This window comes from Strigops habroptila, chromosome 1 (assembly GCF_004027225.2).
Source record: "Strigops habroptila isolate Jane chromosome 1, bStrHab1.2.pri, whole genome shotgun sequence".
In the NCBI taxonomy this organism is placed as follows: domain Eukaryota; kingdom Metazoa; phylum Chordata; class Aves; order Psittaciformes; family Psittacidae; genus Strigops; species Strigops habroptila.
In genome coordinates, this window is record NC_044277.2 from 19,740,544 (window position 1) to 19,807,870 (window position 67,327).

At 38.7% G+C, this 67,327-nt stretch overlaps 1 protein-coding gene across 2 annotated transcripts; it reads left to right on the plus strand.

The window, feature by feature from the left end:
• Window positions 1-6,598: 6,598 nt before the first annotated feature.
• LRP12 (LDL receptor related protein 12) lies at window positions 6,599-59,501 on the plus strand. Of its 2 annotated transcripts, XM_030485818.1 has the most exons (7): window positions 6,599-7,040; window positions 37,693-37,749; window positions 44,848-44,983; window positions 46,459-46,661; window positions 51,161-52,262; window positions 53,025-53,157; window positions 56,262-59,501. In XM_030485818.1, exons 1-7 carry the CDS (start codon window positions 6,962-6,964, stop codon window positions 57,123-57,125), a joined length of 2,574 nt encoding a protein of 857 aa, XP_030341678.1. In that variant the 5' UTR covers window positions 6,599-6,961; the 3' UTR covers window positions 57,126-59,501. The 2 variants fall into 2 exon arrangements, with proteins under 2 accessions (XP_030341678.1, XP_030341686.1); XM_030485826.1 differs by lacking the exon at window positions 37,693-37,749 and having other exon boundaries at window positions 6,650-7,040.
• Window positions 59,502-67,327: the final 7,826 nt, after the last annotated feature.

Below are 67,327 nucleotides of genomic sequence, written 5' to 3' on the forward strand. Positions count from 1 at the left end.
CAAATTGCAACTCACATCTATGAAATGGTTCTAGGCATGTACCATTGAAATGGTACTATGGTACTAGGTACCATTGAATGGTACTATGAAATGGTACTAGGCAGGTACAGGTACTAAGGCAAACAAAACCTGTTAAGAATTTTAAAACAGCAAAATCAAACTGCTTGTTCTGTAAGAAAAACTAAGTACTTTAGTCTTGGTCCTGAAGAATTGTAGGCATTGTTTTTAGCATGTATTAGGGAAAGAGACTGGCTTAAATTCCTGAATGCACTAAAGGACGGCAAAACTACTCCGGCTGAGATCCTGCCCTTCAATAAAAGTCCTCCACTTGGAGGTTATAGGTGCACAGTACAAACAGATGATCTGGAACTGTGGCTAAAGATTAGCTGCGCTCAATAAGATGAAAAAATCTGACTGGGCAAAATATTAACACACCATATTGGTTGCATTTTCTTCCAGCCTTGTCAACATGCAGAACATGATTACCACTATAAAACTAGAGTTCATTCTGCTTCTTTAAAAATTGGGCTTAATCTAGAAGTAGTTCACTACATCAGACTTTATGTTCTTTCTGCCTTAATGACTGGTGGGCACACGATGTGCATGTGCAGGCCAGATGAAGGAGGTTCTAACTTAACCTAGTCAGAAATCAAGAATATTACCAGTGTCAGTATGGAACTTTAAAAGATAACTGCTTCAAAAATGTCTGTAAGAAAAAATACATTGAATTTAAAAAATGAAAAATTCCACAAAAAAATGTAGGCTTTTTAATAGCTCCTTCCACACTAGCTAATTACCCTCTTAGGTTTTGAAAACTGCTCATGTTTTCTGTTTTCTTTGCAATCATGAAGTCTTTTTTTTTTTTTTTTTTTTTTTTTGTCTTGGCTTTTTATTTCCTTTGACATATTGAGGGTTTTTATCTTTCTTTTCCTCTTGGTGTTTGGGTTTGTCTGCTCTAAAATTTAAATAGTATTAACAGTTTAGTTCTTCATTCTATCCACGAATCAGCTGAACAGTTGTGCTCTTTCTCTGACTGGATAATTACTAAATATTATTTGAAAGTTTTACACAAATATCTTTGCCTATAAATTCATTGTTTTGCCTAGCCTTTAAACTCAGACTTTTCTTGTTGGTTTATTATGTTTTATACAGTAATATGTATACATGTGTAAAAATCACACAGAGATTTCAGAGATAGAAGTTTCTTCCAGATTATCAATGAGCAGATCCTGTTCCTTAGTCCTGAGAAGCTAAATCCAAAGGTAAGAGAATGGCTAAGAGATCACTAACGACTGGAGTGAAACACCAGATTTTCTTCTGAGATGTGGTATGACTATGGTCTCAGATTCTCTCCTATCTTCTGATGCTATTCAACCATGTTAGATAACCGCTGATGCTTATCTAGTGCACTGGAAATCCTGTAGTAAAATAATGCTAATATAGTGGTTCTTAAGCCACTTCTGGGGCTGTTATTAAGGACGCAAGCAGAAAAATGAAGGTATCACCACACTTCTTGATTTCTGCCTGCCATCCAGGTCCACATCACCACAGTTAAGAGTGAAGTTGCTTTAGTTAACAGTAAGGAAAGAACAAAAGCAGTTTTAACACCAGTGGTGTTAAAGTACATGCTGTATGTACTCATCATTATGTTACACAGTGCAATTGCAGGCTGAATTATATCACACTTTGTCACATGCCTTACTCCAAATTGAAGCTACTTCTGTTGATTGTCCTTGCAGCAGCAGCAATGTACTTTAACAAATGAACAAGCTTGGGCAACATTTCCAGAAATGTCTAAAACTACAAAATTTGTTAATAGCAATTCATGCAGCATATGACAGAACTGCTATTATTGTCAGGGAAACTACAGAGCCTGTGATTATAACTCATGATTTAATCTGAACAATCAGTTGAACCTAAAACATTTGTAATAATATTTAAAGCATAATATCTGATACATATAAGAGAGATAGTCCAGATTCAGAAGACTAACAGGAAAAAACAACTACTATTACATCAGGCACATGAATTACTTTTAACTGAGGTAACAAATTTTGTAGGCAGTTCTTGAAACTTGCTTGTACACATATCCCTTTTCTCCTGCAGGAAACCCAGTTACTCTGTTTAGATTCTAGGCAAAGAGCTTATAAACTTTTTTCTTTTTTACAGCTTACAAACTGAGGACCTCTACAAAGAGGTTCTCAGCATGGAAAAAAATAAAGCATGTAAAAAGAGCAGGGACTGACTCTAAGTGGTCTGCAGTGGTCTGAAGAAAAAAATGTGAATCCCAGAAGCAGACAGTGGAGCACGGTGCTTAAACTTAACATGCCCTACAAAATTAGTTTGGGTGCAAGATACATGGATGCAGCTATATTGTGAATGGCTCCAGACATCATTTGCAGTTAACCAAGCTATATTTGGACTGTTTTCCACTGCACAATGTACAGCACATCCTATGTCTGTGTAATCCCCAGCACAATGTGACCTTACTCAATTGGCCTCTAGACCACACAACGATACTACTAATAAATATCAGGGAAATAAATGATCACTAAACACATTTGATATATTTCCTTAGTGTGCAACAGCAATACCAAAATGTACACCAGCACAATGCAAGCAGATTCTGATGTACGCTATATATTTTTAACACAATGGCCTTGATCCAGACATTTCTGGCACCATCTTCTACTGTCTTTCTTCATTTTGCAGTTAAGTTAGATAGGGTACTCTAGATTTGAGGTAGCTTTGGTGTAATATTAAAATTAACTTTTAGAAAAAAAATCTAGTTTATTAGTAACCTTTAGAAAACTGCTGTGCAAACAACGATTTGTTAAAAAATAAATAAATCACCAAATAGATGGAACAAACTATTTTTGTCCCAGTCTTCATATGCTGTGCTGCAAAACAAATGCAAATCTCTGAGAGAAATCTGCTTCCTTGGCTGCCTACTTTTTTAGGCTTTAAGTTTATAGAGAATTGATTTTGAAAACTAGCATCACAAAATAAGAATCTTTAGAATTCCATCCATGTCCTTCTTATGATAAAGTACTTGATTTCTTCGGCAAAAAACAGGTGAAGTAAATTCAGCTGTGATAGAGGTCTCACCAAAAATTAAACACTGGTAGTGAATATAGCAACATTTCTTATGACCTCACATGAAGGGAGGTTACAGGACAGAAAATAATGAGATTGGCAAAGGAAAACTACTGTTACTCCATTTAGCTGAGATCTAGTCAACATCATAAATTGTCCCCATTCTTACTGTGTATTAAAACGGAGCTGAGAGGTCACGACCAGGACTTGGTGCTAGAGAGACACTCTAAGACTGTCTCCTACAATTTTACAGTCAGAGCAGGAACAGAGAAAAGAGAATGAACTGGAAAGAACTTTTACAATGGGTCATAAAACTGCTGTTAAATCTGTGGGTGGCATTTGCTAACAGTATAGTCTGAAGTGGCGAAAGAGAGAACTGATGAGGAAGGGGTATGAAGAGAAATAAAAGAAGAGCAAGGACGGCAAGAAGGAAGCACATGTAGCAGGCACTGAAGTGAAGCTGAAGTGCCTGTAAAAAAACAGTTCTTAAAAAGAAAACAATCTTGGAAGTAAAACTGGGGGGGGGAGAGGAGGGGGGGTGCGGGAGAATGATGGGCTGATAGTGTCAGGTAATTCTTGCTGAAGCTGCTTCAGTAGCTTCATGTGCCAACCTTGAGCTTCAGACAGAAGAATGGCTGCCTGTTAGAACAATTTGGTTTGGTTCAAGGTGAACCATGTGTGCACTTTCAGAATGTTTTATCTTCACCTGTCTTCAAATACAAGAGAAAGGCAGTGTCAACTTCTGTTCCAGCTTTAAAACATTCACTATTGATAAACTTTTGTTAGTCATCTGCAGATAAGACTAAAGAAAAAACAGCAGATAAGATTAAAGAAAAAAAATGCAGTCATTATTAGAATTTCACGTATATAAAGTTATGTCTATGATTTACTACATACTTCTCAGGCATAGGAAAAATTATATTCTTCTCCCCAAACATTAAAGAGATTAAGACAGACAGCTCTCAGCAGAAGCCAGCAGAAGCCAACAGAAGGAAAAAAAAAAAAAAAAAAAGGAGTAAGACTTTTTACTCAGATAACTTTGCTAGGAAAGAAGTATTTTGAAATACTTTAAAGTTCTTAGATTGTGTGAACTTGGGAAGATGTGTTTGATATCTTGAGTGTCTTATCTGGACTACTAACCCGTTCTCTTTCCTGGACTTACAAGATCCAGATCAGCTCAACATGCAGGCAAACGGCTCCTGCAGGGTTTTTTTCTCTAGATCATTACTTCAGTATCTCACCTTTTCCTTGCCAAGCTCATTTAGTGCTGAGGCAGGACTCTTTTGCATATCATCCTTGGCTTTGCATCTTTGAGAATGATGAAAGTTGAAATTAAGCCCACGATGCCAGGGCTTGATGCTTTGCTGTCTGCTGTCACTAACAATCAACCTGGGTACATGTTAAAGAATAGCCACTTGTTTGTGCAAGTGATTGAAAGCAGTTTTGCTAAAGGAGATATTTGGGGGTTTTGGAATAGCATTTAATCTAAAAAGATAATTACTGTTGTCTTCTTCGTTATGTAACTAAAATCTATGGGAAGAGAATTGTGTCACTTCTCTCAATAACATACAACGGGTGGTAGAAACTGGGTTGACCTAGACAGACAAAAATAACTTTGGGAGGAGTGGATGAAGGCTATGGATCATGTGCTGATTTGTTTAATGTTGACCTAGCTCTATGGCAAAGAGTTTAACAGGTTCCAGCAAGGACTTGCACCCAGCATGTACAGCTGTAATTACTGTGGGAGGGTTAGAAGTCCCTATGTCTTCATAGGCTCTCTGCGGTGCCTGTTTATCAAAGCAGTAACGCCTCTCCCAGTAGCTACAGACCAGGCTTCCCGAGCACCTTTCCAGAGCCTGTTGTTAATAATTAAAAACAGAAAGAGGGATGTGATACACTGGGTAGAAAATAGGGCATCTGAGGTTTCACTGAAGAAGCTGGTTCGGCTTGCAAGTAGAAAGAAACCAAAAACCTGTTGCCTACAATGTTGTGAATGCTTTCGTTATTTGTATAATCCTACAAATGAAGGTTGTGGTTTTTTCTTCCTTAAAGTGTTAATTTTGTATGCTTACTCGTGGCTTCTGAGAGGTGGTCACATCCCTCAGAGGCTTAAACTGTCAGTGGACAAATTTACTGAAGACTATTCCATTCAGGATTATTAAACTCAATGATACGATCTCGAGTACAGGGTGTTCCTGGGCCACAACTTCTCAGACAGTTGGGGAGCATTCATGCTTGTTTACCTTCCTTCTTTGGCAACTATTATTAGTGTTGCATCTTCATCCAGATGCTCACCCTTAAATAAACCTCTCCTCCCTCCCAAAAGAGACATTCCCCAATACACTTCTCCTCCTTCCCAAATAGATAGGGATTGGGAAATAAACTTGGGAGAAATCAGAGAATAATAAATGAAAGGTAATGGCCTCAAGTTGCACTAGGGGAGGTTTAGATTGGGTATTAGGAAAAACTTCAGACGTGTAGATGTGGTGCTTAGGGACATGGTTTAGTGGTGGACCTGGCAGTGTTAGGTTTACAGTTGGATTGGATGATCTTAAGGATCTTCTCCAACTTAAATGATTCTATGAGAAAAGAGAGGAATGAGGACAAATAGTATAGAGCACTCCCCCTAGCAGTCACCATTCGTGGAGCAAGAACTCTGGTCTGCTCCATCACATCTGTTCTCATGTGTACCTACAGAGCCTTACCAAGGTAAGTTAGCTTTTGTTTTTCTCATGAATGGTAATATTTTGTTTTTTCCAAGCAGATCAGTTGATCTACTAGAACAGAGGCAGTAAACGCTTCTCCCAGCCTGCAGCAGGCACTGCAAAATTCAAGAGAAATATGAAAGTAGCACTGTGAATCCCCCTTGCTTTTGACACTTGATTAAACAGCTGAGAGCAATAGTAACTGTGCAACAGGAAAACTGTGTCATTAAAGGGTGAAAGACAGGCAACCGTAACTGCACGCAAAGCGCCACAAGGAATCTCCCTGGGGTCCGTAATTTTGGATGCTACGCATCTACAGCAGTTTGCTCCCACGGTAGTTTTTCGTCCTCGCTGGTGAAATGCAGACTCAGAGGTCAGAAACACAGCGGCCGCCAGCTGCCGGGGGTCTTTGTGCTCTACAGATGGGGTTTGATGTCACGCACAGTTTTTTCCAGTGCAGAGCGCCAGGGCACCCAAACACCCGTCTGCTTACTGTGAGTGTAAGCCGGGAATCCAGGCTGCCCTGCCGCCGGAGTGACGGGAGGATACACTCTCCTTCCCCCGTCCGAACCCTTCTCCTCGGGTCAGCGACACGGCGGCGCGGCCCGTGGGGAGATTCCGGCCCCCACGGACACGGACACGAACGCGGCCTCCGCTGACGTGGAAACGGCAGCAGCTGCTCCCGTTACGGGGCGGGCAGAGCGCTGTAAAGGGCGTGCCGAAACCTGGCGGCGGCGGCGACGGAGGAAGGCGAGGAGAGAGGCAGCAGTGGGGCTGCCCGGGCCCTCCCCTGCCGTCTGGGGGCCGCTGCTCCGCCCCGCTCGCCCGCCCGGCCCGCGGCTGCCGGGAGCGGCTCCATGCGCTCGGGCCGCCAGTGCGCAGCCGCGGCAGAGCCCAGCCGGGGAGGAGGAAGCGGCGCGGCGCGAGGGGAAGGAGGCCGAGGCCGACGGAGGTGGCGGCGGCCGCCGCTCATGGCTCCGCGAGCGGGCGGACGGATGAGGCGCGGGTGTGCGGGCCGCTAGCGCTCCCCGACGCGGCAGCTCCGGTAGGCGAGGGGACGAGGCGCGGCCGACCTCTCTTGTGGCGGCAGCTCCGGCTCCGGGTCGGGGCCGCGGCGGTGGCAGGTCCTGCTCCTCGTCGCCTCCCTGCGGCCTGGTGTTATGGCCCCTTGGGGGAGCGCAGAAGGCTCCCCGGCTTGGAGGTCAGCGCAGCTCCTGCTCCTCGTCGTCTCCTGCTGCGGTAGGTACCGGGGGGGTGACGCCACTCGTCCGCCTCCGTCTCCCGGGCCAGGAGGCGGCCGCCTGCCGCGGGGGAGGGCGAACAAAGCGGCCTTTCTCCCGGCCGGTCTCCGGCGGCGCGGCGGTCCTGGCCGGCCGTGGGGTCCCTCTGCTCGCCCCGGTCCCCGGCGCTTCCCGGGACTGCAGCCTTCCCCGTGGCAGCCCTGCGAGTGTCCCCGTCCTCCCCCTTGCCCGGCCGCCGCTCCGAGCTCGGCTGCTCCACGTCTCGCTCCGGGTTTGGTTTTTGTTTAATATGTGTGGGGGTGGGCGGAAATCTTCTCAGGGAAGTCCTTAAAACTGGGGCTGGGATTTGGCCCAGCAGCCCTCGGCTGTCTCTCTCGCAGATGTACGTTGCCGGGAACTCCGGACTTGGCGTGGGGCCGCGCAAACAAACCAGCCCCAAATCCTCTGAGTCACGAATAATCGCAGGCTGTGGATAATGGGGATGCCTGGGAGATGTTCCACGTCCGGCCTGGTGTCTGGGGGCAGGGCGCGCCCCGCAGGGGGCACCGGGCTGGCGCTGTGCGATGAGTTTGTGACACATCAGCACAGGCCTTGGAGCCCTTCCAGGGACCTTTGCTTCTGTTCAGCCTGCTTTTGGTTCAGACCTGAATGGCATTTCATTTATGTTTATAAACCCACCTTTAAACTGAACTGCTAAGGAAAAATGTTTGCGCAAATGTGTTAGGGAATGTGCATACATTGGTTTTACACTACATAAGTATGTATACACGATAGACCAAAACACAGACAATGAGAGTCCTTGCATGTTTTCTCAGAGTCGTGTTTGGTTTATGAACCTGTGAGTGTAGGTTGTGTCCATGGGCCCTGGATGCCAGAAGCAGCCTTTGGCACAGAGCTGGGCGTATGCTTTGCTCTGAGAAGGACAGCAACAGTGCCCTGGTTTAGCAGTTTCTGAAATAGTTGCCTTTAAACACATTATTGAACATATGAAATTGGAATGTCTTCTACTGTTTTGGAAAACAAACTTGAGTCTGGAACATCAAGATATTTCAGCTTTGTCCATGCAAAGGGCTTTGTCCAGCACATGCCTGTGCTGCAAAGATCAGTGCAAACTCGTAACTAAATGTACCACGTAAATTGGTAAGAACGTTTCCCATTTCATATTTACATGAGTAGAAGTAAGGTAGGCTTCCTCAAACAGAGCTACAGTTGCGCCAGTATCTGTAACTGGATAGCTATGCTGGTGTAGTTTAATTTTTGAATTAAAAAACTTCAAAATTACTTGCATGAGCAGAGTGAGGTACTGACCAATCTTTTAAACGCACACAAAGTCAAGGAAGAGAGTTTAAATATCTATATAGACTGTTAAAAGTTTGGTATGTTAAAAGCTAAGTTGAAAACACAACTGGAAAGGAGTTGGCTAGTGCAAGAAGTGGTAGAGAAAATCTCAAGTCTGGATAGATTAAGCCGTCCTCATGTCTGCATACTTAATGTACTTGAGAAATTTTATTTCTGTGCAAAGGTTTTTAACAAACTCCATGTATTTGTTTTATTATACTCATCACAGAATTGAAGTAAAAAGTCAAAATGATAATTGTGATGTACCTCATCAGCCTCATCAGTAGCTGGATTCGGATCATGATACTGTAACTTAAACTGTATTGTCAGCATTTCTGCTATCAAAATTAAAACCGCAGCACAATCTTTAGTTAGAGAATAAAACAATTAAGTAAAATTCTTGCTGAATAACATTTTTCATAGACTTTTAATCAAGGCTTTCTAAAGTTCAACCAAGAATGAAGGCTCCATAAGTTTCTTTTGCCTTGCTGAGAAACACATCACCATCCGTTATCACCGCTGCTGGAAAGGAGAAGCTGCTTCTGATTCTGATCAGTGTGCCACCTCATCCTCATGAGAGATTAGTTTCTCCTAACACTTTTAGTTGCAAATGTGTGAAGTCCTGACCAGTTGCACTGCTCGAAGAAAGGGAACTTTCTCCTCCCCAGGCTAGAAACGAAAGCAAGCATTGGCTGTGTAGGGTAGCCCTATCTCTAGCTGTCATTTTGGTTTGTTTGTTTCTTTTGGGAGAAGGAAGTGGGAACTACATTCTATTAAAGCATTTTACCTCCCTGTACAACTGCTTTTAGCTCTTCCAAAATAAACTAATTTAATATGAGCATGAATTTGATCAAGGCAGCGCTGACAGCAGAGCTCTGGTCTGTGATGTTGATCCTGAGCGGAGCCTTGTAGATATCATTATGATATTGTGGGTTAAGGCTGTGAATACAGTAGTTAGTACTCAAGGTAAATGCATACTTGGAAAAACAGTGGTGCATCACTGGTTGCTTTCCATTATGCAGTTGCACAGCTAAAATGTCTAGAATTTTCCACTAATTGAAATACTAAATTCACCAAGGCTGATATGTGGGCATTGAGCTCTCAAGAGAATGTTTCTCTCTTTCCCTGTACTTAGTGAATTCTTCAAACCTTCCTTCTGATGATGACTATAATTATAAAAATTTGAGAAGGAGGAATACTGATGAGTGAAATATTGGAATAGCACCGCCTAAGAGAATTATAGCTCGGTAGCGTATTGGGCAATGGTATTGGCTTTTAATATGTCTGGCCTTACCGTTGTCTAGGGAGTTTCATATCCAAGAAATAATTGATTGTATATGTCTATATAATCCTGGCATAGCTTTCACTGAGACAAATATTCAGACATTTATGTATATCTCAAAGGTCCTGACAGTTCTGTGATTTCAGAACAACCGTATGTGGCGCAAAGCATTTTTTTGGGGGAGGGGGGAGGGGGGAAATGCCTTTTGAGAAATTGGTCCTGTTCTTCAAAGCAGTGTTTTTCGAACCAAAGTTTGATGATTGATCAACTGGAAATCAAATGAATCTTAGAATTGGAGTTACTCAGGTTGGAAAAGACCCTCAAGGTCGTCAAGTCCAACCATTAACCTAACATTTGCCAAGTCCACCACTAAACCAGGTCCCTAAATGCTACATCTACAGGTCTTTTAAATATTTCCATGGATGGTGATTTTATTTATTTTCTTGTTAAAACATGAGCTTAGATTAGAGAACTGAATTCCTAATGTTACATTTTGTTTGATTTTTATTTAACCCTTGGCAGGATGGTGGTTTATATGTTACTGGTACTGTGATGAAGCATTATCAGGACCAGTTGAAGAGGGATTGGTGTTCCAGAGCAGAGATCGAGTTATGAGAAGTGTCTGAGATGGCACAGTGCAAAGCTAGGACTTGCCTGCCCGTGGAATGGAATCCATAAGCATGGATACCCATAAGCATGGGTATTTGGCTTCTTTGGATTTCTGAGAAGTCTCATTTTTGATAGTCTTATCTATACCTGTCACCCTGATATATTAATTTGAATTTCCATCCCGCTTGAATGGAAGAGTATAGGAAACTTTTATAGTGTTCTGTAGAGTTGGTAGTAGTCACTGCAGTAGCACAGTAGGTAAACTTCCCTGCTTCTTGCTTTACCAGGTGTAGGGCAGCAAGACTGAAACAGTTCAAAGGTGGAAATGGAAGCAGATAGAGATCAGTCTTGATCTCCAGGGTGGCTTTGGCTTTAGTGAGTACTTGAAGCACTAATTACTGAGAAACATTAGCAGAGGTCAGAAAATTAATATTCCCCAAAATTGTAGATGAAACAATGTTCTTTGTAACTACTGAGACTGCAATGCTGTTGATGTTATTCTCTGTCATTAAAGACAGACATAATGTAAGCTTTAAAACACTTAGCTTTGGGTTAGAACCATCCCGGGTTTCTGTGGTACAAATGTTGCTTGAGATTACCATGAGACTATATATATGTATGTGTATATATAAATCTTTGTTCATTTGATTTTAAGATAAGGCAAGTAAAATTGTTATGAAAGTTCACTGATCAGAACCTGAATTTTACTTACATGTCACTTTGCTAATGATGGTATGAGGAAGAATAAATAATTCTTCAGGATCATTCACCTTGTTTGAAAGAATAGCCTGAATCATGTAAGCAAATAGTCTGTCAGCCAGTTTATTTGATTTTCTAAAGAAGTTGAACTATAAAGCCAGAACAGGCTGTCCTAAAGGAATGGCTCGGCTTAATAAATTGTTGTACTTTAAACTCTTGAATGTCACTCTTCAGTGATACTTTTGTGATATACTGAATAGATATATATCTTGCTAAGCCACAAATCGTTTTATTGGCAAAACTGCTGCATTTAATTTATTAGAAGGTGCTATTATGTAGTGCTAGAAGTTAAAATGCCCTAATTTTAATGCCATAGGAATTTGTATTGTCGAACAAGTTGATCATATGTCAAGTTGTGCAAGTGCATGCACACTCAACTGGCTGTTCAGAGCCATAGTTAGGTCTGTAGTCAAAGTGAAGTCACATGGACAATATTTAAAGCAGTGTTCATTTGAGGGGAGAAGAAAAAAAACAACCCACATCCTCAACAACCTCGTAGCAAAAAGAGTTTAGTCTAAGGTAGTTGACATGATTGTTATTGTGCACTAAATGAGGAAGTTGTTGGCCAGAGGAAGAGTGAAGAGGTACTTGTAACCAGAATCAGGACAGAAGCCATCTGACTTCATTCCTGTCATCAGAGCAAAGAATATAATTAGTATGGCTTTTTTGGCTGTTTCTGTCATTGCTAGGAGAGAAAGAGCTCTGCTGGGTCAGTGCTGGAAGGGCCCTGCAGGTCTGTTTGACTTCTTTGCTTTAGTGTGTCCTATTTTAGTATCAAACAGATGTAAACTGTATGGGTATTGTTTTCAGCTAAGCGCTAAATATATTGATTTGTATTTGTCGGGGCTAAAACTTGCACTTACGATTAGTCTTGTGGTTCATTAACAGATCTCAAATTTTTAAACTTCGTATCTTTGGTATGTTAAGGACATTCTTCCACAAATCATTTATCTTTTGCCATAAGCCTCAGTTCCCCAAGCTGTAGGCATGATTTTCATACTTGCTAAGTATAATTCAGTAATTTCCTTACGATTTTTTAAAAATTCAGGAGTACTCTTTGAATTGTGTAAACAGTGCGGTTTTGCTTTCCTAGATGTCGCTGCATTTTCTAGTTTCAGTGTTCCATTTATGTTATCCCAAATAGTTAATGATTATGTTAAACATTGGAACAGCTGAGCTATCTAGCTGGGCATTAATTGAGAGTGTGGTTTGAGAACAACCTGGAATTTTTTTGGCTTGTATGCAGTTCAGAATTGCTAGCTGTAACATTTTGCAGTACTTGTTACTACTGAGGTGTCAGTTGGTCAGCAAGATTCAGCCTACTTAGTTTACATGGTTGTAAGAAAACACTGGGTACCAATGCATTTGATGCCATGGAAGTTGGTTGTAGATCTGAGTTCCTGTCTTTGTCCCCTCAATAGAAATAGTGGTTTATAGCAGGCTATATGATACCATACTCTAAAGAATTGTGTTGTTCTGACTGCATTTTTTTCCTACACTTGATTTTTTTGCTACAGTTGTTATTTTACTAATGCTTTATTACACAAAGGTTTACAGTTGCATTGAAATATGTAGTATTGATTTTTGTATGTAAGTTTTAAACTACTAAATTTAGCATAATTGACAGATCAGTGCAAATTCTGTCAAAAGCACTGTTCTAAATTGTGGTTCAGATTTGTTTCTCCGAACAGATGCTTTAAATTTGGATATAATATAACTTTTGCTACATTGTTAAAGTGTTGATTTTTTTTTTTTTTTTTTTTTAGCAAGGCAAGCATATTTAGTAACTGTCTGCTAGATTTTTTTCCCCTCCTATTCTGTTTGACACTCTGAATTTTATGTTATGAGGGAATTCCTGTATACTTTTTAATCTGTTTTGCAAGGAACACTTTTAGAATGTTTCCACCCAACTTACTTGTTATTGGATCAAAAGTAAGTTAGCAAGCAAGAATTAAGAACCCCCTGCCCCCAATTAAGAAAACTTAAGTACAGCATGTTTTAAAGGAGAAGGGGGAAAGTCACATGAAAACAATTGGTTTAGTAGCTCAGGTTGTCATAAGATGGTCTTTCTTTTAATTTAAGCTCTTGTGACTCGCCAGTATTTTCCCAGGTACCTTTTGTTGGTCACAGAATTCTTTGATGTGCAAGAAAGCTGAACTTGCTCACTCTTAGCGAACTATAAACTTTCCACAAAGCAGTGAAAGTGAACTAGTTGTGTTTCTCTGTAAGTGGAAAATAAATTTGAACTATGTATTAGAATGTGAACTGCATGTTTTCACCCATCCGATTCTGTATCTGTAATTCATTACTACCTTTCCCTTAACCTCTAAGAAGTTTCCTTCGCTAAGTGGAAGCCCCTGGGACTGACTCTGGGTAACCAGAGCAGATTTTTTATGTCAGTTGCAGCCAGAGAACAGTAGAGTGATCCTCTAACAAGCAGTGTGAGCACACCGGCGTGTGGTGGAAATCTATAATGAAGTTGCTTGTGTTTAAAAGTTAGGAAAAAGGGACTTTGGTAGAGATTTCTGTAACTTGGTTTTATTATGCCAGCTTTGTGTGAACCTGTTGGAAGACATAGATAGGTCTCTCTGAGAGTACAGATTGTGAGAATAGTTCTTTCATGGAACTCCTACACATTTAAGGAACTGCTGCTTTAGAAAGAACTTTTAAGTGACTCAAGGTGAGTAGTTTAGAACAGAAAATGGAAGTCTTGTTCATGCATCTTGTAGAGGGAAGGCATGTGCTTGTGTTCATGTCCTCTGGCTTCTGGAGTTTAGCTGCGTGTGAATTTTTGTAAGACTTTAGCATCTTTTTTCCTACACTTTACAAAGTATGTTAGATTCCAGTGAATTGGTATACCCTGGTAGGGTGTTTTGCTTCTATGAAATAGTATTTTGAGTAAAAAACAGTAAAAACTTCAGTTATGGATATTGTTGTTAACTGGGGCTGAGACAGATAATGAATAGATCACATGCAGTAGAAAAATCCATATATACATGTGCCTCTTATTGCATAAAGTAGAGGCTTTAACCCACCCCTCCTGTTCTGTACATAATGCTCTGCAGAGTCACTTCAAAGACAGAATTATTCTAGAGTCCTGATTAATGTTCTGTTTTATTCATAATATTGTTGCATTTACTCCAGCCTTCTGTTCAGCCTAGGGAGGGATCACAGGTCAGCAGGAGAGCACCTGAAGAGCAGCATAAAGGAATTCCAGCCACTCCAGCCAGTAAGTCAGATTCATCCGGGTTCCAACTCAAGTGTATGTATGCAAACATGCATAGCATGGGGAATAAATAAGAGTTAGAGACATGCGCACGCCTACAGGGCTGTGATCTTACTGGCATCACACAGACATTGTGGGATGGCTTCTGTGGCTGGAATGTTGGAATAGAAGGATAGAGGCTCTTCAGGAAGGACAGGCAGGGCAGATGAGGGGCAGTCACCTTCTATTTCAGTGACCAGCTGGAGTGCATGGAGCTTCGTCTGGGGATGGATGAGGAACCAACCGAGATCTTATGGGTCAGGATTAAAGGGAAGACAGGGGACATTATGCTGGGGGTCTTCTACAGGCTGTCAGACAGGAAGACTGAGTGGGTGGAGGCTTCTATAGACAGATGGTAGCAGCCTCATGTTCACAAGTCCTGTTCCTCATGGGGGACTTCAGCCACCCTGTTATCTGTTGGAGGGACAGCACAGCAAGGTCTAAGCAATCCAGGAGGTTCCCACAATGCATTGAAAATAATTTCCTCCTCCAAGTGATAGAGGAGCCAATAAGGAGAGGTGCTGTGCTGGGCATTGTTCTTGCCAACAAGGAGGGTCTCATATGGAATGTGAAACAATGGGGCAGCCGTGGCTGCGTGTGGCCAAGAATGGTGCAGTTTGAGAACCTTAAGGCGGCAAGGAGGGTACGCAGCAAGCTTGCTACCCTGGACTTCAGGAGAGCAGACTTTGTCCTCTTCAGGGATCTGTTTGGTAGAGTACCATGCAATAAAGTCCTGGAGGGAAAGAAGGGCCAGGAAAGCTGACAGAGCTGGGCTTGTTCAGCCTGGAGATGGGGGGGCTCCAGGGAGAATTTACAGCAGCCTTCCAGTACCTAAAGGGACATATAAGAAAGCTGGGAAGCTTTTTACGAGGGCACATAGTGATAGGACAAAGGGTAATGGCCTTAAACTGGAAGAGGGTAGATTTAGATAAGATACAGAGAAGAAGTTCATTACTGTGAGGCTGGGGGGGAACTGGAATGGGTTGCCCTGTGAAGCTGTGGATGCTCCATCCTTGGCAGTGTTCAAGGCCAGGCTGGATGGGGCTTTGAGCAACCTGGTGTAGTGGAAGGTGTCCCTGGCCAGGGATTTAACTCAAAATGTGTGTCATAACCGTATGAAAATAATTGTGACTGGACTTAGGAGAGTACATATTTCTTTTTTTCTACAGGTGATAATAAAAGTATGGAGGCAGAACATTTCCTCTTTCAGTAATGTAAACATCAGTTTAAATTTTCTGAAAGAGATGTCTGTTGATAATGAGAGATGTATGATAAAATTATCAATCACGTATTTCTTGATGACAGCGTCATGCAGCTGGAAGTACTGACTGGGATGTATTTGGGTAGTTGTGTAATTAGTAGAAATAGCTTCCCTGGTCAGTACCTTCCATGTACATTTTTTCTACCTAAAGGTACTGAAAGAGCAACCAGTTCTGTGGCAAAAGTTCAGCTAGTGTCTGTGGTTAGAGATACTCGTGAAGACTGGAGTGCTGGGATGGCAAGGGAGGGAAAGATTGAGATGTCTTGTGAAAGCATGTTCACTGCAAAAGGTGGCAGAAAAAAAAAGTGTGGAAGAGCAAGCCATGTGTTCTGGGAGAGCAGCTATTGTTTAAGAGGCTGTGCAAGTGGAAGGGAGGAAGGGAACCAATCCTTTTATTTTAAGGGGTGTTATGGTTGCTGAGTGAGCATCTAATCAGTCTAAGAGGTTACTCTTAAGAGTTACCAGCAAGCAATAGAAGGGGGCTGAGTACAGTAGGAGCTCAGAAATAATTGCATGAGGTCTCTCTCAGGCTTTCTAAGTATTTCTTAGCCAGGGAGATGTTAAAGAAACATTAGATTCTTCCATTTTACTTGTGCTTTAAAAAATAAGTGGATGAACAAATAGCAATTTTTGAGTATTTTGTAACTCAATGTATGGCTTTTGTCAGTGTTTTGAAATATCCTTTTTCTGTGACCCTCTTTTGTGTTCTTCTTTCTGGCTGATCCTGGCATTTGGCAACTGTACGCTCTCGAACAGCTTTACTGCTGGATGTGCCTGGGAGCTGTATGTTTCTAGAGTCCAGTTATTACTGACCTCCCTGTTGCTGCTGATCCAGCTAACGCTGTTTCCAGTGCCTGTTGCCTAGGTGTTGTCTAGCTTGTCTCATCCAGTCCCTAATTTCAGGTTATCTGTTATCTGTGCACACTGTAACAAAGCTTCAGTGGTGTCACAGTTCTCATGTAAATCGCAATCCAATATACCAAAGATGAGTGATAATGTTACTAATCCCTAGTAAAGTCCACAATACTGTCTTTCTGGCCTTCTTCATCCATTGTGGAAATTTGGGACAGTACTGCCTGTACACCCCTTTCGCCTTTATGCAGTAGATGAATAAGGCTTGGGAGAAAGACTACGCCTCTCCTCTCGCCTTAGCGAGGAACACAGTCTGCTTTCTCCACTGTCTGTTGGAACCACACAACTTGCATGTGGTGCCTTTGAGGTCCACGAGGGACTTGTCCTGTGTTCTAAATGTGCAGATTAGGAGGAGCAGCAGTGCTGCAAACTCTCCTATGCAATGACATCCCCCAGGGCAGACCCCCTTCCAAGTTAGGTCTGCCTAGAATGAAAGTTAGGGTCATGGCTGGGGAGCTGAGGAGCCCCCTCCACCCCACCCCACCCGCATCACTAACTGAGAGAAAGTTTTAACAGGGCTTGATAGTGACTTTTTGGAACGAGTATTATGAAATACTCAGTTGTACATCTGTCTTAAAATGTTAATTAAAAGCATGGAGGCCAGGAAGGTGTATGTGGGAATTGAGTGAGTAAGTCTATATTTGAATCTCTTTCACCAGTTTTCTGGAACTGTCTGTAGTTTGTGGCTTTACAAAGGAGGTGGATCTGAACTCTGAATACAGCCAGTTGAAGCATTGGACATGAAGGAATTCAGCATAAAATGCAGTAGCTTTCAGAAATGATTAATGACCAAAATAAAGCTGAATTTAAATATTTAATCTGGGATCGGGTTTGCTGACCATACTGCACATTTGGGAGCCAGTAAAGTGCTCAAAGCACTTAATTTGAAAGAAGCATACACAGTTTCTCAGGCATGTGTGTTATTCAAGTAAAATGATCACATCAAACAGTTTTTTTCAAGGGAGATGAGCTACTCTGATGGGAAGAAGGTCTGAACTAGCTTAAAAATTTTGAGCTGTTGAACATGGTTCATAAATTATTGCTGTGGACTTAAGGATCATGCCGTTGTATTCTTACTAACCAATTCCCTCATGCCTGTACTGAAATACTGTGTAGTTTGATAAATTTTTGAAGTGTCTGAAAATAATTTATTTAGACATGTAAACAGAGTCTCTGTTCTGCAGTTTATGGGGTTCCGTTGTTTTGGGTCTACTTTTCTCCCTATTTCTCCCTAGATCTGAGATTTTGCTATTAAACAGGAAGGACGTACTTAAATGAGTGATGTACTTCATTATATAAAGGCACATAAATAGAAATTTGAATGTGTAAGCATTATGTCTGACATTGATCTTGTACTTGTCACCATACTATGTCACATTTTTTGCTATTTTAAAATTCATTGCCACCCTTTAAAAAGGGTGTAGGAGCAAGCGCTGAATTTTGTTAGCAGGTTGGCTTTTAATAGAGTGGAATGTCTGCCTGTAGATGTAATTTTTTAATCTTTATTTTACAGCTGAATTAGTGCATTGAAGCCTAATTTACCCATTTTCCTCTTCAAGCTACATTCCTTAAAAAGGAAACCCACAGCTATTTGAGCCTTAGAACCTTTCTGTAGCAGTGCAGAGTAAAGCACTCCCTGTTTCAACGTGGTCATTATTATTTAAAAAAATAAATATTATCAAGTACTATATTCTTCATTTAAACCTATCAAGAGATAGGCTTTGTGTAGGGCAGGCTAAGAACTTCTGTTGTTAATCCACAACTTTGTTTCCTAAGCCAAGACTGGCTTTCTCTGTGCTTAACTAGGGTTATCTCCTCTTAGTTTTGTTGGCTGTTGCCTTAGCCTTTTCTAAGTGAAGTTAATCATTGACTTCATCCATAATTCTGTGTCAGCAGAAGTTGACAAAATCAAGGTAATCTTAGGTTTTCCAATGTGCATGTGATTTAGTGTAAGTACTACTAAGTTCTGTGGATGCTATGTATGTGTATATATGTATTTGGAAGGGGGAGAGTGTGGAATTTTAATCATGCCCAGCCTTGACTTTGCTGTACATTGTTGTGATTGGTTTAAATTTTACTGGTAGCATCAATAAGATTAAAGTCAAATCAAAATGAATTGCTTTTAAAAATGTAGTAAAATTGTTATCTGCAGTTTGATAATTAGAAGCCTTGAAATTAACTTTAGACCTTAGAAACTTTCAGTGGTGTATTTAATAATTCAAAATATCTTTATAAAAAGCTGCATTTGAAAGTTTTACCTATCCAGAGTTATTGTACAACATTTATCTCTGTTGTAGGAGGTCCATGTTAGAAACCTGTACGGTCTGTTTTGCTTTGAGAGGACAAAAGTCAACAGGAATGCCATATGTACCATCACTTTTAGCTGCAGCAGGCCTAGCAGTTACCTTCTGGGGACTGAGCTGGCTAAAATAATTCCAGTGAGTACACATCTCCTGAGAAATCACACTGTCTTGGTGCCCCAACACTGGTGACAACTGAATCCATGTAAACGTTGTCTTGTAACGTCAATGCTATGCTGCTTAGTACTTCTGCAGATGATCCAGAAAGCAAGCTCAAGTAAATAGTCAAGTAGGTAACAATCAGTGGTGAAGTATAAACAGTGTAAGAATTTGCACATATTCTGTCTTCACAGTATCTAAGTTATCACAAATGAACCTTGCTCTTCAGTCTATAGCAACTTGAAAGTACTTCTTAATTTTAGAAGGTAGTATATGTATGTACTATCAATAAAAGATGAGGAATGGAAAACTCTGAAACCATGAAGTATTCCAGACTTCCTTTATACTTCTTTCTCAGAACTGTACCTCTTGTAATGATACCCTCTTCCTCTTTTGAATAGCCAGCACACAGCGAAACCAATGTCCTTAAACTGTGATTTCTTATTATTCATTAGGCAGAGTTGCCAGTAAAGAATTGTAAGGGATGTAATCTGCTTTCATCGATGCGCAAGTGTAATAATGCTTTTCATGCAAATTGAAAAGAAGATGCCCAAAAGAATACAACTGCTTGTCAAGTTTGGTAAATGGTATTGACATAAAAACTAGTATCTTTTTCACATAGCTATTTTTTCAAAGCATTCTTCATCTGTTTCTTCAAAAAGTCATTTTGTATCATTTCATGCACAGGATGAATCTAAATGTCCAAACAAATAGGTGCTGTTTGAGTTTCATTCCCTAGTTGGCTGTAACTTCATATGTGGCATCTGTTTGTAAAAGAACACTTGCATATCAAGTGGTGACTTGCTGGTCTTGAGCTTTCTTCTTAAAAATAGGCTTATACCAAAAGAATACTATAAACCTAACTCGCACGTAAGCTTAGAGTGCTTTACTGATGTGGCATATTTGGAAACAAACCTCCAACTAATATTTTTCTTTTTAAATAGTCATTGTGTAGTTGCCTAAAAAAGCTCTTTATCATCTGAGGTTGAAGTATTAAATAGTCTAATAACCTCTCACACTGGCAGTGTTCCTGTCAAATATTAGTGTTTGCAGGGGAGAAGCTGAAGCACAGAAAATAAATAGCTGCACTATGGTTGTGCATGAATAGTTTGTTACTCCACATTTCTGGTCCTGTGCTGGTTTTCTGCGAGTGTGAAGTGGAGAATATTGGTTTGGCTTAACTTAAGGCAGAGTCAGTGTGGGAAAAGGCAGGTTTATTAAAGGGACGAGGCAACAGGAATGTGATTTACTGATCTGAACTGCTTTTCAGAGAAGTCTCGATTCTCGGTGTAGGCAGACTAGTCTGTCCCTCAGAGGAAAGATGAAAGGATGAAGAGTGATCCTAGAGTATTTAAATGCAAACCCTTTTGGGAATGACACAGTTGCTGAGTTTTCATTGTGGAACTGGAAATATGCTACTTTGAGAGGATTGTGTCTGTTCTACTTCATTTAAAACTCCAACTCTTACCCCTCTCTGTTTGTACAAATATGACTGCCATCTAGTTTCTCTCATTCCCAAATGCCAGTCCTCTTCTGCTCATAAGAAGCACAGTCCATTGTATATTTCAACTGTTGTTTCTTAAGTGAATGGATGCTAATGATTTAAAAGGTTTAGTGATGGTCATCTGACACTTAGAGAGCTCCTTAAAGCTGTCTTTTATTTGAAGCAGACAGGTAAAATATTTTTTTATTATGGATTATTGTATTCTGTGTGGAATCGCTTACATTTAGTAGCAAGAAATTTTGCAGTGAAACTTTATGTTGGAACACAAGTAGAAATGCTTTTTTTCCCCTCCCCCCCGAATTTCTTACTAACTGGATTTTTGGGACTGTTACTTGTCTGCCAAATATGGTAGAAAGAGTACAAAGTATTTGGAAGTTGTGGGGAATGTACAGATGTGCACAACTGCTGTTGCGCTGTGTGATCCATGGGAAACTAGGCTCAAGTTAATATTCAGATCGCCAGGTAACAGTGAATATGTGCAAACTAAACAACTGAAGTGTCTTTTGGAGTGTTGGGTTGTGAAATGGATGGACAAAGGGGTGAGCAATAATTATGTCACTTGACCTTTAGTCAACTGGTGTTTATCTGAATGATTCTTGGCAGGGATTTCTCTCAGACGAAGAGTTGAAACATGTTTTGGTATGGTGTCACATATATTTAATAAGATTTTTCTAGGAAATTGGAGTGCAGAAAGAAGTAAGTTGTTGGAACTGTTCTCAGGAAGGAAGTTAATGACTCGTGTAAAAGTGTAGTGAGAATGTTTTTCGGTCAAGGAATAGATGAGATGAAGAGCTGGAAGAGCTTGTGTCAAGGCAAAAGTGGAGATAAGGTGTACTAGATGTAGGGTTAGAATACTGGAAGGTAATTATGAATGTCAAAGTAAATGGTGATAAGATTTTGGAAACACCTGTTAGATCACATTCTCTTCTCTGAGGCGTTCATTCCTCTTAATTATGTTTAAGCCTTTCTTCCTATTTGTGCTTTCGTCATAGGAACTCTGTCATAGAGAGCACGCGTGTGTGCATACACATTCACTCATGGCTGCCTGCTTTTCCCTCCTTGGGAGAGCTGATGCGTTATTAAAGTTTTTCAGCAAACTTCAGTGTGAGGCTCTCTGTGTTTTCTTGGTGAACATCCCAAGACCTGGAGGGGCTGGGAGCACGTGCCTGTGCGAACCCCCTTTCCTAGCTCTGCTGGTGGGACTGGCATGTGGGTAAGCCTGAGAACAGGGGTGTTGCAAATCAGCAGCTTCACGACGGCTGTGTTGAAGCTGAGAGGAATGATACAGTACCGGGCATGGCCATGTTTTGGTGAAAGGAGGCAGCTAATTTCTTTGTCAGTCATCTCCATAGGGCTTTTTCATTAAGATGGTAATATTAGGTGAAAGCAAACGGGCCAATTCACACCTCTGTAAATTTCAACTATCTAGCTTCTTGGAAATCTGTTTGCTTTTTTGAATTACTTTGAACCTTCATGGTTTAGCTGTAAATTCATAACACAATGAAACATCAAATTTGGGGTTATTTGACCCTTAGATAAACAAATAAAGCATGTATAACTAATTTTTATAGACATTACCAATTTCTTGCAGCATAAAACATGATGATTCTGCTGTACTGGGGTACATGCATGTGATTGGCGGCGTCTGAACACGAACATGTTTCCCACTCTACTCAATGCTTTTCAGGCCACACCTGGAATACTGTGCTCAGTTTTAGTCTCTACTCTACAAAAAAGATGTGAACAAGCTGGAAAGGATCCAGAGAAGGGCCACAAAGACGATCAAAGAACTGGAAACCCTGCTGTGTGAGGAAAGGCTGAGCGAGCTGGGTTTGTTCAGTTTGGAGAAAAGAAGGCTCAGGGGAGACCTTATCACCGTGTTCCAGTATTTCAAGGGTGACTACAAAGAAGATAGAGACTCCCTTTTTGCGAGGAGTCAGATGGAAAAGATGAGGGGTAATGGGCACAAGTTACTCTTGAGGAAATTCTGACTAGACGCAAGAGGAAAATTTTTCTCAGCGAGAACAATCAGCCATTGGAATAATCTCCCCAGGGAAGTGGTGGATTCCCCAACACTGGACACTTAAGTTTTGGCTGGACAGGATGCTGGGACATCTAGTCTAGGTCATGCTTTGCCTGGAAAGTTGGACCAGATGATCCTTGAGGTCCCTTCCAACCTGGTATTCTATGATCTGTGCCTGTTTGAGAAGGAAAGCAGGATATAGTTCAAATTCCGTATTACAAAAAAGAGTGAGATAAAGCTGAAGGATGCAGGACTTTTCTGGAATGCTTAGAGCTACTGCAATATAATAAAACTTGGAACTTTGTGACCCATATGGTGTGAGACTTTTTCTACTTGCTTTATTGAGAGTAGGCACAGAAAGTGCATTTAGGGTCATGTAAACAGCCTTTATTGTATACTATGGCATCTACCAGTCATTGTCATCTTCTAATTTCTCTAACAAATACTTCCCTTGCAAAAAGCCAAAATCAGAATCCATATAGTAAATTAGCTGTATGTCTACTTTAACACATTTAAAGTTTTCCAGTGGTAATTTGTGTCTCAGGGGTGTAGTTTGACAGCATAGAAGTGATATACTGAAGTGTTTTGAAACAAACTTTGTTCTGCTCTCTTTGACTCATGTTATGTACGCTATGGCTGTCTTGAAAGCGTGCTGTACTCTGCTAAACTGCCTAAACTGGCTGTCAAGTCAAATTCTTATTCAACTCTACAGAAAGGATTTCTTTGCTCCATTTTGCAATTGTGGAGTCATAGTACTATCCAACACTCCTGTTTCTAGTTTCTGATAGTGGAAGATTGTGTTTATCTTTTCTAACCACTGGGAACACTCGTGGCAAGAGGCTGCAGTACCCTACAGTACTGTGCAATGTGAAAAGTAGTATTCTGGCTGTCAGATGTGCACTACTTTTCATCGCATATAAAGGTGGCAGTGTTAACTGTCTTTATATGGCACTTACTGTTTTACAACTGTTTTCTCATAAGCTCTCCTGCCTCTATAGCTACTTCTGGCACAATTAATGTAATTCAGACTTTCCCAAATGCTTCCCAAAGTTTTCACATTTGGAAAGGGACGAGCCTTCATTTTTAGTGTTCAGACTTTTTTTTGCTCTGAGTGATCGGGGGAGAGAGGGAAGGTGAGGCACAATGATGAGTTGTTAGCATAGGATAGCTGCAAGTCAAAGTTCTGTTTCACTTGAGTTTACTATCCTGTTAATCTTCAGCAGTTCTTTAGTTCTGATAGTTTTACCACTTACTAACATTAGTCAAGTTTAGCCATTCTTTTCTTTGTTCTTCCTACCACCTTGGTAGATCTGTTCATGGGAAACACAAAGCCGTAATATTTGCTTTCTTCAAACCCTCTTGATTCTGCTGTGGTTCCTATAAAGCATTGCTATTTGATTATGTTTTTACACCTGGTGGGCTGGGATTTCCAGTTGTTTTATATATTGTGCTTTTTTATCGTCCTTTCCTTTACCTGATAAAAATGTAACATATACAGTTTTCACAAAGCAGTGAGGTCTGTGGAGCAAGAGCTATTTTTCTTGTTTGTACAGTTCCTGACAAAATAAAGCTATAATAATGATAAAAGCTTATTTGTGCTGTTATGAAAAAACACAGTAGTATGTTACTCTGTTTTACAGATAGCATGAGCCAAATAAAGATGACTCTAAAAATTTTTAAATGTATTTTTCAGACACTGTGTAGAGTTTGAAATAAAAGGTGTTAAAGTTTTCCAGGTGTACTCATGCTAATGTGTGAGACACAGTACCAGAAGCATTCTTGCAGGACAAGAATCAAAGGATTAATAGCAGATAACATGGAAGGGAGGGAGAGGGAAAAAAGAAAAGATCTGCTTTCCTAAGAGAGGGAAAGAAGTACCAGTTTGGGTCTTAGAGATTTACAACTGTTTGTCTATTGCATTTTAATTCTATAGATATATACAGAGTACTTCTAGACTTTTTAAAATATCCATGGGGCTTCCTGAAGTACATGGATTCAAGATGTATCAATGTAGTAGCTGTAGCAGAGTGTTCTTGAAGTGTACACAGGTCTTGCATAAAACACGGGAGAGAAAATAAGTTTTACCAGATTATAAATTTTACTGGGTATTTCCCATATCATTTGCTTGCTTTGATGAAACTAATTTGTTTGAAGAAAAGAATGTAAAAGTAGGAAGGCTGCCACACACAGAATTTCTTAAATGAGTGCTGAGTGTACTCATGCCAGTATGTGTGCACATATGTTTGTACCAGGAGTATGCTGTTTTAAGATCTGATTCTTAATTAAAGAAGTTATTAATCTCAGTAAAATCAATTTCATTTCTTGCAGGCAGTCTGTCTTCTATTAATGTCTGTCTTTTTTGAACAGAAGCAATTCACAGTGCAGTTTTAGGAATGCGGCTGTGTTACAACTGGCAAGTTAAAGCAAGCTCATCTCTTACTCTTCCTAAGTCCTGAGGATATTTGACAAGCAGCATAGTTTAGGCAAGTCTAGAAAATTAGTGTAGCTAATTGATAGCTTTTGCTATCATAGAGATTGAAATTTTGAAGCTGATAAAGAACAGTAGAGAAAGAGCTGTGTGGATTGAACATCTTTTTAATAGTGAGAATGGAAGTGTCTACATGTTGTGGTTCACTCGGTGACATCTCCACTTCTGTCTGCTATAACTAGAGCAGATCAAATTATTCATAATAAATAATGAAATTAATTTTGCACGTGGGTGTTTGCATGATATTAACAAAAAGCATTGTTTTACAGATGTTGAAGGCACAGGCAAGGAGTGCATTGCCTTAGGACCTCTTTTTTCCTTTGGCTGGGCTTTTTACTGCGTTGTTGCAGTCCATATGAATGATGGTGTGCTGAGTTACTTCTACACTTTTAATTAGGTCAGTGAAGCATTAATAAGGGACAGAGACTGTGTCCTGTGTTACTGGAAGATAGCTGGGCAGACTGCATGACATTTGTTAAGTTCAGTTTCAGTCTGAATAGGTGCTGGGGGTCTAAAAACTCCAGCTGCCAGACTTTGCATAAACAAGTCTGCACAAGTATTTGCAAGGTCTGTGGTTTCTGTGAACTTTTTTGTAAATGAAAGAAAACAACCTTTCTTGGGAACTCTGCAGCACTGCTTAATTCTATTAGAAACCAAAACACATTAAAGAGTATAAACGGTTGTCAAAAATCAAAGTTTTATTTCTAGTAATAAGTAGCAAGAAGGGAAGAAAACAGTTTTATCTCTCAAATGAGGATATTTTTTCTAGATGCAATAAACGTGCTGTGCTTTTATGATTTTTATATTTGATGTATGTGCAAAATGTGCATGTAAATATACTGCTGCTTCACCACCCTCTCCAGTAAGCTGCTTGCATGCAGTTCAGTTCTGTCATTACAGAGAATGCAGCTGGGATGCTTTGCAGTTAATTCTAATTTATTGTTGTTACGTTTATGAAGGCAGAGTTGAAGCTCAGCAGATATGAACTCTTGACTCCAGTATTCCCTGGTTTGCTCAGGCCAATGTTCCAGAAAGAATCTAGCAAATCTGGAGGTGATGCTTAGATTTTTCAATCCCCTGCTTTTGCTCTGATCAGAGTATGACGTTTCCTCCTTGATTTCTGCCTGAATTGTAATGTCTTCACCCTTCTGTTGAATAGACTTAAATAGAATTTTTTAATATCATTTTATGAATCCATCAAGCTTTCTGGATTTTGAAACCATTATTTTCTGGATGTGTCTTAAATGATGATGTTTTCTTTTTCCCCCCCCCTTTTTTTTTTCTTTCTAACATGACTAGTATTTTTTCTTTTTGTCTTCTGTTTTGACTTGTTGATCACATGAGGTGTAGGCTCCATAATAAAGAGGCAGCAGTTTAGCAGTGTTTTCCTTCTTTTCAAAAATCCTCGTGATTCTCCTCCACACCCCAATATCAAGTACTCCTACACTACTTAAGTCTTTTTTGGAAAAATATCAGTTGTAAGTCTGAGTCATGCTGTCATCTGGAACTAGAAGCTTGGATGTTTTGAGGGTTCCTGGTAGGGATTCATGGGGTAATAGCAGATAACATTTTAATTTCTGCAAGCTTATAATAGATTAATGATTGCTGCAGTTATTAGTTTATGAATAATGGTTTCATTTCTTCTGTTAGCACTTTTTTCAAGATGGAATGGAATCAAGCCATTTGAAGAAAACAGGATAACCAAAATATATGACCTGAAGCCCTGCTTTCATCATCTAACTTGCCATAGAGGCATGAAATCTTCTGGGTGACTGTAGATGGGTGTTTTTGTTTGTTTGGTGGGGTGGTTTTTTTTTTGTTTGTTTGGCTGGTTGGGTTTATTTGGGGTGAGTATAATATAACAGCTGTACGTAGATTGTTGCAAACTGCCGTTTGTTCCAGTAGTTTTAAGGAATTAAGAAGGAAAATCAGCCTAAACCTGCATGAAGCAAAACCAAACCCAGGATATTTACTACAACAGCAATTTAAAGAAACTGTAGTAGGTAAAAGTACAAAGCATGTGAAGAGTATGAATCAAATCTGCGATGCTCTTCCCCTTACTGTATAAGCACCATGCAGCCCACACATTGAAATTTTCCACTAGTCTGGCACTTCTCAAATGTGAAATACTTTCAGTATCTGAAATGGAATTTCAGAAGAAAAGAATAGTTACTGCAGTTGCACATGTACAAAAGCTCTGAGCAGTCCTTTGTTAAAATTATTATTTTAAACATAGCTGTTTAAAATAGCTAGAAACTTTGGCATTTTACATAAGGAATACGGCAAGGGAATGTTTTCAAATAGGAGGGCAAATTGTTTGGTTTGCATTCATGATAGGATCTAATCAGTTAAGAATAGGCACCTAGGTCTTCAAAGGAGATAGTTCATTTAATGATGGATAGGTGGTATAATTTCTCTTACTCTTCTTTCTCTCCCCTGGTCTACTTCCTTTTCCTCTGATGTCCTTACCTTCTTTTCTTTCTTTAAGTTACTTGAGATGTAGCTGTAATTTAGAAGACTCTGTTCACTTTTTGAACTGTTTAATTGGCATTAGTAATAAGGGTTTTTTTCTACCCTGTCTAATCCAAAATGCAGCACTAAATTACCACCCCAGAATATGTACAGTTTGCAGGCAATGGTCAGTCAAGTAACTTCCTTTATACCTGGCTGGGCAGAAGTATAGGGTTTGACATGAATAGAACTACTTATGTGCTAAAATCAGGAATCTTGTTGAAGCTGAGACAGTGTCTCTTCTAGATTTCTAATTTCCACTGCTTGCTGCCAAGTATATTAGTTCTGTCTATAAATAGTTTGTGGAATTTTTGAGTGAGAATTAAAAAAAAACCCCTCAGGTTCTTTTCTGTCCCTACAGTTCAAACTACAATGAGAAGCTTTAACTCTTCTTTTTCTTTTTTTTTTTTTTTTTTTTTTTCCCCCTGAAACTTTCACACACAAATTGTTTTCTCAGGTTAGTTATAAATTTAAAATTTTGAATTTTAATGACAATAGACTCAAGTAAAATTTTTCTTGTGGGATGTAGAGCTGTGATCAAATGTTCGTGGTTTGTGGTTTGTTTTTTTTCCCCCCACCTGCAGCATTAAGTCCAAGTTGCTATAGTTACTACTCTAGCTTCCTTTTGCAACCTAGGATAAAGGAACCTCAGGTTATCTTGCTATTTAGCTGTGCAAAGTTCTCCTGCAAGTGGTTCATGTTCCTCTCTTGTGAGTCTTTCCTGCTGGTACCCCCTGAGAAAAAGTTTGTGCTGCATTAAACACAGCCAGCTACCAGCAGAAGACAGAACTGCTGGTAGCTTTGTATGTTTAATTGGCGACAAGGGAGAGCTGTCGTTCCCATAGAAGTGAGCACGAAGAGTGGAAACTGACTGAGAAGCCACACCTATAGAGCAGGAGTGTGAAAGCTCATACTGTAGATTGCAGCATCTTCCAAATGTTGGCTTGATGATTCCCAGTGGTGCTGGGGGCTCTGTTTCAATACTCCAGCATCATCTGGCTGGCAGTATCTACGTCAAATTTGCATTATGCTAACATCCCATTATTACGAAATATGGAATTTTGTAAATTTTCTTTTGTGTGTTGCGGCAGCATTCACAATTGGTGTCATATTAGTGAATAACATGTGCAGTGCTTAATGAATCCAGAAAGAGAACTTACGTTGCTCACACTAAATGACTGCAGAGGCCCTGGAGCTTATGCCTGAAGTTGAGGTAGAGCCCCCTTGGCAGCACTAGAGCTGTGGGGAGCAGAGAGCACACTTGGGATGTGGGTAGCTGGGGGTGTCTGTTGGTACATCTCACAGCCTGCAGGAGCAGATTTGTGGAGCAAAGCAAGTTATGCTGAAAATGCAAGGTAGCGCTATATACAATTCTGAAGGGTGTTACTTGGACTAGCTCTAGCGTGGCCCAGAGGACTGAGTACCCATTACCAGTAGGAGCATGTCATCTAAAAGGAATCTGGTTTGATAGTTCCAAGGCCACAGTGTAGTGTGAAGCAAAGCACAGAAAGTATAGCAGAACAGCAGATTCAGATGCATGCCCCTCATCTGAAATAAAATAATGTAGATTGGTGCAAAATCTACGAAATTGGTGCACAGATCCCTGGATAACACCATAGAATTATCAGAAATAGAGGATATATTATGTTTTGGTAGAAAAGCTAATAGATGGGTTGTGACCTGATCACTGTATATTCTTCAAATTCAAAACATTCACTTATGTAGTGAACTTTTATTTTTAGAATACCTGTTTTAATAGTCAATTACTGAAAAATGAGCGCAGACTTCTTTTTGGTGGAGGGAATAATGTTACAATGCTAAAGAATTTAAAAGTAGTAGAATATTTTTCTTGGAAGATTTTTAAGTCGGTGTTATCAAGACTATAGGAATAAAGGTATGTGCTGTTGCTCACTCGAGTACTGATTGACTTTGGGTTTAGGTTCTGTACAGTGAATGTTGATTATGAAACTTCGTGGCTGTGTTTTATTCACCAAGAGATGAATGAAGACCTCTTTTTCAAAAGTATCATGCAGTTACATGTAATTTGAAGTCCCTCTGTGAGGAGGGAAGGACAGAATAAGAACAAGGGGGTGATATGAAAACACAGTGTTGGGCAACAGGTTTTAAGCATACAGTGCAGACTTGGCAGCACCATACCTATTGTTTTATATCCAAGAAATAATTTTCTAAGCACAAAATGGTACATCTCAGTGGTTGTAACAAGTAAAAACAAAAATCTAAAACCTACATAAACCAATTCTGTTGCAGAATTGATTCTTCAGTTCTGGTCTTAATTTTCTAAATAGAACTACTTCACAGTTGGTCTAAAATAAAAATGGTACTATATAAAATAGCACTGAGTATTGTAAACAAATTTTGTGCTTTATCTGTTTTTACAGTGAAATTTTATGTGCTTATTTCCTTCTTTTGCATCATAACCACATTGAAGTAAGCCACTATTTCAGTATAGTTTTATCTGTTAGTAAATTTTTATTCTTTCCTTAATTAAAGAAATTAATTATACCATTGTAGTATTTGAGTATGCAACACTGTCTCATGTGAATGCTTGCTTTCACTGTTTGAAATTTTAGATATATTTACTGTATCTTCTCTGTAGCAGATGTTCTTGTGTTACAGGGATTTGGAATAAATCTTGTCACTGTTGCTCAGCTTGCCTTTTAGTAGAGAATTCTGGTTGATGTCTGCCGAGCAGTAAGGCTTTCTCTCAATGTTTCTGTCTATTGCATATTTATATTAAAAGAAATGGTTATTTAATTCCTCCCTTAGATGAAGGAGAATTTACATCTTGCTGCACAGTTTAATGCTGTTTTACAAATGACCACCTGAAATTCCTGCAGCTCTAGTATTTAACCCTAAGGAAATACGGAAAAGAACTGCACATAAGTAGTTAACACCAAACTGTTGATTTAAAAATAAATGATACAAAATTTGTCAATAACTCCTGCAAAGATTCTTCAGCTAAACTGGAGATGATTGATTGGTTAATGCCTAAAAGTCAATACTGTCCTTTCTCATGATGCTTTTTCTAATTGCCTTTTGTCATGAATTATATGAACTTATGCGGAAGTGCGTGTTGCCCTTTGTCAAGGAAAAAGGCAAGCAACAGTTGGGTGTAGGACAGAAGCTTCTGGTGAAAGATGCAATGCACTATATTAAAAAAACCCCAAACGAACAGTAAAGACATGAAAATGATATGACTGTGTCCTTAATTTTGTCTCGAGTAGTTAATCCAAACACATATTGGTGCACAAATGAGTTAATTTGATTGCATACATGTCTCTAATCAGAAGGATGCAGTGATTGCAAACTAAGCCATCAGAAGGCAGGACATGATAAAATGGTGACACCTGTAAAGGCTGTGACTGGTTTCTGTATGAATCTGGAAATGACACTGCTGCTTTGCTTTGTTACTGAACATAGAAAAGTAACAAATGTTGCCTGGCTTCAGTGGACTGTGTACTCTGAGCTCTGCCGCATCTTAATTTGAAGTATTCCCTGCAGCAATAATACTGTTTATTTCATGAACTGTTCTGGGAGGGTAAGTTTCAAATGCTTGCTCTTTTTATTCCCATTCCCCCCCCCCCCCCCCGCTTCTATTTGCTTCACTTTCAGTTCCTTGTCTCTTGTAATGTTAAAATTGCATGTGTGGCTCTCTTCCTTCATTCTGAGGAAGATAAAGTCTAAATTTCTGTAGTGCAGTTTAGCAGTGGTAGGAGAACATGTTTTGCACAGATAGAAGAAAGTACAGGAGAAACCATATTCTCAGAGACTTTTCTGGTTTATAGAAGATTAAAATCCAAGTCTAGTCCCTTTTGTACCCTTGTGTTCATTTGAGATTATAGAAGGTGGTTTTTCTTCTCAGTTGCAGTACACAGCAAATTGAGATTATGCTCCTTCTGCAGTACAGGAATGCTTGGCAGCAGTATGGCCATATACCTATGGATATGTAGTTCTTTGCTGTTGCTACAGCATGAAATCCCTGCAGCTAATGCATTTAATTCTAAATGCACAGTAGTTTAACTAATATAAGTGCAAAGTGTTCAGGAGATGAGGATGTGATAAACAATGATCCAAAAGACTGAGGAGGATCCTACCTAATTCTTTTGGCTCATTAGCTGCATGCAACCTACATGTACATAATTCAATATTGTATTTTGGGTTGAATACTGAACAAATGTTTTTATCATAGGATGGTTTGAGTTGGAAGGGACCTTTAAAGATCATGTAGTTCATCTGGAGGAGGGTGGTTATACTTGTTTTTCTGTTGGTTTCCCCCATGTCCTGCTTTGAGCTGTAACATCCTAACTGTAGGTTAACTGTAGGCAGTTAGCCTTTGCACTTTTCTCCCACGGGCTTGGCAGGCAAGCGTGACTGTGGTTCAGCCTGATAGGGTGTCTTTAGGTGGAGCTTGTTTGTGCACAACTGTGCTTAGATATTTGCAGGAAGGGGGGGGGGTGAGATGGCCACTGACTGGGACCGACAAAATGTGCTAGCAAAAGGGGTCATTTCCAAGAAGGGTACTGGAGTATTACAGAGGCATCATGGATGTTTGTTTCCAGCTCCAATTTCTAGATTAAGAAGAATATTGCTAGTTTTGGACTAGAGCATCATAGGACTGATGTGAAGTGGGGTTTTTAGTGGGGTGATACGTAAGGCAGCACCAGTTTATTCATGGAATTGTATAGTAAAGTTCTGATTTTGTTGGCATCATCCACGCTTGGTCTGTTAGAAACAAAATTTGGTGAAGATTAGTGCAAGGTAACTTCAGCTGACAAGAGGCAGTGCAAACAAGTCAAGTTTACTCTTTGTAAGGTGCAGAGTGAGCAGGAATTTTGGGAGTAGGATGAAAAAAGGAAGTTTGGTCATGAAGTACATTGTCTAAAGTAAAGCAAGTTAAACATGTACCGTGATAAAGAGTGTTTGGAAACACATTAAATACAGGAAGTGTTGTTGATCTCTTGTCCCTGATAGTTGCGGTTCAAGAGAAATATCCTGTCCAGTCTGCTTATGTAGCATTCATTATGCACCACAGTACCTTTTCCAAAGGGATTATAATTTGGTCATTAAAGCTAATGGCAGAGGCTTAATCTTGATATTGAAGAATTTAGCTTCAGTGGAAATACGAGTGCATGATTATTTTTTTTGTGGAGAGTAACTATTTGGTCTAACAGCAAAAATAAAGGTAACTTAAATGTGGGGTTTGTCACTATGGCTTTTTCATTTATCATTTCAACAGTCAAGTTAATTTCTTTGTAAAACACAATCTGTGTGTAGAGGAGTCCCAAGATACATGATGTTCTTCCAAAATGAAGTTACAAAATTTGATTTTAAAATTATGGTAGACAAAGTCACGTGTATCAAATTTTTGAGTGCATTTAACAATATTAATCGCTTCACTGTGTGATCATATTACTAGTGTTGGTCAAATTGAAATTAAAGCAGGGGTTTTGTTTGAGTCTTTGCATGCTATTTCAAATATATCAGTATTTAAATAAACTTCTTGTTCTTTGTCTGAAACCTCCAAGTTCATGTACTTGGAATACAAAAGCTTGTCTTTAATCTGAATGTTTTGACTAAGAGGGACATTAATTGTTGGGGTGGTGGTGTTGGTGTCTGGCTATGCTTTTTGAAAACTGTGAATTTGAGTAAAAATTGAAGGAGAAGCTCATTTCAGGACTGTAGGCTTAGTTTTATGTTCTGAAATTATATGCAGGTAACCTTTTGAGTCTGATGCTGATCTCACTTTGAGAGCAAGCTGTGCTGCGTAGGCTGTGGGGAAGGAGAGATGTAGGGGGGTGACATCCTCGAATGCTGCATTGTAGTTAGCCTGCATTAGTCTGAGCATCACTGCTACTGTCTGGGTTACAAACATATAGAACTTGGCAGCTATTTTTTCCAAACATATAATGTTTTTGAAGTGTGAAAGTGTTGGGTTTTTTCCACACTTTCCCGTTACAGTTTTCCTTGCAGTCTTTTTGGAATGTTGCTGCTGTTCCTTGTAGCTGGCCCCACTCCCCTGGCCTGTGTCTATTTTCCTATCTGTGATGAAACTCAGAAGATGTTAGCAAGTCTAACATAAAAAAGATAACCAAGATAACAAAAAAAATGGTTTTTATCTTTCACATAGTTTTGTTTTCCTCTACAGACTTCATACAGGAGTATAGGGCTCATGGCTCTTGGACCAGAATATTTGGAAGTGACATTGTGAGGTTGCGGGTTTTCCAGGGTAGGGTAAGGGTATTTAATGTAGTTCTACATAGGCTCATACAGGACAAATGTCCCAGCTGCTGGAAAACCTGAAGATAAACCTATTGTTGTCTTGCCTCTGTGGTCAATCAGCTGTGAGACACAAATCAAAAGGAATTTATTTAAGTGTTTGTGGAATTGCTTGTCTGTTTCTGCCTGCTCCTAAGACAAGACAGCATCCTAACCTGCAGGACTTGAGTGAGATAGGTAAAAACTGATGAAGGGGGTTGGCTTTCTGCTGTGAAAATAAATTTTTATGGATGCGTCTCAGAATCAGTGACCAGGTTTGACCATAATAATTCTTTGAACTTTTGAGAGATTTTTAAAGTTATTCAAGACAGAAAGACACCTCAGAAATTTGGAACTGTTCCATATTGTAAACACACTCTATAAAGAGTCCAACTCATTTTGTAACCAATCAGCTGATTTATTGTTTTTAATTGCAGTCAAGGAATATTTGGAGATACTGCCAGCAGTGGTGGTAACAAACTCACATGCACTTAATTAGAAAGCCATTAAAAATACTTTCTATACTTTTGTTTAACCTGTAGGTTACCAGTAGTTTAACATATCTCTAGTAAATATCCTATTTACTAATTTATTTTTCTTTTTAAACATAATAAATGCTTGGATTTTTATCTTGAGTTTTGTCCATTAGATTTTTTTTTTTTTTTTTTTTTTATTTTATTTAAATACAGTTGCTGACCATATCTTAAGCTTCAGGACTAAAGTTGGCATACATTTCTGTTTAATACTTCACACTTCAAATAAGTGGTCCATTTGTCATAAGTATTTATAAAAGGATATGAAGGAGATGGGTATAGTCCTGGTTACACAAGTATTTTTTTTTTTTAAGAAGTTACCACAAAAAAAATGTCATGGAATGTGTCAGTTTTTGAAAAACAAACTTGGTTTCTTGCAGGCAGAATAGATTTGTGCAGGAGGTTCTAGTGTGTGTCTTCCAGCACTGTGCCGTCACACACAGCAGTACTTAACCAGCTCCTGTAACTAATGTGAGCAAACTTTGCGTCAAGTTTTGTTTGGTGGCACATGTTTCAGTTTAAAACTTCAGGTTCAAATGGGAATGAATAGTAAATATTTCTTTAAAACATCAAGAAAATTAAGGCTTACTGGTGACCTAAGAATTTTTTTTAATATACTCATGCTCTGCTGTATTAAATAAACTAACAGGAATTTCAAAGATAATTATCTTCCCATACCTTAATGGAAATTTTCGATGTGTTGTCTGATATATTGATATTCTGGTGGGCTCAGTTTATATAGAACCATGTGACATAATTATTGAGATCATATAAGGATCATTGCCTAAAAATTTCATAAAGGTGTCGGCAGTTAGTAACGCTTAAATGGCATCTGAACATACTTATTTCAGTCACAGTTCCCAATAAAAAAGGAAGTGGTAATCTGAGAGGTTTCTAAGGTTCATCTTAGAAAATAATTTAAAAAAACCACCTTATTTTGATACTAAAATACTTGGATCTGAATCAAGGCTTCATTACACATTAGTGCTTCTGAGTTATCACTGAAGTCAGTTTGACAATAAATGTGACATCACTTTATGTCAAGAGATTGTTATTATTATTAATTGTAAATATGCATAAAGCATATATAGATGGAAGATAAAGTGTTCCATTTTTGGATAACGAGTTTAGTTTTCTTAATTTAACACATTAAAGTCAATGTGTAGAGGATTTGGATGCAAGTTCCTATTTTAAGTATGCTTCTCATTGTTACTGATTAATAGTTTTGGACTATTTTTTGTAGATGAAATGCTTCTCTTTCCATCACTTCAGTGTCATGTCAGTATTTCCATGTTTTGTTACTGTATTTTTATCAGAACTGATTACATTAAAATTCTTTGGATTTTGTTTTCCTGGCCTTTATGTATAGGCAGCTTGTCTGTAATTCAGATTCTGGGGGCATCAGTGGAGTGCCCAGATTACTGATGTCTTCAATGTAATTACTTGGGGTTTTTTCATATTTCTAAATGTTTGTGAATGCCTTCTTTTTTTGTCATGCTGTTCATTTTCAGTGTTCAATAACAACTACAGATACAGTTGTATGTGCTGATAACCCTTTTTTGAAAATACAAAAACAGTGAAAAATCCCTACTGTAATTTGAAAGATGAAATACCAGTAAGCTATTTTTAGCTTAAAAGAAGAGGTCTTGAAATGTGTTACTGTTTTCCATATGTTGATGGAAATAATAGAAAACAAGACAATCAGAAATGTGCTTCTGTGGAATTGGTTACAAGCAAAATCACTTTACAGCAAAGATGGTGTTTATTTTGTAAATGTAGAGCTGTTACTGAGGACATGAAATCAGAGCAGCAAACACTCCTTAGCATGCCAGTTTATATGCAAAATGAAGAAATTAGTTGGAGAATAGCTTTTTAAAACTTAAAAGATATTTTACTTTTGAAAATAGCTTAATTGGAAAATAGTTGTTCACTAATATAGTATTTGAAAGTTTTTGTTTTAAAATACTTCTGTCTTTTGAGTATTGAGAAGAATAGTTACAGTGTGGATTTTTTTTCTTTCAAATTGAGACAAAGCAAGCTGGTATGTAAATGTACTCAGTGAAATTAGTACATAAAAGGCAACACACATTACTTTTAAGAGTCCAAGAGTTTATTTTTTTAAACAAAAAATGAATTTGCTATCTTTCTGCATATTCTGATCATCAGGTTTCTAACTGTATTGTGTCTTTAGAAAGTAAAAAATTACATCTTTGTGCATTTGATGTTAACCCTGGGAGCAATTTCTGAAACATTTTATTTGCAACCACTGCAACGGAGCAGCATTGAGATGCTTGCTTAGGTGTGTATGTTCTGGGTCAACTCTGACCATGGTCTTTAACCTCGATATAAAAGGAATATTGAGTTTTCTTTAAGTATTTAAGGTTCTTGTTACCCAGACATATGACACGTACATTGTAGTGCTGGCCAAACAACTGATTCCACATGTATGAAAGTCTGTGTGACATGGCAAATCTTCAGTATTACAAAACTTTGAGGGATTAAGAGTTGTGGTTTTAAATTTTGCTTAATGATGTATTTCACATTTTAGATTCACTGCTTATGTTCAAAGGAACTTGTTTATGAAAGTAGCTCTTTCCTCCTGAAATGCCTGGAAGATTTTATTAAAAATTTGTTTTAAATGTTAAAAGATGTTAAATAAAGGAGAGGAGACTGAGAGCTGTTCAGTGTTAGAAATGTGCATCAATACAACTTTATCTGTCACATCATGTACCAGGGCTACCACCTGTCAGCAAATATATTCACTTTACCTGACTTTTACTTTGGTGGAGAACAAAGTAGTAGGACATTTGGAGGAATAACTTTTTTGTCTCTAACTCTTGATGACCACATAGGTTTCGCTGTTCATCTTTGCAAGTATACTTCCTTTTAATGAACATTAATGGGGAGTTACTTTTAAAGGTAGCTAGTTTCTGTCTATCTGAAACATCCTTCTGGATAAAGGGTTTAGGCTGCAATTGGTTATGAAATAGATGTCTTTCCCTGGATGTTTTTATTTGCATAGCATTTACTTACAAATCTAGACCCCAGAGGAGATGGGGAGATGGACTGAAATAAAACTTTCTTGAAAAGAAAATAGCATTTGATGCAAAATCATGCAAAGTCCACCATCTAAAATGCCTGAAGTTTCTCAAAACTCTTTGCTACTGTCAGTTTCTCGTTCCTTAACTTTATAGTACATTTAATTGTTCTGGTACACTAACGAACTTGGGTTCTTTATTGTTTCATTGTATAGTAACTTTTCCTCTAGTTTTTCTCTTAAGTTTTATCATAAAATGAGCGTGGGACTTTTAATGTTTAATATTAATTAAAATAACTTCAGTTTTGTTCTTTCTGTTCTGTAAAAGGGTATCTGAAGAATTTTTACAAATTTTATCTTGGAAATTAGCTTATTCATTATGTTTTATTTTAGGAAATGGTGCTCTTGCAGAACATTCTGAAAATGTGCATATTTCAGGAGTGTCAACGGGTAAGTCATTTTTTGTAATGTTTAAATTTCATGCATGACTTAAATAGTAAATATTGAAAGCCACCTGGTATCTTATGAAGAGATATTTGGCTATAAAAATTATTACTGCCTTTTGCAGCATGTAATAAGGAATGAAGCAACTGGAACATGGAAAAATTCTCATAAGATAAAATTGATACCTGCATGCTCATGAACAGATTATGCCTTTCTAAGTGGACTGCTTAATTATTTTTCCATACAAACATTGAACTAAGAGAAAAGTTGGTTTAAAATGAATTGATATTTTCTTTCCACAGTAAAGTTTTTGTGAAATGAAATTTATTGAAATGTAATTTTGGACAGTGCTACTATCAAATAATAAAAATCCAGGAGTTATGTGTTTCACCTGATTAGATTGAAGCAGTAACTGAAACTACTGTACACTTGACTGCACAGTTTCCTTAATACAAGAAAAAAAGAGTTTTGGAACTCATGAAACTGAGAAACTGATGAGATGCTAAGGGTATATGGGGTATAAAAGCAGCACACTTTGCTCATGGGTTGCTATGTTCCCTTCCAGTTAAATCAGTCTTGGGCCTCTTCTGGGCAGCAGCCATGGCTGGGACTGTTCAGAGTTGGTGATGTGACTGTATGTCTGTTAAGGCATTAGGTGATACCAGTCTATAGCCTTTGTTCTTCAGATGTTAAGCAGTGTCAGCTAAGCTGCTGGTCGTGTTTTCTGATACAGATACTCAGAATATGTGCACCTGGGAAGATAAACACTCTTCTTCAGTGGGTAGAAGAATACAAGCTTGATTCTTTCCATAGGGAAGCTTCCAGTAATCCCTGGAAATCAAACCGATTTTCACAGTTTTCTCCTAAAATAAGAGTCAAAATGTGAACTCATCCTTTTTGACAACAGCTTGCACACGTTGCTGTAGTTATCCTTGTAGTATTGCTTCAAATATTACATTGCTACTTGTGCATGTGGTTAAGTTTTTGGATGAATGTGTGGTCAGTGGGTGGTCTCTGTTACCCAATACTACTTTCTTTTTACCTTTCACCATTTGCTACTGTCATAAGTCTAATTATAGATGATCTTTGCTATCCGTTCTTGCGCTGCATCATGCAGAAAGTTATTCCTGTGCAACAGTAGTAATGCACCAAGTATATCATATAGTATGTTCATGGCACACTGTAAATAATAAATGACAGCACTGGTACTTGCCACTGTTGGAACAGTTGTTGCTGGAATTGCATTGTACAAGATACACAGCCTAAAATCTAGCTATGCAGCTTTCAGGATATGTTTTAACAACCCTTCACCTCATTGTAAACTTCAGCAGTTGTGTCACAGGTTGCAGCATGGGCAGAAGAGCATCTGTTGGGTGAGAAGTGAATGGAATTTTTGACTCTGCTTTCAGTGCTTTGGCCAGCATGCTTGAATAGGCAGTGCCAAGAAGAGAACACAATGTACTTTCTACGCAGAATAACAGCAGCTGGTAGGCAGACCTTTTAACTACTGAGAAGAAAGATCCAGTGAGGACTTCCATTTAAAAATAAATGTTAAATAAATAAATAAATCTAGAAAAGTAGTTCATTGGTCCTATGTTGTAAAATAGCATTCCAGCTGGGGAAAAATAAATGTTTTTTAACTCTTAAAGTTTCTATCTTAATATAAAGTTAAAATTCTTCACTGGAGAATTTTGAGATAATGGGGATGGGGGTGGTCTGTTAATGAAAACCTGAAGAAAGTGTGTAGGCAGACCCAGTGGCATTTTCCTTGCAGTTCTTTGTATGTACATCTTAAATGTTAGATGTATGGCTCAAATATAAAAGATGTGAATGGATTTAGATCATTTTTGAGTTCTTTCAAAACCATCTGGGTTTCCCAAACATTTTTTATTGAACTTGCAGATTATATGGTTCATCGAGCATACCTGGACAGCTTTACATTTATCAGAACAATTTTAAGCAGAGTTGTTGTAAAATAGAACCAAAGATATCTGGACTTTAATCTTTCTAAATCCAACTTTAACTTGGTTTTGAAACCAAGCAAGTGATTTTCTTGGACAGTTGCTACTGAGAAGGGATTTAAAATTAAATGATTGTCTTGATGGTAGATTTCCTGTCATGCTGCCACTGTAAGGCTACATGACCTACCTTACTAAATTATGTTTTAATAGCACAGACCTCTGTGGTCTGTGGTGTTTATGCTTCTGCTGTATATTATATCTGCCAAGTTACAGGTACACCTCTAATATATGACCATGCTTTGTCTACCAACAGCAATAATGGAATGTTGTCTCTAGTGTATAAGCTATCACTAGAGAACAAGCATGAAATATTTTCAGGTCTATCTTTGGGGTATGTTGCACCATAATTGTCACGACTGCAAAACCAATCTCCCCTCTTTCCCCCTTCTTCTTTCCCCTAACCCCCCTCTTTAAAGAACTTCTGCATTGGTGAAAACACTTGTTCACAACAATTAAAAAAAAAAAAAAAAAAGAAATACAGTGATTTCTTTTCACTGTGTGTGTCTCTGTATTGCAGAGCAAAGGGCATTTTAAATTAAAGCTTTTCAGCTTGACCTGGAGGCAAAGATTCCTATACCTTCTTCCCCTGTAGTTCTCCAAATAAGACTTTCAGTGGCTCCTGAGAGTTACAAATGCAATAATTATCCTCCCTATTCATGGTTTAGACTTTATCGCAACATTATTCTCTTTTTACTCTAAGCTGTTTTAAACACCTTCAGATCATTTATCCAGCTGCATTCATGTCCTTACCATGTCCAATATAATGCACACCTTATCATCTTGTGGTTCACATTGAAAGCTAATTCTTTTATCTTTTCAACTAATCTCCTGGCATTACTGTGAAGATAAATCCCTAATCTCCTTCTCCCTGCTTTTCTGAAGTGACTTTTTTCTTTGACATGTTGTTCACTGTTACTACAGGTACTTTACTTCTCTAGATCTTGCTATACAGAATTTTTGCATAAGTTTCTTAATGATTTTCTTGTTGTAACTTGCAAGTTGAATTTGGTACTGTGAAGTTTTCATTAGCTCTCTTCTGTTTACCGGCCAACTTCCCATGGGTAGTTTACAGTCATGTTCTGTAATGTGGGGTGGTAAACAAATTTCAGGAAGAAGGGAATAAGGAAAACTATTGTACATGTTTTTAAAAAGTCTACAAGAAAATCCGTAGACACCAGAAAACCATGGGCACAGCTTATCCTCTCAGCAGGTTTTTTTGACCGTTATTTTGCACTTTAGCCTGTGAAACATCTCCTGTCCTAATTGCAGGATTGCAATCTACTAGACAGAGTTACAGGAACATAACAAACAATTGCAAATAGAGTGTTAATAAAATAGAGGCTCACAAGGAGTTTAAAAGAGGTAGGAGTTGGATGAGCAGAATTGTGCAAATACGGGGAAATTGAGAGGAATGTAGGCAAAAACAACACCCAGGTAGAAAGGCTTGTGCAGGAGGGATTTGTTCCCACCCAAAAATCTTATGACCTCCAGCATGATATTTAAAAACATCTTTGGTACGTGCATTACTGTGTGTCTTTGCTTCTCTACAATGCAGCCTTCCCAATTTCTTTTGTGCTTCTGTCTCGATTGCAAACTCCCCCTCCCCCCCATTTTCATTCTGCTATTTTCTTATGTTGTATTTTTTTTGTATTTTAGTACTTCTAATAAGTTATTCCAAACCTAGTCAGTTTTCCTGTAATTTTAAGTTCCTGTGGACATAAGTGACCTGTATGGCAAATGCCTGCAGGGCCACTAGCAATGGAAATTAAAGTGCAAATTCTCCACAGCTTAGTGTAAAGATGTTTGCTTCTGTTAATACATATTTGTGCTACAAAATGTAAAATTTTTTTGTTTTACATTCTCTGTGCTTACAAACTCATGAAGAAAATGTATGTTACGTTATATTCTCAAAAGCTTTAGAAGAAACATCCTAGTTAATCATGTAGGGAATTGATCTTAAAAGACTTGCTATTGTCTGTATAAAGTAGATTGCCTTTAAAACTGTTCTACTTCAAAAGGTTATCCTTGATTTTAAAAACCTTGCTGAGAAATTATTCTCTCTGAAAATGATAGCACTTCTGAAGTGCAGCATCTACACAGTTTATCTTGACCTTTATACACTTTTTAAGCAAGTGGGAGATTCCTGTTGTCTCCTGAGTTATAAATAAGGGATTTCAGTGCACGAATGTATGCCAAGTATTCAAGTACATTAGCTAGCTAACCTGAAGGAGACTGTAATTCCCTTCTCAAGTCTGTTCCCTTTTATTTTTTGAACCCCCACTTTTTCATATGCACACTTTCTTCAGTTTTGGTTGGTTGTTTCTCTTTTTTTTTTTTTTTTCCTCTCTACAGTTACTGTTCACTCTACCCTGTATTTTAGTGCCTCTGATCATTCTTGCTTCCTCATGCCTCCCTTAGCATCTTCCTTCCCATATTGGATCATGCTGGAAATGGTCATATTTTGCTCTCAGCTCTTGAGAGTCAGCTTTAGTGGAAACGGAGAAAAAGCCATCTTAATTAAAGGAATATAGAAAATATAGGAATATCGCTGGTATTGCAAACAAAGTCAAAAAATCTGCATTTGAGTAAAACTGGAAGTTTTCATGGTGCTCTGAAAGTGCTACCTTGGTTATATAGGTTTTCCATGTGGAATTTCTTCCATTCAAACTCATGTAATGAGTAAAAGTTCCTGCTTGTAGTACTGCAGGGATTGGATTGAGTAGATTGTAGTTGTCAGGGTGCACTGTGCCAGCATAGGATGTTGCAAAGATAATTGCATATAATTTACAGTTGCTAAAGCGGTGTTTGGAGGTTGCTATTCAGCAGACACATGCTGTACATTTATAGCATGCTGAAGTTTTTGGAGGTGAACGTTGTAAAATTGAGTGAACATATGTTGAATGGATTTTTTTTATCTTCTAGTGTAAGGTTTTTCTTTGTCAGGTAACTTCTAAAACTTCCTTAGAGGTTCTCCATAACAAAGTCTCATATGTCAGGTTGTAAATATGTAAAACAAGGTGAATGCTGTAGTAGTATAAATTTCACTGAAGGCAACTTATTTAAACCTGAGCATTATTTCAGTAATAACGAAGTAGTGCATGGAATTGCTTGACAACATCTACAACCTCAGTACAAAATGTTACATGCATTCTTTTAGGTTTTTTGCACGTTTTTGTTTGAACCTGTTAAAACTGCAATTTTACTTTAACATTTAATTGTGAATAACCAGTTTTTCTTTTCAGTACTTCCATTTCCTTATACTTTACATACTGTAAAGTATACCCAGATCCTTCATACAGGAGTAGTCTTCCAAAATATCATAGTGTTAGAGCACCACCTATAGGGTTTGCTCAAAATTAAAACAAGAAAGTTTCCAGAGAATAGCTGATTAAACATTCAAATAAATAATATCTTGCTGTATTTTGAGATTTTTTTGTTCCTAGATACTAGTACAGGTCTTATGTTCTATCGGTAAAGTATGCTAATACTTAATTGTGCATCCATGAATGAAGCTTTGATAAGAAACGTGAAAAATTATATAAAGCAATGTGTTCTTACAACTGTACCTGAAAACAGTAAATCTACTGTTTTGTTTCTAGATTTCTATATTTAAGCTAATACAGAAAATTCAGGGATATGCCAGCACATCAATCTTACAGTAGTTTTAAACCTATTATTACAAATGTATTTGTTATGCCATACAGAAATCTTTTACGTAACAATAATAATAATTCAGGAATATAACTTTTTATTGTTTAAGAGCTAGACAATTTCAGGTCCTCATAGTCTTGAAAAAAAAATCTGAAAAGCTTGATTGTGGGTAAAAATAAAAAAATAACCTCTTTACAAAATACATTATTGTGACTTTTGCACTATTATAAATGCAGTTCATTCTTAATTGTGTTTGTTCACGGCATCATTTCTGATTTTATTTTAATAAAATACATATAAAAAAACCTCAAAGCTTTTGATCATCAGACAATAATGAAAATATTTCCTCATTTGTAATAGTTCTTGTGTTTAAACTATAGTGTGTAACTGATTATGCTATGGTAAACTTCGAGAGCTCACAAGTTTTGGACTGGCAGTGAGGAAATTGTAAAATAAAAGCACAGAGTGCAATTATTTTTTATGTGTTCTGACCTCTGAAACTTCCTCATAATTCCAAGCTCTGTAGTGAGAGTATTCTGGCCTTCCTGTTTATGTGAAGGTTGAGAATATGCGATATGACAGGTGTTGGATATAAGGCTGCTAAGGGAGTGGAGTAGTTTTGTGGTTTTGTTTTGCTGGCAAGTACATTGCTTGAAATAAAATCAACAAAGCTGAGAACACTCCAGTAAAAGGAACAAGCGACTGAGTTAAGGCCAATACAGAAAGCTACACCTATAATAAAGTAAGAATACAAATGGCTGAGTTACTTCAGTTGCATAGAATTAGCCCTGTAAATAAATATAAGCTTTCTAGTCCATTATCAGAAATGTAGTTATGCAAGTCCCTTTTAAGAATAATCTCTTGTGAACCTAACTTCTAATATCTGTACATGGAAGTGTGCTGCAGTAAATGCTGTTTGCATTCCAAGCATTTGGAATTGTGTGTATGAAGATCATTTCCATGCTAAGGGCTGAAAGGGGGTATTTAAATGATGGCCAGGCACTCGGTCTTCCTAAGGAAATTTCAGCTACTCGATTATTTTATATAATTTCTTTTTCACCTTCTAATGCATTTGTCCAGTATAAGGTCTAAATGTGTGACTAAATTGAACTGAATCTTTGTGAAGGTTTAAAATAGGAAATAGAAAATCTTTCCATTTTAATAATAAAGTTGCTAAAGGCTGTATTGAATAATCTTTTTTCATCTGTACTATTAATTGACAGTATAATGCACTGGCAACATTGGAAAACATCTTTTGAAGTGTGTTCCGTTATGAATTCCTTTAGACATTGTTTTTATTGCTATGTCATTTAACTCAGTGTGCTGTTTTCCCTGATTAGTGCTGGTTAACTTTTTTTTTTAGCCTACTAGCTTTAAAAAAAGAAAAAAAAAATTAATCAAATTGCTTTCAATATATGTGTACTTTTTTTAGCTTGTGGAGATATTCCAGAGCAAATTAGATCACCAAGTGGGACAATCACAAGTCCAGGATGGCCCTCTGAGTATCCTGCCCGAATCAACTGTAGCTGGTACATCCATGCAAACCCGGGGGAGATCATTACAATAAGGTAACAGTGCTCCTGTATTAACCACATGGGTTAAAGAAGTACTGACTAGACATTTTTATCTGCTAATTGTGTATGTACTGGCTTTCTCTTCCTTCCTGTAGATGTAGTATTTCTGGTATGTCTGTTTTCTGCCTTTCTTTTTATGTGATTTGCTCTTGCACAGCCATGTAACGTTTGTTTTCAACTGGAGAACTGGCAACTGGAAAATCTGTTTATGTGCTCATTTGTTTTTAATGTCTCTGAAATCTAAGAATTCTGCTTTAAAAATGTGCAGGGAAATTCTGTAATGCTTCACTGCTATAAAGTCTCATGATGTGATTAAAAATGACAGGGTACAAATAGTAAATCAGTAGATATGATGGCAGTTTTGGAAATGCTGAATTTTGAGGCAGGGACCTCCTCACAGTTTCACATATCATGTAACTTTTCTAAAGAAGTAATGTAAAAAAGTTGTATGTAAGTTCAAGTTCTCATCAGTTCATTCTCCATTACTGCCACAAGGGAAATCAAGGCTTGTTTTAGCATCAAGATACAAATTAATACCGTTTCATAAGCTGATCGTGAAACTGCATTAGCTGCAGATTTACTTCAGTTTCCAGTACAGACTTGCTGACCTAAGAAGCAGCTCTTCATTATGAAGTATTTGCTTTGACATCAGTTACACATTTAAAGTACAGTTTTTTAATTTAAATAGACTTTCTACTAAATATTAAATTGGCATAAATGCAATGTAAAGTAGGTAGAACTGAATGCTTTCTAAACTTTTTCATACTGTTTAATAAAACTTTGAGGGTTTTTTTTCTTTCATACTGTTTTCTTCCACTCATACATTTCATATTTTGTTTCTTGTTTACTGCTCTGTTGTCTGTACAGACCTGGTTTGCCCAGGTTGCCCTCCCCTTTACACTTCATTACCATGACAGCATGTCTTGATACAGTTGTAGCCGTACCATGACATTCCATGACATATCCATTGGGTAAGCAAGTAGTGCAACTGGAAGAAAATCTTATCTGAAATTATAGTTCTGAACAATTTAGCTGTATTTATGGTGTCAAGTCATATTGGCCAAATGTAGCATTAACTCAAGTTCTGATGAAATTTGAGTTAAATACAACCACCTAGTAGTATATGAAAGTCATATTAAATGAGACTCATAAAGACAATTTCATGAACAGATTTTTTTTTTGTTCATTTTTAGATGGTTTAATTTTTTTTGTAGCAAAACTGAACTTCAAGTTTTGCAGGCAATAGTCTGGTTGACAGAATGGATTCTTGCTCTCCCCGTAACGTAAAAATATCACCACCACAAGGTTAAATCATATTCTTACATGCATAGAGAAGCCACGCTTTATTTCAGAACAAAAAAGAACTTGGAGCTAATTTCCATTTTTGTGTGTAGTAATTCATCAGCTTAGTTGTGTATTGTGCAGTTGAGTAGCAACTTTGACCTTTTTGGTTTGTTCCTTTCTTTCAGCTTTCAAGACTTTGATGTTCAGGGATCACGGCGATGCAGCTCAGATTGGTTAACAATTGGAAGCTACAAGAATATCGAAGGCTATAGAGCATGCGGCTCCTCCATTCCGTCACCATACATCTCTTCACAGGATCATGTTTGGATCAGGTTTCATTCAGATGATAGCATCTCCAGAAAAGGCTTCAGATTAGCCTACTTTGCTGGTGTGTTTCAGATGATACCTAGTACAGTTTCATGGTTTCATTTTTTTGTGTGCTGTTTCAAGAACTACTTCCTTGTAGCAGGGTCCAGTATATGTATTTTCTGTAGCCAATTCAAGGCTCAGTGAAATCAGGGAAAAGTTCACTAGGCTACTGGAAGGTTTTTTTTTTAATATAGTTTAAGATTCAAAATGTTTTCATCAGACAAAAATTAGTGTAGGATAGTTGGGTAGACTTCTGAGTTCCATAAATATGGCAAGAGAGGGAGAAAATGGCAGGAATTTTTTTATGTTTTGTATAGAAATCGCATAATCTTTTCCTATCTCCAGAAGGTATACTGTCTTCAAATAAATTAAACATTAGAAAAACCCAACATTATTAATACCAACCCATTAATATGATAGGTTACTGTAGCCAAGTACATACAGACATAGTTCTGTATGTGAAAATTTTTCCTGGGTAATTCAAGGATGCGATATAAGCTAGCTACTGGTAGTAGTAGTTTGGGACTGTTTTCTGGGCAATTGTTTCTCTAGTAGCTGTTGCCAAGAGAGAGGAGGAAGCCAGTCATGGGTAAAGACTAGTTCCAAACTTTTTCTGACCTTACAAGGTGTTACAGTTTTATGTAATAGCATGATTATGGTGTTCTACCCTAAATACTGTATTAGATTCTTCTTTGTTTTCATAGTGGTTTCATGTTCTATTACTCCCTCCAAGTATGTGCCTATATCCACTCTCTGGTCTGCTCCACATCTCTGTATACCAACTTTTAACTTCTCTTTTCCATAAAACAGTTCATAATCTTCCACCTATCCACTGCCACGCAACAGAACTATTCCACCAAGATTCAGTAAAACGAGCCCTGATATCCTCTAGCCTAAGCCATATTTGCTCCTGTTCTGTATTCTGCACTCTTTCTACCTAGTGGCTTCCTCCACACTGTCAGTCTTTCACAAACCTGAAGTTTCCAGGGCTTGTCCCTCCTGTTCTGTCACCTGTTTCCAAGCCAACAAAAAAGTTCCCTCTACTGGCTCCTTGCAGCTTAGCAACTCTTGGGAGAAGTAATGCAAGCTTTACCTTTGTTGATGGTTCAGCTTTCAGGACAGTGTTCTACCTGGGTTTTGCTTACTGTCTCACCAAAAAAGATAACAGAACAAGAGGGAAAACCACTGTCTAATTGGTCATCCTCTACTACTGTTTCTGGTAACTGCCCTCGTGCGCACTGTTCTCCTGTGGAAAGCATCAGCTTCTGCCCTGTTTATCTCCCTTTCCTTGCAGGCACAGAGAGAAGGGGGCTTTGGGAAGGAAGGATATTTTGAATATGGATGTGAAATGGGTAGAGAAGGCAAGGCACAGGCTGAGTGGAGTTTTTGTGAAAATCCTTTCTTCTCTTTTCTTCCAATCTTGAAAAAATTTCATTAGATAACCCCTTTTGGAAGAAGCTGTAAAGGTTTCAACAAAAAGCCATTTTTTTTTCCTATTACTCAAATTCTTCTTGTTAGTGTCACTTAAGACTTAAATCCTGTGATTTTAAATGTCTTTTGGGTTTTTTTAAGGAAAAAAAGAAAAGAAAAGCAGGTTTGGTTTTTAGAGAGGGTTTGTTCATTTTTTAAAAAAACAAAACTTTCTGAAACTTTGGTTTGCCCTTGGTCCCTGTGCTTGATATGATACTTAGGAAGTATTTCATGATCGAGGTGGAAGTGTAGCGTTTCAGTGATCAGAGTAGTCCTCTAATGTTGTAAACTGAACTGTGTATAGCAAAAAAGTTGAAAAATCTGCTTTAATAATTACCTGATCATATCTACTTGCAAGTGTCAAAGGAGACTCCTGAATTTTTGCTACACATTCAACTGTGCCATTATGGTTTTTTATTTCTACTCATTAGCATCGTGCAGTAGCGTTCAGTTTAACACCTCAATGGACTATTTAATTCAGTATTGTTAAGTCTACACTCAAAGGTGACATGTGGCCTTAGAAAAAGGGGAAAAATAGTAATACTTATATGGATGCAAGTTAGGCCTACTCGTGCTGGAATGATAGGAATAAAGTAGCTTATAGGTGCAGAAGGGACCATCGGGGGGCCCCATGTTTAAACTCTGATACGGAAGATAGGCCTCTTGAATTCTTTGAATTCTTGTTTAAAGTAATATCTTTAAACAAACAAAACAGTAACAATGGAGAAAGCATTACAGTTAAGAAGGTTGCTTGACTAGAAGGTAAATTTTGTATCACTTGTCTTCCTCCCATCACTTTTAATTTATCAGCTTATTTATTTATGATTATTGGAATGGGACAGAGTTTACTGATGGTGATGTGCAGTGGAAAACAATTAAAAGTACAGTGGTCTGTGTTCACTGTAAATGTATGGAAGGATTGTGTTAATCCTTTGGCTACAACTGCACTAGGGTTCTGCTAATTATCTTGTACTATATTGAAGTCTTTTGGTGGAACAGCTTTCAAATACACTTATTTGTGTATATCTTACTAATTTACAACTCTAATTTTTGATTAATGTATAAACTTTCCTTATGTAATGACTTTGTAATCTGTGATTAAAAGCGCTAAATCAGGATCAAGTAAGCAGCTCTTTTCTGGGATGATTAAAAGCCTGAAGAAGGAGTAGCTTATGTTGAAGTTGTAGTTAGTTTTGTTACTACAATTTTGCCAGTAATATTTACAGCTCCATGTTATAGCTTTCTGCTCAACTTTTTCCATGTTCTGCAAGGTAACAAGCATTGAACTAAAGTATCATCAGTACTTGAACAAGCTCAGTGACTCTTCTTATGCATATTCTACTATATTGCCCTCAGTCTGTGGAGCATAGTCATTCAATTTAAGCGGGACAAGTCTAAAAGTTCGGTTTTAAAAGTTTCAAATTCAAGGCCAAGGTTCTAAGTATTTGCCATACTAATATTGTGAACTATGTGTATGTGTGTATAATATATATAAAGAATACAAATATAGGTACTTATGTAACAGAACAGGAAGATCATATTGTTTAGACTGAAGTGATACTTTAATCGCTTAAATCATTTTGCTCTCCTTTCACTCTCTTGTCAGCAAATTTGTTGACTGAAACGCTCTTCAGCAGGGCTTCTAACTGCTATCGCTCCTGTTGGGTTTTTCCTGCATTTATTTTTAAAAACCTTAGCTTTTGTGAAAATTTTAAAATGCTGATGTTGCACCTTTAAAAAAAAAAAAAAAATTCAAGTTAAGAGTATTTCTTTTTAATGCTTTGTAAGATACTAAAATAGCAAAAAGGAGAACTGAGGTTCAATATCGCTTGACCTATCACAGCAGATTAGTTGCAGCAAGGGAAATTATTTATTTCATGTGATTAAGCACTGGCACTGGAACTTTGAAAATACTTGCTTGGACAAGGCTCTGAAGAACTGCAGTTAGCCTTGCTTTGAGCAGATGTTTTGATTAGGTGACCTCCAGAGATCCATTCCAATCTGAATTGTTCCCTTGTAAAACAAGATAGAACCTGCTTCTCCTGTAGGGCCATCTGCATTGCAGAATTTTTTGAAATTTTTTTTTGAGGATTGACCTTGGCAGTTTGTTTTATAGCAAATTTTGCAGTCTGTACCATGTTTTTTAGAAATCGCAGTGATTTTAAACGATACAAGAGTATTTGACTCAGCTAAGTTGGTGCAGAGCTCAAATACCTTGCTTCCCAGCTGTGCTTCTGTGTTTAACATAGCTGGAACTTTAATAAATGATGGCCTGAAAAAAATATTCTTATTTTGCAAGTGTGGTAGTAGCCAGTGAGACCACATTTTCTTAAAGGTGTTTCTTGATTATTTATTTATTTATTTTCCTTCAGAATGAATAATAATTAAAAAAAAAAAAAAAAAAAAAAAAAAAAAAAAAAAAAACCCACACTTCTATGTTTTCTGGACCACCACTTGGATCATTAACTTTTAAATTATAATTTTGGTTTCAGGCAAGCATGCGTTTCTGCATATGCTGCACTCTCCTCTTACTTATGGAGGAGAGACAGGAGCAAACAGTGGGAGGAGGGGAGGACAGAGCTTTCGTTTTGGTTGGTGGTAATAGGTAACCTTCAACTGTTAGCTTCTCTCTTGCCATAGATTTTTCCATATGAAGTAGGAACCTATGAAAATGGGATAAAGACAGGTCTGGCTGCTTTTACAAGAAAGAATTCAAGGAGGTAACTGGTACTGCAGGATAAAACAGTACTTTGTGATTGACTTAGCGCCTTAGAAGTCAGATTTTTCAATCACTATATAGGAACATTGTTTTCTTGCTTAGGTTGAAGTTATTTGATGGAAAGCAGCTAAGGATGAGGCTCATGCTGATGTGCTGACAGACCTTCAACTTGAAAAAACTGTTTTATCTTGGAACTTACTGAAAGTTGTGATTTACAGAGACTTTAAATAGTTGTTCTGCCATTCTGAACTACCTGGTGCAGCAGATAAATATGTGACACAAACCATTAAGTGCTAAATCTAAAAGAGAACTTACTTTTTTTCTTTCAGGGAAATCTGATGAACCAAATTGTGACTGTGACCAGTTTCATTGTGCTAATGGGAAGTGTATTCCAGAAAGTTGGAAATGTAATAACATGGATGAATGTGGAGACAACTCTGATGAAGAAATCTGTGCCAAAGCTAATCCTCCAACAGCTTCTTCCTTTCAACCTTGTGCTCACAACCAGTTCCAGTGTCTTTCTCATGTCACCAAGCTTTACACTTGCCTTCCAGAATCTTTAAAATGTGATGGTAACATTGATTGTCTTGATCTAGGAGATGAAATAGACTGTGATGTGCCAACATGTGGGCAGTGGTTAAAATACTTCTATGGTACTTTCAGTTCTCCCAACTATCCTGACTTCTATCCACCTGGAAGCAACTGCACGTGGCTGATAGATACTGGTGATCGTCGCAAAGTCATTTTGCGTTTCACTGATTTTAAACTTGATGGTACAGGTTACGGAGACTATGTCAAAATATATGATGGACTAGAGGAGAATCCACGGAGGCTGTTGCGTGTGCTAACAGCATTTGACTCTCATGCTCCCCTCACAGTTGTTTCATCCTCAGGACAGATACGAGTGCATTTTTGTGCTGACAAAGTAAATGCTGCAAGAGGATTCAATGCCACCTATCAAGTAGATGGCTTCTGTTTGCCCTGGGAAATCCCATGTGGTGGCAACTGGGGTTGCTACACAGAGCAGCAACGCTGCGATGGCTACTGGCACTGTCCAAATGGAAGGGATGAAACCAACTGCACTATGTGCCAGAGAGATGAGTTTCCCTGCTCTCGGAATGGTGTTTGCTATCCTCGCTCAGATCGCTGCAACTACCAGAATCATTGCCCTAATGGTTCAGATGAAAAAAATTGTTTCTTCTGTCAGCCAGGAAATTTTCATTGTAAAAATAACCGCTGTGTGTTTGAGAGCTGGGTTTGTGATTCTCAAGATGACTGTGGTGATGGCAGTGATGAAGAGAATTGCCCAGTCATTGTGCCCACTAGAGTAATAACTGCAGCTGTCATTGGAAGTCTTATTTGCGGATTGCTGCTTGTCATTGCACTGGGATGTACTTGTAAATTGTACTCACTCAGGATGTTTGAGCGAAGGTAAGTAGAAGAGATGGCCTTGAGAACTTAAAAAGTATTTTCATCTTTTATTGTTATACTTGAAACATTTTTATTGACAAACGGTTATTGCATGTGATTTCCAAAGGCATTGTTCCTTCTTCTTTGACAGTAAAAAGAGATTAGTTAATCATAGAATATATCAACTTGGAAGGGATCCAGGACTACCTAAAACTAAACCATATGGCTAAGAGTGTCATCCAGATGCTCCTTGAACTCTAACAGGCTTGGTGCTGTGACTGCTTCCCCGGGGAGCCTGTTCCAGTGACCGACCACACTCTCAGTGAAGAAAAGGGGATAGAAGTATTCTGATCACTTAACTATTGGGCGTTAAGCTTTCAGATTTTACCCAAAAGAAAGTGTGGGAAAGCTGCATTTCTGCAACTACATATCTCAATTGTGTATTTAACAGCATGTTTCTTTCATTGTAGACTATCCATACCAGGATTACATGTTCTTCAATTTTTATAAAATAATATAAGCATCTCTCACGCTGCCTGTTATATTTAGCCCATGGGTGATGTTTTTAAGAATTCATTATTGGGTTGGTTTTGTTCTTGTCTCAGCTGGACAGACCCATAGAAATGGCTACAAGGACTTACTGTATATTCTTTGTCAATTAAATTTCAATTAATCTGCTGAAATTTATTATTTTAGATTATAATAGCCTGATGTAGTTTTAAATATATATATGTACACACACATCCTAGTCTTATATTATGAAATCTCTTTTCTCTTTGAAAGATCATTTGAAACTCATTTGTCAAGGGTTGAGGCTGAACTGTTAAGAAGAGAAGCTCCTCCATCCTATGGACAGTTAATTGCCCAGGGTTTAATTCCACCAGTTGAAGATTTTCCTGTTTGTTCACCAAATCAGGTAAGATTCCAAAATAGCAGGCAGACCATTTAAATTTTAGAGAGATTGAAATAAAGCTATTTTAACTTTTAGCTGCATTTTTCTATAGCATTTCCTTTTCTTCCTTTCAGGCCAATAGTAGTATACTAAGGATTAGCCATTGGGCAAAATCATGATACAGTAGCACCACAGAGTTTTCTTAGCAGGCGTTTTTTGTTGTTAATGAATGCCAGTAATGTGCACAATAGAATCCCTCTTGCATGAAAAGGGATAGATTAGTAAATCTAATTGTATGGTCTGTATTGATGATACTGTATAAGTAAAGTTTGCAAGATAGCACTTCAGAATTTGGGAAAGAAGAATTGAGACTTCCTAATACAAAATGGTAGTTCATATCCACTGTGCATATGCAATTAGGTACCGTCATGCCTACTGTGCATAGAAAAGACGACAGCAAAGGCAATGCTGTAATTTATAAAATTGAGAGAAGTGAGTAACAAAGTAAGAGCTAGTAAATGGCAGTTAATAGCATCTAGCCATCCCGATTCTCACATGGATCATTAGCACAATTCTTGGTGGATGAATGAATTTCTATCAAAATAACTTTTTAAAATAATTAAAAATAATAAAAAAAAAAAAGTCAGTTATAATGCTCTTTTGAGAAACGGAAGAAAAGTCCTTAATCTCTATGATTCTATGATAATCTAAAAATCCTGCTGTGGTGCTATATTAGAGTTGGCATTAACTTGCATTTATATGTTGCAGTTAATACAGCAAGGTTTACTCTTAGCTAATATTGCTAAGCATGTAGGAATAATAGTTACAAGACTGTAAGAAGGGGAACAGGTTTGTTGTTTTGTTGGTGGGTTTTTGGTTGGGTTTGTTTGGGTTTTTTTCCTCATTTTGAACAGAACTGATTTTATTTCACTTATTCTGCCATAGATTTCACTTATTCTTTCACACATACATGTTCACAAGCAGCAGCTGTGATCTGTCACAAAGGATTTTGCAGATGAAAAGGGGAAAATAAATTGCGATTTGCTTGAGAGACTTTGAAAATATATCAGAAAATAGTGTAAAGATACATAACAAAACGTAGTTGCTTCATAGTCTTTCCACAATCTTTTCTATGAGGTTTGGGTGGGAAGGGACCTTAAAGAACATCTAGTTCCAATCACCTGCTATGGGCAGGGACACTTTCCATTAGACCAGCTTGCTCTAAGCCCCATCCAACCTGGCCTTGAACACTGCTGGAGATGAGGCAGCCACAGCTTCTCCGGGCAACCTGTGCCAGTGTCTCAGCGCCCTCACAGGGAAGAGTTTATTCCTTATATCTAATCTAAATCTAAATCTCTTTCAGCTTAAAATCATCATAATTGTAAAAAAGTCATTCTAGAGCATTGATGCTTCCATAATAATTTTTTTTACTTATTTCATCATTGAAGTTGCATTATTTGTTTAAAAAATTCATTTTTTAGAGGGGAGAAAATCAGTCAGATTAGAAGCTTAAGAGGCAATATAAATTGAATTCTATACATTATAAAGCTCAAATTGAAATTTTAATATGGGGGGGAAGGAGTCAGTATTATCAGGATGTGTTCAGCTTGCTTTGTTTTGAGCAATAAATTGAGCAATAAAAACATTGAGATTGCAAATCTGTGTAGGACTGAAGATACCTAGTTGGGATTTCCTGGAAGTTAACAGACTCAACCTAGAGCAATCTCGTTTGTTCTGATTTGTATGTAATGCTTTCAACCTAAAACTAATACCTACCTTCACACCTGGATTTTCCAGGATGGGCAGCAGTCTCTCTTGTAGTTTTTGAAAGTGAGGCTACTGACCATATGTATTTATATGCTTGAATTCAAGTATCATTCTGTGAACTACTGGAAAGGAAGAGGTAGGTTGTGAATAAAGTACTGTTTGGCTACTGTGCTGTGTATGCCCTGTGGCATCTGAAGGATTGTGGAAGGGAGCTGAAGGTGACAGAAGGAGAACACTGAAGTTCAGTGTTTGTAAACAAAGTGCAATACCTGCATATATGTTAAGTGTTTAATTGGGGGTTGAAGGCTATTCTGAAAAATATTCTGTATTTTTGCTGTAATCTTCATTAAAAGATGTGAATATGGGTTTTATCCTGTAATTAAACACATCAGTGAATATTTTCAGAATCATGGGCAGCTGGCAGATCTTCTACCCTAGTATTTGAGAATTGAGCCGCTTGGCTGAGGCACAAGTAAGGGACCCCCAAGTCAAAAGCGTTAGTATGCTTGTGTTACCTTACAATTTAAAAGGTACACAAAGTTTTAAGCAGAAAAATTCAGGCATGCATTGTTCTATAGCTTAAGGACTAGCAAATACATACTAAATTTGGGAAATGTACGGTTTAGAACACTTAAAATAATTTTAATTAAACAGAAGCATTAAGACATTTTGAAACGAATTAACTGATTATGCCAGAATGGGAAAAAATCAAACTACAAGCCCCTGCTATAAAGAATATTTAATTTAGTCTCTATTCTAGGCAGCCCAATGGTAGTGGATAAGGAAAGGTCACCTCTGTTAAATCTTTCTGGAAGATTTCATTTTTAAAATCCTAAACTTTCTGAGGCACGTTTTTGTGTACTGTAGTCTAAAATCCACAGCGACTCCTTTAGTTTCTTGGTAAGATTGTATGAAACAGATCCTGCACACCTGTTGTGCTGGGCCTGCTCTGGGTCTGTGGATGTACTTTTCTGTAAGCAGTGTTCCATATCCAGGTTATAGTGCCTTGGTTTCACTTTGCCTTTATTTAGAGGTTCTTGATTTGGGCAGAAAAATATTTTTTTATCTTCATTGCTCTTTTATTCCTCTTTTTCTTCTATATGTATTTTTGCTTAATTCCCTGTTCATACTGTTTTTTCCTCAAGAGAATCTAAACTTTTTTCATTCCTGCTTTGTTTTTAATATAGCCTATTGCTACATACATCAGATCCTTAATACTAAAGATGCAACATTTTTTAATATGTAAGATTCTACATTTAACTTTGTGGTTATACATGGTTTTGCACTGTAGTTCTTATTCTTTTGTTGGAACAGTGCCAACATACTGTCAATGCTTGATTGTTGCTTGTCTTTTCATGTAGGCTTCAGTTCTGGAAAACCTGAGACTGGCAGTACGATCTCAGCTTGGATTTACCTCAATCAGACTTCCTATTGCTGGCAGATCAAGTAACATTTGGAATCGAATTTTTAATTTTGCAAGGTCACGTCATTCTGGATCGCTGGCATTGGTCTCAGCAGATGGAGATGATGTTGCCAGCCAAAGTACTAGTAGAGAAGCTGAAAGAAACAATACTCACAGAAGTCTGTTTTCAGTGGAATCTGATGATACAGATACAGAAAATGAAAGAAGAGACACAGCAGGAGCAGTTGGTGGTGTTGCTGCCACCTTGCCTCAGAAAGTCCCTCCTGCAACAGCAATAGAAGCAACAGTTGGAGCGTGTGGGAGTTCCTCTGCTCAGAGTGGCAGTAGCAGTAACACGGATGGTGGAAGAGAAGCGACAAGTGTAGAGCCCCCAAGCACAAGTCCCGCACGTCACCAGCTCGCTAGCGCACTAAGTCGTATGACTCAAGGCTTACGCTGGGTACGCTTTACTTTAGGGAGATCAAGCTCAGTGAATCAGAACCAAAGTCCTTTGAGACAGCTTGATAATGGGGTAAGTGGAAGAGAAGAGGATGATGATGTTGAAATGTTAATTCCAGTCTCTGATGTAGCATCAGACTTTGACATGAATGACTGTTCAAGACCTCTACTTGATCTCAGCTCAGATCAAGGACCAGGGCTTAGACAGCCTTACAGTGCAACACATCACGGTGTAAGGTCATGCAGTCGAGATGGCCCCTGTGAGAGCTGTGGCATCGTACACACTGCCCAGATACCTGACACTTGCTTAGAAGCAACAGTGAAAAATGAAACTAGTGACGATGAGGCATTATTACTCTGCTAGGTACGGATTGTTTAGGAAAGATTGTGTACAAGTTGGAGCAATATCTGTCATTGTTTTGTACTTCACAGTTAAAACTAGTTTTTAGTTTTAAAAAATACAGGACAACATTATGTTAAAACTATTTTAGCCTGTGTGGTTGATTAAACTGGATGATGTTATGGAACTATTAGAGTGAACATTTTAATGGCTCTGAATACACGATGTTTGTATCCAGTATAATCTGATTACTCTTTAAACTGAAGTTATCCCAGTTAGTTTCAAATTTAGTTTATCCTGGTACTGTAGTTCAAACCAGAAACACAGCTGCTCAAGACTTATTTGGCTGCCTGTTTAACCCCATATTAACAGGTGAATTTGTACAGAATTATTTTCCTTTAGGAATTGACTCTGTTGTATTGTTGCCAACATACTTGTAACTTAATATACTAAATACTGGTAAGGATTGTTAATGTAAAATATGTACTTTTCTTTGAGTTTATACAACACTTTGTCTAAATATTCTTGAATTTCATCATAATGTGAACTTATTTAAAGGGAGGAGAAACTTTCTCCAGCAGCATTTTTTTTCTTTTGCAAGTACAAAATGCAATGATTTGTGAAATTTAGATATAATAGATAAACTGATGGCAAAAGCTTTTATAGCACTGACTTTCCTAAACTGCAATCTAATATGGTACAGCCAAATAGTATGTAAGATCCCCAGTCATTAGTCTTTTCAATTTGAAGTAAAAAAGGGCCGAAGATATTACAATACGTGTTAGTTCTTTAAATATCCGCTATGTACAAATACACTACAGAACAAGTTCCAACTGGTAATAGATCTTTCCCTAATACTGTAGGGTATAAAGCTTGTTTGGACTCAAGGGATTTGCACTAAAATAATATTAAGGTCTCTAATGAGCTTAGTGCACAAGCACTATCACTTTAAGTACTATTATTGTCTAATATTGCAATGGCTATATATTTCCATGGCTCTTTTCTTGGGGTGTTGCATTTTTGTTGCAATTGAATTTGCGTTACTAATTCCCTATTTATTCGTTGTATTTAAAAACTGGTTTACTTGGTTACAGACTGGTTGTTTAAAAAAGTATAAAAAAAAAAAAGGAAATCCCTTTTAGTGTATTTTTTTATGCTATTACATGTTGGAGCAAAACAGATCAGTGGGGAAAAAAGCTCCTAACTTCCAATTTTGCGATAAGCAGGTTAATACGTGGCTACTAGCGTGACAACAAGAATCTACACCTTTTAAAAACAAACATGTCAACTACTGTTTTATTTATTCTTTGCCAGTCTGTTTTTAGTAGGCTTAAAGATCCAGTATGAAATGTATTTGTGTGTGATTGTATGCTATTTATTAAATTTTAAATACTTTGTTGAATGTCATTTTAAAGCATGTTTAAAGTCTTGTGCATTTCTGTCGTGTTATGCTGTCGGGCAGAACTGACTAAAATGTTTTAATATGTATCAAAATTAAATTGAATTTTTGTTATGTTTTTGAGGTACTTTTAAAGGTAAATCCAAGGTCTGTCTGGCTTTTTTTTTTTTTTTTTTTTTTTTTTAAATCCTCATCTCTGAAGTACAAATCACATGCAGAAGAAACAAACAATTGAATGGATTCTAAAGTGTATATATCTTCTCCCTCTTCTCTTCATTCACAGACACTGGGATGAGAAAAATAAACAATTTTACCATCTGGTTGATTTGATTCATGAGAGTTAGCAGGTAAATTCTGAGTTCAGGACACATTATGTAGATTTGTGCTTTTGAGGAACCTTATGTGCAATACAGTTGTAAAAGATTCTATTATAATAACCCGAGTGGTTTTCAAGTTTTAGAACAGATCACATCACACTGGTACCAGATCAGGTACAGACTGGCCCATAAGTACACATACTCAAGTAAAAGTCATCAATGGCCATCTTTATTCACATTGAATAATATCTAAATCTGTGGGTAACCTTTAGTCTGATTTCAGTGGCATTGCTTACAGAGCAGGCAACTTTGCAATATGAGCATGGTAACAAACCCTGAAATTTATGTGAACAGTATGTCCTGGTATAAAATACTGGGTTTTTAAACCTTCCTAACTAATTGTCATTAGAAAGTGGTTATGAAAATGTTTGTCCCTGAGGCAGATACATTTTGAAGAAGCAGTCTTAATAGAATACCTTCAGTGTTAAACACACACGTAGTGACCTAAATATCTTCCATTAGATGCCCCAAATAGCATGTACCTATGGACTCCATCCTGCAGATGTAAAAAGAACACAATGTTTAATTTGTTTTACGGAGAAATGCTACACATTTAACTGAGAAGTTGGATTTGATTGAGAATTTGAAAAATTGTAAATAAAATTCATATTTGTATGAGGCTAATTTGTTGCAGTGTTTTTTTTTTCTTTGTGATTTTAAATAAGTGCTCAATTTTTCTTTTGATTAATGTATTGGTGATTGGGGGAAGGGGAGGGTGTTGGTTTGTTTTTACTGAGAGTTCCATTAAAGCATATTACTTCATTTGTTTTTATTCTGGAGAGCTTGAATTAGTGCCTTGTTCAAATCATTCTTGATTTAGCTTTGCTACAATGCTGGGGCATTTTGAACAAATGTCAGAGTGACTCACTGGAATGATCTTATTTTCTGTAATAAATCACTTTCATCTGAAGGCTTTGAAGAATGTAGATTATTGTGAGGCAAGTTTTCTCCTCATGTAAAGCTTTCTAAGTGTGGAAAAAGTTTGTCATTGTTCCTTTTCACATATCACACTTGTCATTTGATATGCATTGAAACATGGGGGGCTGACTGAGCTTCAGATGCTGCAAAGGCTTGTTTTGTTTCCAAAGTAAAGTCCTTTTTCTGGACAAGTTCAGCAAGTATTGCTGGTAAATCATCTTTCAAAACAGGTTTCTGGAGAGGATGCTGGAATTACAGTATCTTGTGTTCCACTCCCTATCTAAATGCCAGATCAAGAACTTGTGGCAAAGCTTGGATTCAGTCTAGGGAAGTCACAGTTCAAGTTTGGGACACAAATACCTTTTCAGTGAGTCTTTACATTAAATACTTGCTGCAGACCAAAGTTAATCACAGCTTTTCCTGTTAGGATGAGGTTTTGCTTCCTTTCTGAAAAGTGAATGTTTACTGGCCTGTTTCACTCTCCTGCAGCTATTGACTGCAGCAATTGTCCTGAGGAAGTACTGCACGTTTCCCATAAATCTTACATCAACAGCTTTAATCTTCCTGTAGTTGTGATGAGGCTTTTTGTGGGGTGTGTTCTGTTGGTTTGTGGGGTTTTTTGGCTCTCTCTCTTTTATTCCCTACCTGTGGGTTTCTGAAAACAAGCAGTTGGTAACTGCACACCCCCCAGGGCATCAGCTACAATTCAGTTGCCCAAAATATGGTAAGTACTGAAAGGATGAGGGAGAAGTCTGTCTTGTCCCTTTGCCAAGTCACTGTAAGTGTGGAGAGGTAAGCAGATCGATAGCTAAAACTCTTTCCCTTCTATCCTCTTAGGATTTGACTACCGTAGTTAGCTTTCCTTCATCAAAGTAAAATAAAGACCATAACTACTGGACTTCATACTGAGAAGTTTTATAGCAAAACATTCTTTTCAAGTCAATATACTTGTCCAGTTGAGGCTTCCACTGACATCCATTACCACACTATAGATTTACCTGGCACATAGTAACTTTGAGGAAGAGAATGTAGTAATCACTAAATTAAGTATTATCTAACAATTCAGATAGACAAGACTTCCTCTGTGGTGGAGCAAATTAGAGAAGTAACTCTATAATCAGTCACACTTTGAGAAAAAGCATTTGGGGAAAACCATCACTAACAAAATGTCTCTAAACTGGTAAGTCATGGATTTGACAGATGGATCACTTGCTGGATAAGGAATTGGCTGGATGGTCACACTCAAAAGGTTGGGGTCAACAGCTTTATGTCCAAGTGGACATCAGTGACAAGTTGTACTCCTCAGGGGTTGGTATTGGCACCGGCGCTGTTCAACATCTTTCTCTGCGACATGGACAGTGGGATTGAGTGCACCCTCAGCAAGTTTGCTGACAACACCAAGATCTGTGGTGCAGTCGACATGCTGGAGGGAAGGGATGCCATCCAAAGGAACGATGCCATCTAGAGGAACCTTGACAGGCTTGAGAGGTGGGCCAGTGTGAATCTCATGAAGTTCAACAAGGCCAAGTGCCAGGTCCTGCACCTGTGTCAGGGCAATCCCAAGCACAAACACAGGCTTGGGGAGAATGGATTGGGAGCAAACCTGAGGAGAAAGAACTGGGGGTGTTGGTTGATGAGAAGCTCAATGTGAACCAGCAGTGTGCACTTGCAGCTCAGAAAGCCAACTGTATCCTGGGCTGCATCAAAAGGAGTGTGACCAGATGGTTGAGGGAGGTGATCCTGCTGCTCTACTCTGCTCTTCTGAGACCCCACCTAGAGCACTGCATCCAGCTCTGGGGCCTCCAACATAGGAAGCACGTGGACTTGTTGGAGTAAGCCCAGAGGAGGGCCACAAAGGTGAACAGAGGGCTGGAGCAGATCTCTTATGAAGACAGGCTGAGAGAGCTGGGCTTGTTCAGCCTGGAGAAGGCTGAGGGGAGACCTTAGCGCAGCTTCCAGTACCTAAAGGAGGGCTACAAGAAATCTGGAGAGGGACATTTTACAAGGGCATGTAGTGACAGGACAAGGGGGAATGGCTTTAAACTGAAAGAGGGATTTGGATTAGATATCAGGAAGAAATCCTTCACTGTGAGGGTGATGAGGCACTGGCACAGGTTGCCCAGAGAAGCTGTGGCTGCCCCATCCCTGGCAGTGTTCAAGGCCAGGTTGGACAGAGCTTTGAGCAACCTGGTCTAGTAGAAGGTGTCCCTGCTCATGGCAGGAGGTTGGAACTAGCTGACTTTTAAGGTTCTGATAACTGAAACCTATGATTAGTTCCTCCTTATGACCAGTTTGCATCATATTATCAAAGTACCAAAGAAAAGATGCAAGCTGAAATAGCTCACTTGCACTCACTTTGAAAGATTATTCTATGTTACAGCCATCAGGAGGGAACAAAAAAAAAAAGATGAAAAGATGAGTCACTGTATTTTGAGTTTGAATGAAATACATTTTTGCTGCTTCTCCAGGTGTAGAAAACTGAAGCAAGAACAATTGGTAAAAATGATTGTTTTAAACTTGTCTTTCCTGTAGTCAGTTAAGAAGGACTTTTGACAGATACAATTAGAGGAAGTGGTTCTGGTGCACCAGATGACAAACAAAGGCAGGAGCAATGAACAGGATAGTGAGGAAGGTCATAAACAGACATCTAATTTCTGCAGTGGCATGGCAAGGAACAGAAGTGCTCAGTTCTGCTTTTTCGTGCCTGGTATGTTGGGCAGCAGTTATAATTCTGACTTCTTCCTTCAAAGAGAGATGTTGCATTTGAGAATTGGCCAAAATAATAGAAATAATATTTTGCAGTGTTTGTCTAGACAATTCATTAGTAAAAATAACATTTTCCAAAGGAAGCTGATCTCTGCTTTTGTGGTTATGTTTCCCAGAGTTTGGAAAAATCACACCTATGAACTGGCTTTCTTTGCCTGCGGTTATCCTTCAGGAAGCAACATCCAGAGACCCTAGCATTTCGATGCCTAAGTAAAACAGCCTTTGTGGTCTCACGGATTTTTAGAAGGTGGGCATTTTATTGGACCCTTATTAAGCTACTCTGGGAAATGAATATTTAAAAAAGCATAGTATTCAGGTTTCTTAGATGCTCCTCTGCTGGATTCCTGGTCTGTCTTTATTCTTCCTTGGTTTGGCTGTCTGTGAACCATCATTTGTGTTGAATAAGTTCAAGGAGCAAATGGCATTTAGCCTTATGACTATGAAAGAGAAGAGTTACTACCTTTGTTGCTTTAAAAAGTAGGATGGTCTTCAGCACATGTGACGGCTTTGGCTGCCTTTTTTCATGTCACAAGCGTGGGGCCCAAGGCTGGGTGCTAATGGGCTGCAGCGTCACTTCCAATGTATTCAGGGAAAGACTGGCATTAGTAGCTTGGATGTGGCCCAGTACTTCAGATTACGGAGAGTATATTTACAATTGTACAGATGACATGGAACTACAAGATTCAACGCCTTTCATAATCTTTTTTTAAGCCTAGTTTTATTATAGGAAACCAATAGGGTGTTCTTGCTAGCTTTGGAAAGCATTCACAGCTGAAGAAGCCTTTAGAGATTAGATTTTAAAACACCACCACTTGTTTGTGTCTGTAAATCCATCTCATGAAAGCAGTCAGCACCAGATTGTTCAGAAAAATACTTGTGAAGTTTTGACAGGGTGCACCTGGCTGTTCTCACAGTTAGGAGGACTTTCCAGGTGTAATTACATGTGGACCATCTGATTCTATTGAATGAGTATTAAATTCCAACTGCAGAAAAGAAGGATGTGAAATCCCACGTGAACAGGTGTTATGGATTCTTTATAGGAATTGTGGAGAAATGCCTACTGAGTATTCAAAATCCTTCTAACTTTCTGAATATGGGAAAAGATAACCATTCGCTCCCTTTTGCAAATCCACAGTTCAGCTCAAACTGACACATCTTTACACAGATTCTCCAAAACCAAGGGCTTTTCCAGCATTGCTGAAAGTCGGTGGTATCCTTTCTGTTGACTTTCTTTTGCTGAAAATCTGGTTCATGATCCAGTCTTTCTTCCTTGGAGAAAAGTTGTCAAAAATGGAAAATATGATTAACAATGCATTGTTATTAGCTGAGCTTTCTCCCCACTGCTCAGCATCAGTCTCTAGTTTCCTTCACAGAAGATCTTTATTATTTGCCCAAAAGCCTATTTGTTTGCATCTCCTGCATTTTGAGATACAGCTCTGCCCTACCAACTTTTATTTGAAGCTTAATGTATTAAAAATCTTTGGGTTAAGGAAAAGCTGAAGACTCGGTGATGATAGAAGGGCTTTTCAGAAATAGGAAATGGTAGGAAGAATGTTAATATAGAAGCAAAGAGAGAGTATGAGTAAGATGGGATAATTACAGCAGAAGATAGAAATTAATAACATTTTATCCTGAGAGGCAGCAGTTAAATGTTTCAGGGGGAGGTGGGTGTGTCTCAGGAGACACTAAACTGATTGTGTCTTCATTATAATGACTTTTAGAAGACATCCTCAGTGTCTTTGAATGTTCCAAACTTCAGTCATTCATTTCTTGCAAACGTATTCCTTAATTTGCTGAATTATATTCTTTTTGTAAATAATAGATGTGGATTGGATTTTCTTCAGGGTTCTTAATCTTAAATCAGTTATATTAATCGTTAGGCTACTGAGAAATCTCTTTGATCATATCTGTGTGACCGCTACACTAAACAAGACATTCCAATGTTTAGATTTCCAGAATTATTTGCTTTGCTGCAGACCACAAAAGCATCAGCAGAAGATTCAACTTCAGAGTTGATATTGATGGCTTTCTGCAGTATCTCTCACTGAACTACTGGGAGCTAAGCACATCCACTTGCTCACCCCAACACCAGCAGGATGGGGGAGAGCATTGGAAAGGTAAAAGTGCAAAACCGCACAGATTTGAGACAAAGACAGTTTAATAGATAAGTAAAAGCTGCACAGAGAAGTAAAGCAAAACAAAGAATTAATTCACCACCTCCATGGTCAGGCAGGCGTTCAGCCATCTCCAGGAACGCAGGATTCCATCGTGCCTAATTGTTACTTGGGAAGACAAACACTATCACTTCAAAAATCCCCCCTTCCTTCTTATTCACCCAGATTTACATGCTGAGCATGATGCCATATGGTGTGGAATATCCCTTGGGTCATTTGGAGTCAGCTCTCCCAGCTCTGTCCCTTCCCAACTTCTTGTGCATCCCCAACCTGCTCACTGGTAGGGCGGGGCAAGAAGCATAAAAGGCCTTGACTCTGTGTAAGCACTGCCCAGCAGTGACTAAAACATCTCTGTATTATCAACACTGTTTTCAGCACAAATCCAAAACATGCCCCACATCACCTACTATGAAGAAATTTAAGTCTCTCCCAGCCCAAACCACTACAACAGTGCAGAGTCAGCCACTGATTACAGAGCAAGGATTTGTTTTAAACTGTGCAAAGGGAAGGATAAAAAGAGTAAAATGTTTTGAGGGTGAGTGAAGGTTATAAAGCCAATTTGGAGCCAGAAGCCTCATTGCAGCAGCAACATATATTCAGTGATGACTAAGCATATGGGATCAGTTGTCTTCTCACAGTATTATCAGGATTATTTCTGTCCCACAGGTGGTATTTCAGGCGATTCCTTCCAGGGACAGCTGAGCTGTGAAATATCAAATATTTACCAAACGTACATAAATGCAGCTGATGTGAGATTATCTTGTTCATCCAAACAGACTAAATAAAAGGACTGCTTAGACAGAATGTCATTATCTACCAATAACTTATTTAATGTGTTTAAAACCACCTGTGGGATAAATTCAGTTTTCTTAGGCACAGCATTATAAGACCTGACAATCACCTTACTAGTCTGGGGGCCTGAAGCTCTGACCTGGACATGCAGTTACAGGTACAAAGGTTTAGACACTTAAAAGTACGATCCACAATGTCTAAATTAGCCAGGAGGAAATCAGAAGAGGGGAAATGGAGCTCAAGACCAATGGCATCTGGAAACAGACATTTTGGTCAGTGTCAGCTCTTCCTTGTGCAACACGCAAAGAAAGGGAACTGAGTATCCTGGTGCTGCCATAGTCTGCTGCGTTGTGGCAGGCCTGCCTCCAAATCTCCCTCTGCCCAATTTGGGGGAAGGATTTGAGCAGGAATGGTTTACCACTGCCCCTAGCACAAGAGCATGCTTGGAGACGATTATCTAGGCCTGTCGTATAGAAAGTCATTTTGTAGAAATAACTAAATATTCATTGACCAGGGCGAAATTGTATGAAAGTCACCGGTTTAGGTTGGCAGTTTTGGCAACAGGCTAGGAGATTCAGGGTGAAGCCTCTTTGCCAGTAAATACCGAATAATTTGTGGATGCTGTTCCCATCTGGGAAGGCATATAAACCTGTCTGCTGCACTCCACATTACTACATGTGACCGAAGGAATCTCTGTCTTTGCCACTCCCTCTCCTCACTTTACAAAAATCACTTCCTTCCTGCACCTTTGTTCCCCAGCTCTTCATCTGAATAATCATATTGCTGGAACTCAGCTGTTCCTGGCTCATCAATACCATTGTAATTAGCGAGCCAGAGTTCCTGCTTGAATTCCCATCATGGTACCTTTGCCTCTGTCTTTCTACTGGTTTTAAATGTGGCAGATATGGTAGGTGGAGGTTGCTCTTTCCTGCCCATTGAGTCAGGCATAGCTGCCCCACAAGCCTTTGGCATTTCACTTTGTTGCTCTCATTCTCTGCTCGGCTTTTCCAAATGAATTTCGACCTTTTCTGTTGCTGTGTGGAACAATGAATCCTGGTGGGTCTCTGTCCCACCACACAAAAGGTGAGGCACAAGATAAAATCTGGGATGATCAGATACAAAGGCAAACATCTGGTACAGCACCCCTACCTACTGGGAGAGATGGAACATCACCTTGCCAATGGGAAGATGTTTTCCAAATCTAGTGTCATCTACCTAAGTGTCTTTTCGGCAGTGTATGTGTGCACCTTCTCACAGCCCTGAGAGACAATATTCTGTCTTCTGAAGCCATCACCACTGACCTGGAAGAGGTCGAGGGGATGAAGATGCTGGTACTCAGCAGTTTCAGGGACATGCTTGAGCAGTGACACTGCTGAGTGTGCAAACCCAGGTTGCTGGAGGAGAGAAAAGCCCACAGAAGCATGTGCCTCTGGGATGGTGCAGAGCAGGTCTTCCTTCTTCTTCCACTCCAAGCTTTTAGCTCATTTTCCACTCATAATTCTACTCCCGCCCCCCGTTTTCCGTGTCTGTGTTCTGAAACCCACAGGCCGCTTCTCCCAGCGGCGGCCACACAGCCCTGTCCGAAGGCGCACCGCAGCAGCCCGGCGCCCCTTCCCCGGGTCCCGCCGCCCCGGCTCTCGGGCAGGGCCCCGCGAGGGCTGAGGGGCGGTGCGAGGGCGGCGGGAGCGGCCGTTGCTGCCTGCGCGGGCCGGGCCGGGCCAGGCCGGCGGCGGTTGTGCGGGGGGCAGCGGGGCGCCGGGCCGCACATGGCGGCCGGGGGCAAGGGGGCGGTAGCGCAGA

Excerpts from the sequence above, each read along its gene's own strand:
- LRP12 (XM_030485818.1), top strand. The coding sequence starts at position 6,962 with ATGGCCCCTTGGGGGAGCGCAGAAGGCTCCCCGGCTTGGAGGTCAGCG. Across the intron at positions 37,750-44,847 it reads TATTTCAGGAGTGTCAACGG|CTTGTGGAGATATTCCAGAG; the intron begins GTAAGTCATTTT and ends TACTTTTTTTAG. Across the intron at positions 53,158-56,261 it reads CTGTTTGTTCACCAAATCAG|GCTTCAGTTCTGGAAAACCT; the intron begins GTAAGATTCCAA and ends CTTTTCATGTAG.